This window comes from Felis catus, chromosome D3, assembly GCF_018350175.1.
Source record: "Felis catus isolate Fca126 chromosome D3, F.catus_Fca126_mat1.0, whole genome shotgun sequence".
Lineage (NCBI taxonomy): Eukaryota > Metazoa > Chordata > Mammalia > Carnivora > Felidae > Felis > Felis catus.
Window position 1 is genome coordinate 18,947,130 of NC_058379.1, and position 60,948 is coordinate 19,008,077.

Below are 60,948 nucleotides of genomic sequence, written 5' to 3' on the forward strand. Positions count from 1 at the left end.
AAAGGGCAGGCCTACGCCGGCTGGCTCCATCTTGTTCTGTGTCCTTCACCTAGACCACGCCTCCTCCCTTTGAGTGACCTCCCGCTCACCCATTCAAGCTTCCTGATCAAAACACGCCCCTTCCCCAGCCAATCGGCCGAGGCCACGCCCCTTCCCCAGCCAATCGGCTGCCCCTAGACCCCTCTCCCTGGTATCTCTGCTGCGTCGGTGCAGGTAGGGGACTGGGCTCGAGCTAGCTCGAATAAAGGCTCTTTTGCTTTTGCATCGGACTCGGCTCCCTGGTGGTCTTTGGGGATCACGAATTCTGGGCACAACATAGCCAGACTTGAGGACTCAATCTCGCACCTCGAAAAATCTCTGACCTCCCTTTCTGAAGTAGTCCTACAGAACCGAAAGGGGCTGGATCTAGTCTTCCTCCAACAGGGAGGTTTATGTGCAGCCTTAAGAGAAGAATGTTTTTATGCTGACCACACCGGAGTAGTCCGAGAGTCCATGGCTAAAATTAGAGAAGGCCTGGCCAAACGGAGGCGTGAACGAGAACAACAACAAGGCTGGTTTGAGTCTTGGTTCAATCAGTCCCCATGGCTAGCTACCCCGCTTTCTGCTCTAGCTGGGCCCCTTATACTCCTCCTTCTCCTCCTCACCTTCGGGCCTTATATTATTAATAAACTAGTTGCCTTTATCAAAGAGCGAGTTAACACGATCCAACTGATGGTCCTTAGGACCCAATCATTACCAACCCGTCATTACCAAAACATTTGAGTCAGACACATAAGATCCAAGATTGGCTCTTAAGGCGCCAAAGAGAGGGGAGAATGAGAGACTAAGAGAAAAATTACCAGGTGTACTCACAACTGCAAAGAACCCCCCCCCCCCCCCCCCCGCGCCGTTCCAGAGCCAGCCAGGGCGTGCCCGGTTGTGGTCTGACCTAAAGGCGGGAACCAATCAAGTTCTGCTGAGTGGTTTGAAAAAAAGGCGGGAACCAATCAAGTTCTGCTGAGTGTTCAAATTTAAATGTCAACCAATAACAGCTCTGTAACCACAAAAAAATCCCTAACTTGTTTGTGCCTGTCTATAAAAGAAGCTGTAAGATCCTCGCTGGGGGCCTCTTAGCGTCACCGGCAAGGAGTGCGCGGAGGACCGGGTTCGAACCTGCAATAAATGACCCTTGCCGCTTGGCTTTGACTCTGGACTCTGGTGGTTTGTTTTCGGGGGGGGGGGGGGGGTCTCTCGAATCGGGGCATATCAGATTTTCATCAGCTCCTTGAGGAACTTTTTTTTTTTTTTTTTTTAATTTTTTTTTTCCAACGTTTATTTATTTTTGGGACAGAGAGAGACAGAGCATGAACAGGGGTGGAGCAGAGAGAGAGGAAGACACAGAATCGGAAACAGGCTCCAGGCTCCGAGCCATCAGCCCAGAGCCCGATGCGGGGCTCGAACTCACGGACCGCGAGATCGTGACCTGGCTGAAGTCGGGCGCTTAACCGACTGCGCCACCCAGGCGCCCCGAGGAACTTTCTGAATTTTAACAAAGCTTCCAGGTTTAGAATCTTTTTTCATTCCTTCTATTAAACAAGCGATCTTATGGTTTCCTCTTTCCTTTTGCCTGCCTGCATAATTCCAATGTGGTTCAGTATTTGGGACAGCAGCGCCCCCTACCGTGTAACACTCTCTATCTCTAGCTGCTAGTAAATCAGCAAATTCTTGAGTCCCTGCCCAGATAGGGTTCTTTTCCTCATGGGTACAAGAATGAGTTAATATAACATGGATATCTTGACAGGTCAAATCAAACATAATAGATAACTGTTGAAACCCTCAATAAATTGACAAGGGTTTTCAGAATATCATCCTAATTGTTTTATCTGAGCCAGGTCTGCCATGGAGAATGGGACAGGGACTCTAATTGTGCCCACTTCTTCATTAGCAACCTCCCGAGGGGGATATAGTCTAGATTTTGGAGGAGCTCCTGGAAGATGGGGGTTCCATTCCTGGCATGCCCAGCTGGGTTGGAAGCAGAAGAGTCTTGGGGCTTATAGGAGGGATAGTAACAGAGTCAATGTCCCCTTTGTCTGAACTGGATGATGATTCCTCGGGTAGCCCAGGTTTGTTAGAAGGAGGGGACCTATTTAGACAATCATCCAATATGTCCAGAGGGGGTTTATTAACCTGCTTGGTGGCTAAACACATTCTGTAAGAAGCCCTTATGTCACGATCTTGATTTAAGGTCATGAAGGCCCGGACATAGGGCACTTTGGTCCATTTGCCTTGTTTCCTGCAGAAGATATCTAGTTGGCGTATAGTATTTAAGTTTATTGTTGCATTAATGGACCATTTTTCCTCGTCTCTTAGGGAGTAATGAGCCCATGCATTATTACAGAAGATGAGTCTTCTTTAAATCTTGCAATCCAAATTGGTTCCAATGGGTTAAGAGATGCCCCAACAGGGAGCCCTTAGGGACTGAAGAGGAAGATCCCATGGTCCTATAAAAGTGGAAAAGTCCATTACCACACCCCCCCCCTGACTCCTGGGTGGCATCCCACTCAGGATCATATCAAGGGTTTCTAGTGTTCAAAGCGACAAGAGGCATCCCTCAAAGAGCCATGTTGAGTACTGACTTTTTTCCTGAAGGGATGTCAACATCCCTTTGCTTCCTTATTGTTTTTCCCAGACACAATAGGTGCCGGTAGATGGAGCAAGAGACCCTGCTGTTTTAACCCATGGAAATGCTAAGAATCTGCAGGAGGGGAAATACCTAATGTTACAATTTAAGTAGTCAGTAGAGGACATTGATGAACAATAGTAAAGATGGAAATCCATCGTGGTCTAAGGGACATTTCAACACATGTAGTCTTTATAGCCAATTTCCCTAGGAAACGGTCCCGGTTGGGTTTTAATTCAATCAGGTTTTGGTTTTAGCTGGCTCTGAGTGGAGGTCTCTCAGGTAGAAGAGCTAGACCAGAGATGTGGAGGGGATCACAATTGGACCAATGAAGAGGAAACCTCACATGGGAGTCTTACAATTGGCAGCTGTCCCAGTGACTTAGGTGGCTGTCCCATGCCCAAGAAAGGCAACTCTGTGTAAGAATAAGAATACAGAGAGAGCACCAAGTTTCTGCGTCTTATTACCATTCTGATCAAAGTACTAACTTCCAGCCAAAAGGCAGGCTTTTGTTCCTCTCTGTAACATAGCCACGGGCTAGAAAATTGTAGCCTGAGAAATCGACATGAAAGTGTTCCAATAAGACCACATTCTTGAAAAGCCTCTGAAATAAAAGAAGAGGGAATAACTCACCAAGTTTTCACCAAGGCTCAGAGTCCAGACAAGAGGAATAGCCCTACGTTAGGCGCCAAAAATAATTTTAGGCCAGTGAGGAACCAGTCAAGAAAGAATTCTTGAGACGTTTTGGGTGCAAAAAGATCCTTTTATTATAGCATGGAGACAGGAGACAAGACTGGAGGGAGAAAGAGTTGCCCTGGGATCATGAGGTGCAACTGATTAGGTATTTAGGAATTGGGTGGGGGAGAGGCAGGTAGAGACAAAGGAAGTCTTTAAAGGGATTTCTGTGTGTTACAGAAGAATTACAGGATCCTGGAGGTCTGGCTATTGTCAAGCTAATGTTGCTTTTTGCCTCTGGCAAAACATTAACATTAAGGCAGTTGTGAATTCTTTGAGGAAAGTCACACTGTCTCCATCTCTGGTGTTTATCAAAGGGCTGCAAGTTGTAAGTAAATTTCATTTTATCTACATTTCTTTTGCCTTTGTTCTCATCTGTGTCTCCCACCAGAGACTGCCCTCTGCTGTGTGGCCTTGGACAGGTCACAGGCCCTCTGAACCTTGGCTTTCCCCTCTGAAAAGGAGGATAATGTTATTTCCACATTGTGTGAAGAAACTACTGAACTGGATTTTCAGAGTTCCTGCCTTGAAAGCCTATGTTTAAAGTCATAAAACCCTAAAGACCCTGGGGACATGGCCACAATGTGAGAATTTAGAGGTAAGAGTTGCTGAGCCTCCCCTCTGCCTCCCTTCCCCCTCCCCACCCTAATTCTGGCCAAATAACTCCTCTTCATCCATCTGGAGCACCTGACTGCACCCGCTGAAACCCCTCAGCCGCCCTGGGAGGTGGCAGGGCAAGGAGGCCATCCTCATTCTTGGTCCCAAGGCCCAGCCATGGCCCTGCCATGGCCCCACACAGCCCTCCCCACAGACCCAGCTGTTTCTTAGCCCAGCCTGGCCCCTGGGGTTCTGGCTGGGGAAGGGAGAGGGAGGGCACAGCGGGTGTGGTTCTTGCTCCGAAGGGCTTTTCCTCTACTGGGCACCTCGTGAGCGGGGAGTTCTCCCAGTGTAACATCCTGCAGAAGGTATCCACCCTCAAGGATGGTGACTTCGTCTTGACTGAAAGGTGCTCATCTTCCCTCCTTCCTCCTAAGCCCCCAGCCCACCTGGCCTCTGGCTCTCCCACTGTGTGCCCTCTCAGACCACAGGGGGCAGGTGGGGGTGAAGGTGAGGGGTGTGGTGAGATCTGACAGCTGGGGAGGGAGGTGATTGAAAGGGCGGGCCTACGCCAGCCGACTCCATATTGTTCTGTGTCCTTCACCTTGACCACACCTCTTCCCCTTGACTCCATCTTGTTCTGTGTCCTTCACCTTGACCACACCTCCTCCCCTTGACTCCATCTTGTTCTGTGTCCTTCACCTTGACCACACCTCCTCCCCTCGAGTAAACCCTCCCTCACCTGCCGGACCCTTCCCCAGGACCCCTCCCCAGCCAATCGGCTGAGGCCATAGCCATTACCTCACCAACTGCCCCCAGGCCCCAATAAAACCTTTGTCCTTTTGAAACTCGCTCTCTTTCCCTGGTATCTCACCGCTGCTTCGGTGCAGGTAGGGGATTGAGCTCGAGCTAGCTCGAATAAAGGCTCTTTGCTTTTGCATCGGACTCGGCTCCCTAGTGGTCTTTGGGGATCACGAATTCTGGGCATAACAGTGATCAGGATGACTGGGGGGGGGGGGCTGATACAACATGCCTCTGTACCTCTTTTGCCTTCCTCCTCCCTTCTGGACCGCAGAGCCTCTCCTCCCCCAGACTGAGGGTTACTAGAAGAGAACATGTGGGGGCACCCAGGTGGCTCAGTTGGTTAAGCGTCTGACTTTGGCTCAGGTCATGATCTCACAGTTCGTGAGTTCAAGCCACGCGTCTGGCTCTGGTGTTGTCAGCACGCAGCCCACTCCAGATCCTGTCTCCCTCTCTTTCTGCCCCTCCCCTACTCATGCTCACTCTCTCTCTCTCCCTCTCTCAAAAATGAATAAACATTAAAAAAATTTAAAAGAGAACATAGGAACTTTTATCCAGTGTTGCACAGAGAGCAGGTTCGACAAATGGAAGCCAAAAGGGCCTCTTCTGACTCCTCAGGCTACGCTCCACGGTCTGCCAGGACTTGAGGGCACGACCCATGGTGAGGGCCAGCCACCAGGCAGATAGAGGACAAGAAGTCAGGTGGCTGCAGGAGTGATGGCCAGAGGACCCTGGGTCCAGAAGGGACCCATGCAGATCTGAGGACATGTTTCCCCTCTTGGCCTCTGACCCATGCACTTAGACTTGATAGAAGATTCCAGAGGCCCAGAGAGTCTTTTCTGAGCTGTGAGGCCTTGCACAAGTCACTATTCTGAACCTTTGTTTCCTCATGCACAAATGGGATGACAAGTCTCTAGCTCAGAGAGCCGCTGCTGTGATGTCACAGAGAGAAGGCTCTTGATGCTCAAAGCAGCAGGTTGGGCCAAGATTCCTTGCTTGAGATAGCAAAGGAACGAGGGAAATCTGGAGGGTAGAGTCAGGGGAGAGAGAGGAGGCAATGCCCAGGGAGCTGCAGGTAGGAGTGGAGGCCAGCAAGTACAGAGAAGCCCCAGAACCCCACTGAGGGATGGGAGCAGCTGAGGTAAAGGCCACGAACCGGGGTCATCACAGTTGCCGCTCTGGCCCTTATCTCCAGCACCGCCATCTTGATTTACTTAAGCTTTAGGTACCAGACGGCAGACCACTGGTACCCATCTGAACTTTGGGCCCCTTTTTCATGCCCACAAGTACCTGGGCTGGCATGCTGACTGCATTCGTGATACCTTTGGCGTGCCCTTGTGGACCCAGGTGAGGAGAGCCATCTGGGGATTGTTGACTGTCAGGGACCCGGGAGGAGGCAGGGACCACAGCCTGAGCCCCCGTTAGGTGTTGGCACCACTCGTTGGGGTCCATGTGACTGAGGAGAAGGTGGAGCGCAACAGGGCCGCCACGGACCGGGCACTGCAGTGGCTGGAGGACAAGTTCCTGGGGGGCTGGGCCTTCCTCAACAGCCAGCAGGTGACGCTGGCTGACCTCGTGGTGCCGGAGGAGCTGGTGCAGGTACCAGCTTGGCCAGAGGAGGATTATCTGTGGGCAGCATTCCTCCTATCACCATGCCCATTACACAGACAGAAACACTGAGGCCTACAGAAAGCTAGGAATTTGCCCAGAATCACAGAGCAAGTTTCTCTTTGAACTAGTGATGGAGCCCTGACCTCCTGCTCCCCTCCTGTGTGTATTTCATGCTGGTGCTCTTGGGCCCTAATGTTGGCCACACTGCCCTGGGCCTTACGTGGGGTTTGGGGAAGGGACCTGACATTGAGGCCTCAGTATCACTTTAACTTTCCCATCCTTGTCCCCACAGCCTGTGGCTCTTGGCTGTGACCTATTTGAGGGACAGCCGAAACTGGCAGCATGGCGTGACTGAGTAGAGGCTTTCCTGGGTACTGATCTGTGCCAGGAGACCCATGGCCCCATCTTGAACATCCTAGAGCAGACGGCTAACAAAACAGTCCCGCAGCCTCCACCAGAACTCTCCCCCTATATGCTATTTTATATTTCTAGGATCCCCTGAGGAATCTGGAATAGGGACTGATGGTTGGAGGCCAGGAGATTAGCAATAAAGATTCATTCTTAGTTTCTTACTTGTCCTTTTTCGTCTTTTCCATCTTGCCTCAGTGTCTTGTTTCTGACCCCAGGAGGAGCTCTGCACAGGCAGGATACCTTATGTCCTTGGTAGTGCTTCTTCTCAGTGCAGCAGATACAATAATCAATAGAAGACTAAAATCTACCATATGTGAAAAGCTCTGAAAATTCAATAACATGAAGAAAAAGAAATCAACTAAAAATCAGCAAACGTCATTGGTCTTTTAAAAATAATGAAGACTCCTTGGGGCACCTGGGAACTCAGTTGGTTGAGCGTCCGACTTCGGCTCAGGTCATGATCTCATGGTTTGTGGGTTTGGGCCCTGTGTCGGGCTCTTTGCTGACAGCTCAGAGCCTGGAGCCTGCTTCGGATTCTGTGTCTCTCTCTCTCTCTGCTCCTCCCCTACTCACACTCTGTCTCTCTCTCAAAAATAAAGATTAAAAAAAAATTTTTTTTTTAAATAATGAAGACTCCAACTTGAATAAAGAACCAAGAACTATTGTTTTTTGTTTTTTTAATTTTTATTTATTTTTTAAGTAGGCTCTATGCCCAGTGTGGAGCCCAACTTGGGACTTGAACTCATGACCTTGAGATCAAGATCTGAGCTGAGACCAAGAGTTGGATGCTTAACCAACTGAGCCACCCAGGCCCTAGACTTATTGGTTTTATTACACTGTTGTATTATATGTATGGAATAAAAGTATGTTCCAATAACCCTCATCACAGTTAACCAAAGTAACCTCACAGATAACAAGTCAATATAGCATTGGTACCAGGACAACAAAATATTAAGAAATGAAAACTACTAAGGGATATAGATGGTGTTTCATGGGATATGGTAATGATTTTTGAAGTCTGGGAAACTTAAAAGACAACTAGCACTCCTGTCTTCCAGCAGTTTGAGCATAACAGCAAACTATGGGGTTATAGATTGTTGCATAAGCTACCGTGTATATCAACTGGGTTTATTTGTATGACCAAGCCCACATCAGTAATTTTAGCAGAGAGAATGTAATAGAAAGAATTGGTCACCAGGCATGATAGAACTCCACTGGCAAAGAAAACCCAGATTATCCCAGAGACAGCCAATAACCCTAGGGCTGGGGGACCAAGGGAGGAAATTGGAAGTATTAAAATCCAGGTGCTGAAGGAGAAGTAGAACTTAGGTCTCTGAGGAGGGTGTTGCTGCCTCCAGAACCCCAAAGATGGCCCCATAGGACTGAGATCAGACCTTGGAAAAGGGACTGATGGAAGAGGGTTCTGGTATCTCTCAGGGTGAATGAAAACAATGGTCCTAAGAGTGTTGTGTTGGAAAACTGCAAACTGAATTCAACTGCAGTTATGGGAGAATCACTGCCCCCAGAGCAAAGACCTGTTGGTGTGGGGATGTTGACGGTGTCCGGAACCTTTGACCTCCTCTAGCCTCCTACTCAGTTCATGGTATCAGTGTTTTAAGGGCAGGGCTTAATCCTGTGTCTAATACCCCATGGTGTAGGGCATGATCTAAAAACCTCTGTTCTTGGAGAAGCTGGTGGTCAATTGCATCCCTATGGCCATTTCTGCCTGGGCATCAAAATGTCATTTATTTGAACAGAAGTGCTAAAAGAGAAAAACAATTCTGAGGAAAATGGGTTTCTCCACATAAGATTTTATACCCAACCAAAATAGCACTCTTGTGGGAAGATAGAAAATGCCAGCTGTGCACCTCTCCTGAGCTACCTAACAAAAGCAAGGTGTGCTTTTTGGGAGGGAGTTCAACCAAACAGAAGATAAGAAGACATTGACCCAGGACCATACTAACATCTAGAATACTGGGTAAGAAGCAATGGGCTCAACCCCAGGTGTCACCACCCCCAACTAACTGTGATGAGATCCCTGACAGTGATGGAAGGGTGGCTTGAAAGAAAGCCCCGGACCAGGTGGGAGACTTCTGTCTTCAAATCCACCATGTGTCCAACCATCAGTCCCTCTTCCAGACTCCTCAGGAGATCCTGGAAATACAAAATAGCATATATGAGTAGAGTTCTGGTGGGGGTTGCGGGACTGTTTTGTTGGCTGCCTGCTCCAGGATGTTCAAAATTTGGCCGTGAGTCTCCTGGCCTAGATCAGTACCCAAGAAATCTGATGGTTTGGCACTTCTTTATTCTCTGGAACTGTCTCCTAATCCTGGGGCTTGTGGCTATTTTTCAGTTTTGATTTGTCGGTTTCCTACACCCTGATTTTGGTGTGTTCTGCCAGGTGGTGAAAGAGTCAGCCTCCAACTGCCCTCCTGGTGAATCCCTAGTGGGAATGAGGTGGCCTCTCATTGGCCCCAGTCATGCTTGCCCTCAGACCTCCATGCTAGTCACAGTGTCCTGCCCCACCATGAACCTGGCACGCTACCTGCACCTGGTGTCCCAGGCCAGCTGCCCCATCACATCTTCACCAGGTGGAATGGCATCTCCTCCAAGCCGGACTCAGCAGTACTTCTCCAAGGCCCTGATCCTCCCAAGGTCCCCCTCCTCCTTCTAAAGTCCCCCTCCTCACCCCACCTTCTTGGAGTCCAGAACTTTTGGGATCTTTTCCATCTGTGCCTGGCAGCCTTCCTTACCCAGAGGGAAGTCAGTCATGTCAGAACATAACCACCACTTCATGCCTCCTCCCTGTGAACCTTGGGCAGTGTGACTTAAGTGACAAACATTTATTTCTCAACACTTCTGGAGTTTGGGAAGCACAATATCAAGATGCCCGTAGATACAGTATTTGATGAGAGCCTGCTTCCTGGTTTATAAATGGCTGTCTTCTTTCCATGTCCTCATGTGGTAGAAGGGGCTAAAGAGTTCCCTGGAATCTCTCTTATAAGGTAGTAATCTCATTCACAAGGGACTCATACCATCACCTTGGGGGGTAGGATTGCATCATATAAATTTGGAGAAGAGAATTCAAATATCTAGTCCATAGTAGGGAGATCCCAAGCCTTGCCAGCATGGTAATTTAAATAGATAGATGATAGATAGATAGATAGATAGATAGATAAAATATTTAATGTTTATTTATTCATTTTTAAAAGAGAGGGAGAGGGGGGAGGGACAGAGAGAGAGGAAGAGAGAATCCCAAGCAGGCTCCGCACAGTCAGCACAGAGCCCGATGTAGGTCTCAAACCCACCCACTATGAGATCATGACCTGAGCCAAAATCAAGATTCGGACACTTAACAGACTGAGCCATCCAGGCATCCCTATTCATTTATTTTTACATTAGTATAGACAGAGATACTTTCTAGAAAATGATCGATCGTATAGACTTGCTCAAAGAAAAACGTACCCCATTATATGGTTTCAGTGAGGTTGCATGAGAAAAAAATTCACATCTGTACTGATTCTTAAAACGTACTTTTCACCACCCTGTATCTTTGGGTTCAAAGTACAGATTATTGGGGTGCCTGGCTGGCTCAGTCAGTAGAGCATGCGATTCTTGATCTCAGGGTTGTACGTCTGAGCTCCACATTGAGTGTAGAGATTACTTAGAAATAAAATCTTTTTTGAGGTGCTTGGGAGGCTCAGTCTGTTTAGAAAAAGTGAAGACCCATATGATCATAACCTGCAATAAGTTGTCCAGCACCATAAGGTCTCAGGCCACGTTGTTTTGGTATCTGGGCCTTGCTTCCAGTTACAGATACAAGACAAGACACAGGGAGAGGTCAGTCAAATACACATCTGGAATCCAAACACTCCAGCTGCGTAAAATCACACAGTTGTCGAGCATCAGCATTAAGTCCCCAAATTGAGATACCAATGAGGTTGTTAGCATGGAGAATTTTTTTCCTGATGAGCTGCGAGCTCTGCCTGGGCTTGCTTCAATGTGTCTAACACCAAATAGGTTTCAGACCAACTGTGACTGAACTTTGACAGTTTCATTGTATATTCCATTCGATGAATCCTACCCTAAGGGCTTCAAACAGTGAAATCACTGTCATACAGGTTTCTAAACAAGTCTGCAGACCTGACCGTGGATCAAAGGCATCTGCTGCCATTATTTTGTGGCATCCTGCATCTTTGGAGAGATTTGTAGTTGTATTTGAATAAGAAAATAGCAGTGAAGTGGTAACTGGTGAAAAGGTTGGTGTGATGGACCAGGAGGCACTGGTGTCAGAGAGACACTAGTTATTGAGAAGTATTTTGATACATGGTCATTTCATTAGAGAACTTTTTTTTTTTTTTTTAAGAACTGGGGCAGCTGAGTTATATAGTATGCTTCTTTTTTTCTTAAGTTTTTTTTTTTTTTTTTTTTAATGCTTATTTTTGAGAGAGGGAGATGGAGATCAAATGCAAGTGTGGAAGGAGCAGAGAAAGAGAGGGACAGAGAATCCGAAGCGGGCTCTGCGCTGACAGCGGAGAGCCTGATGCGGGGCTTGAACTCATCATGGACCATGAGATCATGACCTGAGCCAAAGTCGGACGCTTAACCAACTGAACCACCCCGGTGCCCCTGTATAATATGCTTCTGATGAGCCACGCCCAGCTCTGAGCACAATGCATGTATGAGCTCCCTGAGTCACTGAGTAAAGTGCGCTTTACTACGGTGCACGGTGGCCACTGCACCTGTGGACGGGAACAGGGCCACCCAGTTCCTGCTAATGGACCAGTAATCTGTGACTATTACTGCCACTGCCCTCGTGGGTCACTGCTGAATACAACTGTGGGACACTCCCACAAATGGCATTGCTGGGTAAGGGTATCGTGCGTCTTTTTTTTTTTTCCGGAAATGGAATGATTTTTAAAAATCATTTATTTATTAAAAAATACTTTTTAGTGGACACACAGTTACGCCATTTTCAGGTGTGCAGCATAGTGATTTGACAACTCTGTACTGTATGCTGTGCTCACAAATGTAGCTGCCATCCTTCACTATACGATGCTCTTACAATATCATTGACTGTATGTGCTGTACCTTTCATCCCCTTGACTTATTCATTCCATAACTGGAAGCCTGTACCTCCACTCCCCTTCAGCTATTTTCCCAATGCCCTCACCCCGTCTTCCCTCTGGCACCCAATAGCTTGTCCTCTATAGTTATAGATTCGATTCTGCTATCACAGGCCATTTTCAAACAAAAAAAGTTTTTCACAGTTTATTTATTTATTTTGAGAGGGTTGCAGAGAGAGAGAGAGGGAGAGAGAATCGCAAGCAGGCTCTGCACTGTCAGCACAGATCCCAATACTGGGCTCAATCTCACAAACCATGAGATCATGACCAGAGCCCAAATCAAGAGTCAGATGCTTAACCGACTGAGGAACCCAGATGCCCCAGGGACTTTTTTAAAAAGGTGTATTTATTTATTTATTGAGAGAGAGAGAGAGAGAGAGAGAGAGAAATGTGAGTGGGGGAGGGGCAGAGAGAGAAGGAGAGAGAGTATCTCAAGCAGGCTCCACGCTGTCAGCGCAGAGCAGAACCCAACTTTGGGCTCGATCTCAGGAATGGTGAGATCTCAGGAAAAGTGAGATCATGACCTGAGCCAAAACCAAGAGTGGGATGCTTAACTGACTGAGCCACCCAAGGGATCCTGAGTCAGGCTTTTTTAATGGCCATCAGAAGAAGGTCTGGGGAAAGCAGAGAGGAGTCACATGACTCCTCAGCCAAAGAAAGTTGGTAAATATGGGAGGGTCAATCTCATTTTGTTGTGCTCAACGAGAGAGTCAGTGGTTCTGGGTTCTGGCTGGCTTTTTTTTTTTTTTTTTAATGTTTATTTTTGAGAGAGTGCAAGTGGGGGAGGGGCAGAGGGGGGGGGAGACAATCCGAAGCAGGCTCCAGGCTCTGAGCTGTCAGCACAGAGCCTGATGAGGGGCTCGAACTCATGAACCACAATATCATGACCTGAGCCAAAGTTGGACACTTAACCCACTGAGCCACCCACCCTGGCTGGTTTCTTTATGAAAACTTGATCTGCAAAACAACAGAATTCACAGTTGGCTATCATGGCATGGAGCATGAATATTATCTTACCGAAACAAGGTGGCAGAGAAGCAGATTTGGGGGAAAGATTTGAGCTGCACTACCTGCCTTGTTAACTCTTGGTTAACCCTTGGTGAATGGTTTCACTAGCATCTTAGCGGTGTCTCAAGAAGGAAAGAACACAGCGTCTTTAATCACTGAAAGCAGGGGTGCCTGGGTGGCTCAGTCGGTTAAGCGTCCGACTTTGGCTCAGGTCATGATCGCACGGTCCGTGAGTTCGAACCCCGCGTCGGGGTCTGTGCTGACAGCCCAGAGCCTGGAGCCTGCTTCAGATTCTGTGTCTCCCTCTCTCTCTGACCCTCCCCCGTTCATGCTCTGTCTCTCTCTGTCTCAAAAATAAATAAACATTAAACAAAAAATTAAAAAAAAAATCACTGAAAGCCAACACCCTGTTTTGTAGTCAAGGGCTTCTCATCACCAACCACATGCCTGAACACAAAACTTCTGGGAAATTGCACTTGTGTCACAGAAACAGACCTTGTCAAAGTACACAACACTTTCAAGTTTCTTACAGTTCCATTTGACAATATTTGTTTTCCAGTGAGTGAATACTTTTCTTATGAGAGAGCCAGGATCCAGTCTCCCAGGCAACCCCTTTCCCCCTGCTACAGCGGGAGGCCACGTGGCTCATGTGGCTGCAGTTCTTAGATGTGACAGTAGATGTCAGTGCCAACCAATAAATGGGGTCCTTAACCTAGGGCTCTGAGCCCCTTTCCCTGGGCCTTGGTGCCCCTGCTTGGTCCAGCCTGTGTCATTTCCAGCCTGAGTCCAGGCTCCCATGTTACATCTGTCCTGCCCTGGGGGCCCCGGGGGTTGTCTTCCCCCTCAGATCCTGTTCTGATGGCCTCCCTTGCAGAGATCCTTCATACTTGTTGTCTTTCCTGGGCCTTTTCCATCTTTCCCCAGGGGGTTGGGGGTGGAGGCAGCCTGTGCCTTCTAGATCCAAACCAGCTACTTTGTTGTTCAAACAATTGGATGGTTTCTCTTTCAACAGACACTGCAATAAAGTATAAGAAGTAAACGAACAATAAAGTTAATGAAGTTAAACAGTCACTGTGAGTTCAGTGTAGGTGACAGCTATGTCCGGGAGGGAGGCCACAACCGAACTAGCCATGCTGGGCACCATCGTAGGACGGAGGGGCAGCAGGATCCCCAGGTTGCCTGCCAGGAGGAGAGACAGAAGAGACTCCTGGAAGTGATCTTAAATTCCAAATTGGTCTCGGCAGAGGGAAGGGCCTGAGCTAATGCTGGAAGCAGGAAGGTTGAGTGTGTTTGACTCTCCAGCAGCCGGGTGTGGCCAAGGGCATATGCTGGGAGACCAAGGTCAACGTGGCAAGATGAGCACAGGCTCTTGAGCCACGCTGAGGACTGGGCATTAGTTCCCAGGAACTGTAATTGCCCAGGTACATAACCAGCGGGGGGGAGGGTGGGGGCATGGCCTGACCGCTGGATGGTGGAGTGGGGTAGAGAGAGCTGGGTGGAGGACAGGATGAAGGGGGAATCTATCAATGGCAGAGACTTCTTCTGCCAGAGGCCTGCAAGTTTTTGAGGGAGGTGGGAATGGCTAGGTACCAGGGTCCTCAAGGCCACTGCCCCCACCCTGCCTGCAAATACCAGACAGCAGCCCCTTGATGCCATCTCACTTGTAGGCCCATGCCCGCATGAATGAGTGCCCGAGCTGGCATGACGACTGTGTCCAGGACACCCTCTGGGCATGCCTGTGTGGACCCAGGTGAGAGGGGTGATGAGGGAGTGTGACAGGCGTGGGCAAGGCCAAGGTGCTGGAGGGTGGGGCTGCAGACTGAGCCCACCCTCCACTCACCTGACTCGTGCTGGTTCTGCTCGTTTGTAGGCAAATGCCCAGGGAGAAGCTGGGTAGGAACAGGGACAGACAAATTCCTGAGAGGCAGGGCTTTCGTCTCAAGTTCCCAGGTGACGCTGGTTGACTTTATGGTGCTGAAGGAGCTGCTGGTGCAGGCATGAGCTCAGACCAGCCAGGCAGCCTCCCTCCGCTGACCCTGCCTAGAGGGCCAGGGGGGCCAAAATCTCTGTTTGACAGATGGTGGGATCCTTCCCTGGCTTTCCTCAGGTCCTGTGGCTGCCCTTGGGGTCGGTGGCATGGCTATCCCTGTCTCCTGTATTGGAGTCTAGAATCAAAGCCTCAGCACTGACCTGTCCGTGAGCCCTATGACCCATGTGGGGCTTGGCTGTGTTGTGCTGGGAAGAGTGGTCATGGCTGGTGGCATAGCAGGAGTTAATGGAGGCTTTCCTGGGTACAGGGTTGTGCCAGGGCCACAGCCCCATCCTGAAGATCCAGGGGGCAGGTGGTCAATCCCTCCCGGGGGCCCCACCAAAGTTACATCATAGGTCCGCTTAGAAGGCTGGGAGATATAAGACTCCTCTCTGGTCACCTATCCTTGGCCTTTTGGTTTGTCTGAGTCTCTCTGTTGGATGAGCGAATGAATGAGCAAATGAGTAATGAATGTGTGAATGAGAGTCCCTTGCTGCCCTCCTCCCTGTCTCTGTCTCCCCACCTTGCTTCCAGGTTACTCTCTGTCTATTCCTCCCTTCTCTTGCTCCTCCCCTTCACCGTAGGACTGTGACCCCTATCCGATATGGCAAACCCAGTTGGGGTTTTCTGTGCAGGCTTGGGTTACAGGTCCCAGGGTGTTGGACCCAGGGCTCCCTGATGGCTCTGGACATGCCAAGTCTGAGCCCAGCCTCCCATCTACAGACTTGCTGGATGGCTGCTGGCTTTGCTGGGCCTGCCTGGCTTCAATCCCTTCTGCCTGGGCTCCAGGATGGCTGGCTCTGGACAGCCTGGCTCCTGGAGGCTGCCCAGCCCTTGTCCTCCTCCACCGGGGAAGAATCTGAGCCAGCTGTGTTCCTTCTGGAGACAGTCGCTTTCCCGGCCTCTCCTTGGGAATGACAATGCACTTCAGCAGGGGTCAGCCTTGGGCCTGTTCCCAGTCCTTCCTTCCCAGGAACTCCTATCACAGCCCTAGGACCCTGCCTGATCCAATCAGAGTGGTCAAGGGATACAGGGTCTTCACTGGCTGGGCTGGGCCATGAACTATCCTTAAAACTAAGGGTGGGGTCAGCTCTGCCCGAGCCACATGTCCTGTGAGTATATGTGTTTGTAAGGGGTGCAATGTGTCCCTAAAAGTCCTGCCTGGCAGACTTCAGTTCCTATGAAAACAGTGGGGAAGGCATTAGAGTTCCCTTGCATGGTCAGTGGCTCTGACCTCCTCAGGTCCCAGAATGGGGCTGGGGGCAGCTTCCTGGGAGACCATGGTTCAGTTCCCAGGGGGCTACTCTGGCTTGCTACCTGCTCCGCGAGTCACCCCACCGGCCAGGGCCAGTGTGGATGCCAGGCCCCAGCTCCCAACCCACCCATGGCTGTTGTCCGGGTTCATGGAGGCCCTGCCCCACAACCTCACCCTCAGTGTCTCAAGACTTGGGTTCTGACAGAAGAGAAGTGCACGGGACAGTCCAAGAGGAAGGCTGAGAGGCAAATGGACAAGGTTGGGGAGTGTGGGGAGAGGGAGAACTGCAGGGCTGAGGGCGCTTGGGAGCATGGGATCAGATTTGGACTTGAGAAATCCCTTCTGGTGCTGTGTGGACCAGGACAGCGGGCCCTGGGATGGAAGTAGAAGGGCTGGTGAGGAAGCTGGTGAGGCCGGAGGGAACAGGTGTGGGTAAAGCGAGGGAAGACTCCAGGGGGCTGGTCTGAGCCCCAGGGGGTGGGGGGCACCGGAGGAGGACAGTCAAGAGAGAGATGCCTTTACAACGTCAGGATTTCAGGACAGTTACTCAGACTGGAGAGAGGAGAGGCCTGGGCTGGGGGCACGTGAGTATGAGCATGAGCATGTGTGTGTGTGTGTGTGTGTGTGTGTGTGTGTGAGTGTGTGACAGAGAGAGAGAGAGAGAGAGAGAGGAGAGAGAGACTCTGTGTGTGGGACTCTGTGTGTGAGTTTGTGTGAGTCTGTGTGTGAGGCACAGGTGCAGAGGGAGGAAAAACATAAAAGGCCTTAAAGACCAATAGTGCGCCTCTGCCAAGGAGACTCCTACTTCGACGGAAAGGTTGTGAAATCCTCCCCGGCTGCCCGGAAGCAAAGATCAGGGAGTGGCCCAGCCAGAGGGAAGAGGCAGGACCTGGGGGTGTCCAGGGGCTTGTAACACCCAGTGAAGCAGGAGGAGGGCCAGGCTGGGGACCCTGCTTTGAAAAACCAGCGACAAATATTCAACAGCCCACCCTGCCTCCACTCAACCGACAGCCCGGGAGGTGGGGAGGCTTGCCAGGGCGCCGAGCTAGCAGCTCAGAGGAAGTAGGCTTGGGGGAGGGGAACAGACGTCTTTGGGTCCCATTTTGGAGGGGCCAAGCAAACCTCCCGGGAAGCAGGCTAGAGTGTTGAGCAGGGGAGGACACTGGGCGGGGCAGGCATGCCGCTGGAGCTGTTTCTGGACCTGTACTCGCCCCCCTGCCGTGCCATTTACATTTTCGCCAAGAAGAATGGCATTCCCTTTGAGTTTCGGCCTGTGGAGCTGGGACGAGGTGAGTCTTGGCTAGGCTGGGCCACATGGGGGGTGGCATCCAGGAGCCAGATCTTGCTGAGCCACCCATCCTCTGCATCCCCCAGGGGAGCACCTGAAGCCTGAATTCTTGAAGGTGAACCCCCTGGGGAAGGTGCCTGCCCTGAGGGATGGAGACTTCCTGTTGGCGGAGAGGTAATGGGGTCCTGGAGCCTGTGGAGGCTTCGAGGTTGGGGGAGGTGGAGAGAGGACGGCAGAAAGCTGATGGTCCCACACTTGGAGATCTTTCCAGACTGCTGTGGTCCCCTCTTCCTCCTTTCAGCTCACCCAGCTTGGGGGCAAGGGGCTAGACTAGGAGCTGCTTTGGGACTAAAGCTGGTTGGTAGCTTCAGCATGGAGGGCTGGGCAAAGGTCACTCTTTTAGGCCTGGACAACCTGGACTCTGCTGGGGAAGATCCAAGCTTGAGGTTAGCCCTCCCCAGGAGTCCCGAACCTGGCTTTCAAGTCACAGGAGCCAGGAGCTAGGCAGCCCCAGATTTGCATTGGGCTCTGAATCCCAGTTCCCCAAACCCTCGATCTCGGCCACGGAGGGGCCACAGAACTTCGTGTCCCATGTTTCTCCCCTGTAAAATGGAGTAGTAATGTAACCCCTCCCAGGACCTGCCTGAGAATGGAAACTGGGCACCACCTTTTTCTATAAAATGTTTTCTAGTTGCCATTACATTTTTATTATTTGATTTGGAAATTGTGTGCCAGGAGCCCAGGGAGGATCAAGAAAGGGGTTCTCCTCGATCCCCTCCCCCGGACCCTGGCTGCTAGGGAGCACTGGCCTGGGAGGGAACTTGGAGATCCCTTGGGCAGGATGTCCATGGCAGGTCTGCCTCCCTCCTGCTCAGTAGGACCCAGATGCCAGAGAGGTGGGTCTGGAGGCAGAGGGCTGGCTGGGTTAGTAGTCGGGGGAGGGGAGGTGGAAATATGGGTCCACGGGGAGCGCGTGAGGAATGGAGCAGTTTGGTGGAGAAAAGATGGCCCGTGGTGGGGATGTGGGAGTGGGGTTGGCCTCCCCCGGAGGTGGCGTTGGACAGAAATCCAGTCAAATCACCTTGTCTGTGAGAGATGAAGCTGCCTAGCTCTGAGGGGTGGGGACTCTCTGACACCCCCTGTTTGCAGTGTGGCCATCCTTTTATACTTGAGCCGCAAGTACCAGACGGCGCCATACTGGTATCCACCTGACCTGCAGGCCCGCGCCCGAGTCGACGAGTACTTGGCGTGGCAGCACACGGCCATCCAGCTGCCTGCCACCAATGTCTACCTGTGTAAGGTGAGCCTCCCCACCCTATTATGCAGGCTTGGGCAACAGTGAGAACCCCCAGTGCTGGAAAGGACCCACGGGCACATATACAGCCCTCTATCCATTGTCCCGGGTAGACATCTGTAATTGATCACGGCATTCTTTCCCAAGTCTAAATGAATCCTCAGAATCCTTCTGAATACAGTGCCCCAGGGGGTATCGCTAATGGACGGTGGCCAGGGAGGGGTGGAGAGGTGGTTGAGGATGTTTGGAGGAACCCAGGATAAGCTGCCTCCATTCCCCCTGGCCCAGTCCCTCCTGCCCCACTTCTCGGGGCAGCCTGTGGACACCGTGCGCCTAGACCGGCTGTTGGGGAAGCTGAAACCAGCCCTGCAGCACTTGGATCAGGAGGTCCTGGCGGCCAAACCCTTCCTGGCTACCGAGCAGGTCTCCCTAGCAGATCTGATGGCATTCACGGAGCTGATGCAGGTAAGCTTCTCCTGCCTGTTTGCCCTCTGGGGGCACTCTGGGCACTGGTCTGAGTCCCCTGCTCTGGCTACCCTGTCTCCCCAGCCCACTGCTGTTGGCTGCGACCTCTTCCGAGACTGGCCCCGGCTGGCAGCCTGGCGAGCCCGAGTAGAGGCTGCCCTGGGCCCTGAGCTTGTCCAAGATGCGCACAAGCTTGTGCTACAGCCGCGGGACCCCAGAGACGCCCAGCAGGACCCCCGGCTGGCACAGGAGCTGGTGCATCGGCTGCAGGAGCGGCTCAGTTGAGAGGGATGTGGCCCAGCCCGTTCCCCTGCACTCTCCCACCCACAATAAACATGCTGTGTGACGTCTACTTGTCTCCAGCTTCCTCTGCCTTACCCAGTGGGGTCTCCCCGCTTCTGAGCAGAATCTGGAGGGACAAGAGATCTCCCGAGATGATGCAGCCTAGAGGCAGCAGCACTCAGGCCTCTCGTGGGCTTCTAGTTACCTTCCTGAGTTGCCAGCTGCTGAACTCCACTGGCCACTGCCAGTCCCAAGCCAGACCAGAAGTTTCTGGGGTTCTCTCCATGGCACAGCTTCGCTGGCTGACCCTAGATACTCCTGTGGCGTTGTCCCCGGTGCCCTGACTGCTCCCTAGGATCCTGTTTGTCTTTCTCTCAACATTTTCTAACCATAGTTCAGGCTAGACTGACCTATGCATACCCCCAATCCTTGCTTCTGAAACCCTCCATGGTTACTTCCTATTGCCCCATCCTCGTTCTGGACCCAGCAGAGGCCCTTGGGTTACATTCTACAATAAAGTTCTGGCCCTCACAATTCCCGCTTGTAAGTCCTTTCCGACATGGGCCACGGGCACACACATGTGCCAAGACGGAGGGGGAAGGGCGGGGTTGCAGGTGGCCCCCACCTCCTGCCCCTGAGCCAGGGTCCTCTCCCTTGTCTACTCCTGAGTCTCCCGAGAATTCTTGCTGCTATGAGAATTCCGGGCTTCCTGGCCTCATGACAACACCAAGTGAAACAAGAAGTTCCAGAATGCAGGGTCCTAGGCCTGAGTTGGAGAGGGCCGATGGGCACAGAGCCAGGCCCAGGGGCTCAGGCCGCATATAGGCTCAGGTTTAGAACCTGCTGGCTGTGGCTGGTGGGGGTGCCCGACACGTGTCTCAGCATGGGTCTGGAGCTCTATCTGGACCTGCTGTCAGCATCCTGCCGCGCTGTCTACATCTTCGCTAGGAAGAACAACATCCCCTTTGACTTCCAGTTTGTGGATCTGCTAAAAGGTAGGCACCCCACGCTGCCCAGCATAGGTCTGGCCTTGGCAGGGAGGCAGGACGCAAGGTCAGAGCGTCTCTGAGAAGCGGAGACACAGAGGCGACTCCCCACCTTAAAGTCCAGACTTTCCAAGGGAATCGTAGGCTGTCCAGCCCTGTGACTAATTCTGCCCTGTTATGATGAACAGGCTCTTTTTTTTTTTTTTAAGTTTATTTATTTATTTTGAGAGAGACAGAGACAGTGTGAGTGGGGGAGAGGCAGAGAGAGAGTGAGAGAGAGATTCCCAAGCAGGCTCTACACTGCCAGCGTGGAGCCCAGTGTGGGGCTTGGACCCACAAAACTGTGAGATCATGACCTGAGCTGAAACCCAAGAGCTGGACGCTTAACTGACTGAGCCACCCAGGAGCCCTATGAACAGGCTCTTATAAGATAAAGTGGAAGGAAGAGTGCCAGGCATCCCCTGGTCTCCCATCTAGAGCCCTTGGCTTTTCCTTGCAGTATCTTGTTAGCTGCAGCACATCAGATGAACTGGAAAGGTCGCAGAAGTGTGTGGTCATCCAAATCTGAGTCAACACTACCTCTTCAGGCCACACTCATTCTCCCTCCACGTTCACACCTGCTCAGGGTGACACAGGCCCGGGGTGAGGTGCAGAGCACTGGTCTCCAACGTTACCCCAAGCATGGAGGAGGTTTTTAAAAGCTCACGTTGCAGAGGCAGAAGCCTCTAGAACATAGAGGAGGAGGCCAGGTGCTCCGAAATGAGGTGTGAATCCAGCCCCAGGAATGTTTTCTGACCGAGGCAGCTGGTTGAGGAAGAGTTAAAACTCCCAATAGATCAGGGTGCCTGGCTGGCTCAGTTGCTAGAATTTGTGGACTCTTGATCTCTGGGGCTGGTCATGAGTTCAAGCCCTTGTGCAGCGGAGAGCTTACTTAACAACAAAACAAAACAAAACCCACCACAACAAAACAAGTCTTCTGATAGATTGGTTGTATATGAGAGGCTCCCTTTTGGATTCCAGCTGTGTGCTGGGACTGAAGGAGTGGGGGTGGGATCCAGGCTTCTAGGGCTGCTGCTGATTCACAGGCTATGGCTTCAGGCCGAGTTGGGAGTGGGGGTTGGAGGCCTCCAACTTCTGTAAGCCAATGGGTTGTCCTGGTCACTGAGCCTGGGATGGGGGCAGGAGTCTTGATCCTAATCCCGATTCTGCCACTGACTTGCCCTTTGACCTGAAGTGAGCCATGGATGCTGTTCCTCTGGGCTTGTTTCTCCTTCTAGAGAAAAGGGGGAGAAAGGCATCTGCCTCTGGGAGACCTGGGCCTCTCTTTCCTAGAGTCCCAGCACCCTCAGACCTTTCCTACCCCTCTCAGGTCACCACCACAGCAAGGAATACATAAAGATCAACCCCCTGAAGAAGGTACCCAGCCTCAAAGATGGAAAATTTGTCTTATCTGAAAGGTAAGTCTTCCTTGCCCACCCCTGCTCCCATCTGTCTCTGCTCCTTCTGGGACATTCATGTGGAGCCAACCTACTAGTACTTATTTTTTATTTACTGTGAAAAATTTTATATGTACACCAAAGTAGAATGAATACTAACTAATGAGGGATATGAAGACCTCCACAGGATACCCATCACACAATTCCAACAGTGGTCCACGTGGGGAGCCCATTTTGCATCACCTGTAACCAACCCATTCTATTCCCCTCTATTCCCCTACCTGCCAGATAAAAGATGAGGGCTCATAAAAAAAAATCCCCAAAATATTTTCTTTGTGGCTTGTGCATTTGAATCCAGCTCCAAATAAACTACAAGTATGGCAGCTTGTGGTCTGCCTATAGTTCCCTCCATGCCCCACCTTTTGCCTTTGCATTTTTAATATACTTTTTAAAAAACGTTTATTTATTTTTGAGAGAGCACAAGTAGGGGAGGGGTAGAGAGAGAGCGCAACAGAGGACCCCAAGCAGGCTCCATGCTGACAGCTGATAACCGAGAGCCCAGGGTGGGGCTCAAACCCACAAACCGTGAGAGCATGACCTGAGCCGAAGGCAGATGCTTAACCGACGGAGCCACACAGGTGCCCCTGCCTTTACATTTTCGTTATGGTTGAAGAAACAGAATCCTTTGTCCTGAGGAGTTTCCCACAGTCTAAGTTTTGCTGATCGTGTTCTCATGGTGTCATGTTAACATGGTTTTTCTGTCCCTTCATTTCCTGTAAATTGGTCATTGAAAGTAGAGGTTTGGTGAGATTCAGGGGTTTATTGTTTCTCAGACAGCTTCAGAGGCGGTCTCATGATTGTCAAGTGTATCTTCCAGGTGGACCATAGACCTTGGGTGGCCCCAGTCCTGGATGATTTTCCTAGGGCTGTTGTAAAAAATTACCACTGACTAAATGACTTAGAACAACAGAAATGTATTGCATTCCTAGAGGCTAGACGTCAAAACCCCTGTGAAGGAGCTGGAAAAGCTTCTCTCCCGGGTTCTGGTAGCCTCAGGCTATGTGTCTTTGGCCAGTTGGTTGTTATCTTTGAGCCTCAGTTTCCTCAAATGTAAGCGTACTGGGACCCACCTTACAGGGTTATTGTGAGATCAACTGAGATGATTCAGGATTGAGGATTTCCCTTCTTGATGTTTCCCGCCTTCTTTGACAGTTGCACCTCTGGGGCCTCCCTCCCAGGCTGCTCCTTCCCTTCTCCCCCCTCCCACCTCTGCTCCCTTCTTACCTGCTGACTCTGTGGTGGGCTGCGGGGCCACAGGGGGGCAGGCTCCCGCTTCTTGGACTTTGATGTCGTATCAGACTCTGACTCAGGACCCTCTGGGACCCCAGGTGTTCTAGACACCCCAAACACATGTGTCCATTCTGAGTTCCTCGCTTCCTGCCCTCCACCAGCCAAGAGCAAGACCATTCCCTCCAAATTGTGCCTCCAGTCTGTACCCTCCCTGTACCCCTGTGGCCCCTGTCCTCCTCAGAACCCCTCCACCCAAGTACCAGATCTTGTTCTTTTTTTTTTTTAAGTTTGTTTTGAGAGAGAGAGAGAGAGAGAGAGAGAACACAGGAGGGGCAGAGAGAGAGGGAGAGGGAATCCCAAGCAGGATCTGCACTGTCAGCACAGAGCCCGACCCAAGGCTTGAACCCACAAACTGTGAGATCATGACCTGAGCCAAAATCAAAAGTCAGACGCTCAACTGACTGAGCCACCCAGGCACCCCTCTTTTTTTTTAAAATTGAGATACAATTGCCATACAACATTATATTAGTTTCAGGTGTACAACATAATGATTCAGTTTATGTATATATTGTGAACTGATGATCACCATGGTAAGTTCTAGTTGACCTCTGTCATCACATATAGTTGTAGATTTTTTTCCCTTATGATAAGAACTTTTAACACCTACTCTCTTAGCAACTATATTTTTTTATTTTTTATTTTCTTTTAATTTTTTAAAATTTTATTGATTTTTGAGAGAGAGAGAGCGAGAGAGAGAGAGAGCGGAGGAGGTGCAGAGAGAGAGGGAGACACAGAATCTGAAACAGGCTCCAGGCTCTGAGCTGTCAGCACAGAGCCTGACATGGGGCTTGAACTCATGAACCGTGAGATTATGACCTGAACTGAAGTCTGACACTTAACTGACTGAGCCACCCAGACGCCCCACCCCCTTTTAAAAATATATATATTTTAATGTTTGTTTATTTTTGAGAGATAGCACAAGCAAGAGAGGGACAGGGAGGGGGGTGTATAGAGGCTCTGAAGTGGACTTTGCACTGTCAGCTGGGATCCTGGGGGCTTGAACTCACCAACTGTGCGATCATGACCTGGGCTAAAGTCAGATACTCAACCAACTGAGGCACCCATGCACCCCTCTTTTATTTATTTATTTATATTTAAATGTTTATTTATTTTTTGAGAGACAAAGAGAGACAGAGTGTGGCTACCTCTTACCCCTGAATTCCCATACATGTTGTTTTCCGTCTAGACTGCCCTTCCTCATGCCATCCATCAGATCCCATTCACCCTGCTGGTCTCCCTTCGGGCACTCGCTGACTGGCGGACTGACTGCCTTTCCTGGCACCCTTTGGGCTCATCCTCCCCCCCAGAAGAATGTCAGTGCCTAGCACCTGCCTGTGGCTGGAAGCCCCACACTGAGCCCCGGCCACGCTGGGGTGGTGGGTGTAACAATGTTGAGGAAGGCAAGAGCAGTGCCCCCCGACTTTTCCTTTCTGCAGCGTGGCCATCCTTTTCTACCTGTGCCGCAAGTACAGCACACCCTCACACTGGTACCCACCAGACCTGCACACACGTGCCCGCGTGGATGAGTTCATGGCCTGGCAGCACACTGCCATTCAGATGCCCATGAGCAGGATCCTCTGGATCAAGGTGAGTGGGGTCAAGGCCAGGCTGACCACCAGTGAGTTCAAGCAAGTCTCCCTCCTTTCCTGAGCATCATTTCCTCAGCTCCCTCTCCTGCCTGCCTTACAGAGCTGATGGGAGTGTGGAATGAACCATTGGGTATGAAAAAGCCTTATAAAGACAAGGGGAAGGGTACCCAGGAGGGGCTGATATTACTCAAGACTGGATAAGATTCAAGAAATTTCATTCTGAACTAGAAAACATCACAGTCAAAGGGCCCAGAGAGACCACCAAATTTGAAGATGACGACTAGCCAATGTATGTATATGTACCCTTACTTCTTATCTCATGCCTGTGACAGACATCACTAATCAATCACAGGATTCCATCCTGCTAGGATCTCAAAATCCTTCTGGACAATGGCCCCAGGTAACTTCTACCAACCAGAACTGCTAAAAGAACTTGCTTTACATCCTTGGTTCTGTCCAACACCTCTCTAGCAGACAAGGATGCTGAAGATTGGAGGGTCAGATGGGACTAGGGTGCAACCTCCTCTTCCCTCCTCTCCCCCACCCCGGCCAGATGCTGATCCCAATGATCACTGGTGAGGAGGTTCCAGATGAGAAGGTGGAACAGATGCTGGCAGAGGTGAAGAACAGCATGCAGCTCTTTGAGGAGAAGTTTCTGCAGGACAAGATGTTCATTGCCGGGGACCACATCTCGCTGGCTGACGTGGTGGCCCTGGTGGAGATGATGCAGGTGTGCAGTGGGGTAGGGACACAGCCTGGGCAGAGGTAGGACTCCTCTGTGACCACTCGGGCCATAGTGTGAGGATAGGCTGCTGGAGGGAGAGGGATTCTGGGAGTCAGGTGCCTAGACCTGACCCAGGGGTAACCGGAAGCACAGGAGATTTTGAACCAAGGAGGGTCACGACTATCCATGCTTCACAATGCTTTTTCAGCGTGGGCAGGAGCTGGAAGGCAGGCCTGGGACAGGGAGAAGAACACAACATTTCTCAGTTAGTCAGCCAGGGTCCTGGATGCCTCCGCCTCCTGCCGGACCCTCCAGGAAGTGTCCAGAGGCCTCCAAAGTGTCCTTCTGGATGAATGCCTCTTTTCTAGAGCACCAGACATCTAGCTATACAAGGAAGCTCCCTGGTTCTGGGTCGGAGGGGCATCCACAGTGCTTTTGGGGGTCCACCTGGGTGTGGGACAGTTATGTGGTTTCTACATGTAGGGGAGGGTGGCTAGTTCTGCCCTAGCTGGTATGCAGGGTGGCCAGTTGAGACCCCGGCCAATGTCTTGAGAGGCCAACGCAATTTCTGGCCAGTATGCAAAATGTCCGCTTTAGTCCATGGTCAGTGTGCAGGGCAGATCAGCACCAGAGAAAACCATTTCAGTTTTTCTGTCTCAGGTGGTGTAGTCCCCTACATTTCAAACCCTACCCCTTACATTTCACCCACCCCACCCCATTTTGGAGCCCCCAAGCTTTTTGTGTGCATGTATCTTAGACTACCTGCTGGGTCTCCCATTCCAGGCCCTGCACCTGATCACAGAGGAAGGTTCAGTGTGGAGGAAATTCAATGTGTGAATTCTTCCCACTCTCATCTGAGAATAAGGGATTTCCCTGGTAGAAGGCAGGGTCCATGGGAGGTTTCACACTAAAAAGTAGAAGTCATCTGGGCCAGGAGTCACCTCAGAGAGGGGTTCAGGAACCTTGGAGCAAGACCAGTGGAGAACTTGGAGATTCTGACCTTCCAGCCCCCACCCCACATCTATCACATAGGGTATGACCCCTTGCTCAGGCCTGGGAGTGGGATGGGTCACAGACTCACTCTTTGCAGCGGCAGATAGGGAGACACCCTGAGGCTGTAAGAGGGGACGTAGGTAGGGCTGGTCCCCTGGCTGACCATCTCTTCCTCTTTGTGTATCTACAGCCCATGGGAGGCAACTATAATGTCTTCCTCAATAGCTCCAAGATTGCTGAGTGGCGCATGAGGGTGGAGCTGGCCATTGGCCCTAGCCTCTTTGGGGAGGCCCATGACCGGCTGATGAGGTTGGCCGAGTGGGACAGTTCAACATTGGATCCAATGGTCAAGGAGAGGATCTGTGAGTTGCTGCAGAAGTTCAAATAGAAGCAGCCCATCCTGCAGGGCCTGGCTGGCCCAGGCCTTCGAGCTTCTTTCCTTAGGGGAGATGTTGAAAACGATTCCACTTCTTCACCTAATAAAGTACTGTCACAACCACCATGGTTGCTGGGCCTGGGACAGTTGGTGTGAGCATAAGTTCTCGTGTGGGAGAAGGTGGCGGTGATGGGTCCTCCCAGGTTCCAAAAAGAGTTTAAAAGCTGAAGGTTAAATATGATTAAGGGTGCCTTGCTGGCTCAGTTGGTAGAGCATGTGACTCTTGATCTTGTAAGGGATAAATTGTAGTGTAGGGCTAACCTGTAGCCTTAAGAAATAACAGCTTTAACACCATAGACTAAGAGATAACAGCCTTGGCCTATCAATCAAGGGAACAAAAGTTCAAGGAAAATCAACTGGATTAGTGTTTGATTGGAGTGGGGCAGGGCATGTCTGAACTGTTTCCACCCCCATCTGGGAACTATTTTTTTGTTCTGTTCCCAGATGATGATAAGACCATGTGGTCGGCTATAAAAACTCTGTACCCCGGCTGTTTGAGACCGCACTTGGGTCAAGAGTGTTGGTCTTGATCAGTTGGCCTTGCCTCTCATTGCAATAAACTTTGTTGTGACTGTCATTGGTGCCCATAGTATTCTGTTTCAGGAGTCGTGTGGATGCAACAATCTTAGGGTTGTGAATTCGAGCCCCAAGTTGGGCATAGAGCTTACCTAAAAACAAACAAACAAAAAACTGGATTTAATATAACTTAAAAAATAAACATGATTCAATTGTCAATAATAGTTGATGACTTCAATACCCCACTTTCAATAATGGATAAAACAGTAGGACAGAAAATCATCAAGGAAATAGAGGACTTGAACGATGCTATAAACCAATGGACCTACCAGATATATATATAGAACACTCCACCAACAACCACAGAATACACACTCTTTTTGTTTTTTTTAAGTTTATTTTTTTTAGTAATCTCTACGCCCATTGTGGGGCTGGAACTCATGACCTCTAGATCAAGAGTTGCATGCTCTTCCACCTGAGCCAGCCAGGTGCCCCAGAACACACATTCTTCTCAAGCACACATGGAATATTCTCCAGGATAGACCATATGTCAGGTCACAAAATAAATCTCCATGAATTTAAACAGATCGAAGTCATATCATATATATTCTTGGGAACACAATGGAGTGAAATTAGAAAATAATAGGAGAGGCACCTGGATGGCTCAGTCAGTTAAGCATTCAATTCTTGATTTCGGCTCAGGTCATGATCTCATGGCTCGTGAGGTTGAGCCCCACATCGGTTCCTCACCAAGGAGCCTGCTTGGGATTCTCTGTCTCCCTCTCTCTCTCTCTGCTCCTCCCTCCCTCTCTCTCTTTCCTTCAAAAATAAAGAAAAAATGAACTAAAAAAAGAAAATAACAGAAGGAAAACTAGAAAGTTCACAAATATCTGGAAATTAAACAATACATTCTCTCTTTTGTTTTTTAAAGTAGGCTCTACACCCGGCACAGAAGCCAATGTGGGGCTTGAACTCATGACTCTGAGATCAAGGCCTGAGCTGAGATCAAGAGTTGGACACTTAACTGACTGAGCCACCCAGGCACCCCAGAGTGTCAGACTGTTAATTTCAGCTCAGGCCATGCTCCCAGGGTCGTGGGATCAAGCCCCAAGTTGGGCTCTTTGCTGAGGCTGGGGATTCTCTCTCTCTCCCTCTGTTTCTCTCCCCTGCCGGTGCTATCTCTCACTCTCAAAAAAAAAAATAAAATAAAATAAAGTAAATAAAACCCTTTAAAAAGAGAAAAACAAGACAGAAAATCAATGAAACAAAAAAAATTGGATTTTAAAAAAAATGTTTATTTTGAGAGAGAGAGTGCATGTGCAGTTGTGCATGTGTACCCATGTGGGAGAGGGACAGAGAGAGAATCCCAATCTCAGCACAGAGCCCGCCTGGGGCTGGGAACTACCAACCTGAGCCCAAATCAAGATGCTTAACTGACTGAGCCATCCAGGTGCCCCCCAAAATTGGATTAAAAATTTTTTTTAATTTATTTTTGAAAGAGAGAGAGAGACAGACAGACAGACAGAGCGTGAGCAAGGAAGGGGCAGAGGGAGATGGAAACACAGAATCTGAAGCAGACTCCAAGCTCTGAGCTGTCGGCACAAAGCCCAATGTGGGGCTCGAACTCACGAACCGTGAGATCATGACGTAAGTCGAAGTCGTCTGCTTAACTGACTGAGCCACCCAGGCACCCCCAAAATTGGATTTTTGAAAAGATCAACAAACTTGACAAATCTTTAGCAGCTATGATGAACAAGAAAAATATAAGACTTGAACTACTCAGATGAGGAATAAAAGTGGGTACATCACTACTCATCTTACACAAGTATAAAGGATTGTAAAGAAAATGCTAGGAACGATTGTATGAGAATAAGTTAGACAACCTGGATGAGATGGGAAAATTCCTAGAACACATTAGCCACCAAAATGGACTCAAGAATAGAAAGTCTGAATAAACTTATGGCAAGTAAAGAGATTGAAATAGTAAAGATAATAATAAAAAAAACCTTCCTACAAAGAAAAGCCTACGATCAGAAAGTTTCACGGGTGAATTCTATCAAATGCTTAAGGAATTAACACCAAATGGGGCACTTGCTGGCTCAGTCAGTGGAGCATACAACTCTTGAACTTGAAGTTGTGAGAGCGGGCCCCATGTTGGGTGTAGAGACTGTTTAAAAATAAAATCTTAGGGGCGCCTGGGTGGCTCAGTCGGTTAAGCTTCGAACTTGAGATTTCAGCTCAGGTCATGATCTCATGGTTTGTGAGTTCAAGACCCCCACTGGTGAGAGGCCTGAGAAAATTGAAACTTAAAAGCTTAAATTATGGGAAACTGAAACCTAACCAAGCTTAACCAGCTTGTTCCGCTTCTGTACAATTGCTTGGTGCGTCCATGTATTCTTGATCAATCATTATTGCCTGGCACATCCGTATATTCTTGATCAACCATTGTTACTTGGCACATCCGTGTATTCCTGATCAATCATTGTGATACCCGTACCCCCGGTTGTGGTCTGACCTAAAGGCAGGAACGAATCGAATACTGTTAAGTGTCCAACTTTAAACACCAACCAATCGCAGCTCTGTAACTGTGGAAAATTCCTGATTTCCCCATGACTTGTTTGTACCTGTCTATAAAAGGGGTGTAAAAACCTCTCTCAGGGCCTCTTGGCATCACCGGCAACGGGGGCGCAGAGGTCCAGGTTCGAACCTGCAATAAATGACCCTTGCTGCTTAGCTTTGACTCTGGACTCTGGTGGTTCGTTTTTGGGGGTCTCTTAGACTCTGGGCATTTCACTGGGCTCTGCACTGGCAGTGTGGAGCCTATGTGGGATTTAATCTCTCTCCATCTCTCTGCCCCTCTCCAGTTTGTTCTCTCTCTCTCTCTCTCTCTCTCTCTCTCAGTGTAAATAAAGAAACTTAAAAAATAAAATAAAATAAAATCTTAACAGCATAAAAAGAATTAACACTAAGCCTTTACAAACTCTTTCAGAAAATAGAAGAGGAGGAAACATTTCCCACTTGATTCCATTGTTATCAGAGAACCAGTTCCAAATTCATATTTTGTTGCTTGAGGCTTGAAAATCAATACTTGAGAGACAAATGATGGGGGGGAAAGGAAAGTTTGCTTTATTCAGGAAGCTGGAAACCTGAGATGATGGTGGATAAATGTCGCTAAGATCATCTTCCTCGTCCAAGTGAAGCCAGAGGGTTTTAATTGGGAAGGCACAGGAAAAGGGAGTGGGGTTACATGGGGGAGATGTAGGTGCCCAGGCGGCTAGTGCTATGTGGACATGACCCTGAACAGACTTGCTGGCATCACTGGCAGCTATTTTGGGATGTAGTCAATCCTTATCTTTCGGGTAAGTTTGGTCCTTCACTCCTCAAGGCCAGTGACGTTCAAATCTCAAGGAAATAAGTTCTGCTACAGATCAAGGGATTTAAGTCAGCAAACAAGGAGTGCGTAAGCTTGAAGCAAGTGAACCCTTAAGACTGGGTGGAGTGCTACTACCCTATGAAGCCAGGATGACCCCGAGATCCAAACAGGAAAAAGAACATGAGAAAATAAAAAACTATGTCACAATATTCCTTATAAATGTAGGCATTAAAATTCTCAACAAAATACCAGCAAATCATATCCACAGCATATTGAAAGGATTGTATATCATGAGCAGGAATGCAAAGATGAGTCAATATATGAGAATCAATCAGGGCACCTGGGTGACTTGGTTAAGCATCTGACTCTTGATCTCAGCTCAGGTCTTAAGCTCAGGGTCTCGAGTTCAAGCCCTGCGTTGGGCTTCGTGCTGGGCATGAAGCCTACTTAAAAATAAAACAAAAAAAAAAAATGTGAAAATCAGTCATTATGACACATCATACTAACAAAATAAAGAAAAAAAATCACATGATTATCACATGATTATCTTGATAGATGCAGAAAAAAGCATTTGATGAAATCCAACACCCTTTCGGGATCAAATAACCCAACAAATAACGGAAGGGAATTCCCTCAGCCTGATAAAGGGCGTCTATGAAAAACTCCCAGCTAACATCATACTTAATGGTGGAGTTCATGAGTTCGAGCCCCGCATCAGGCTCTGTGCTGACAGCTGGGAGCCCGGAGCCTGCTTCAGATTCTGTGTCTCTCTCTGCCCCTCCCCGGCTCGTTCTCTCTCTCTCTCTCTCTCAAAAATAAATAAAACACAAATAAATAAATAACCTTTGTCTCTTTTTCTATAGAATCATAAATCCATCAGTCTCTTGTGAGATAGGTTACGTGAGTCAGACCCAAAGAAAAGGATTAATCCTGAATATGGACCAAAATAGGTTTTGAACCTTCAAGATTGAGGCTGAGCCCTAGACAGGATCCTGCCCAGCTCCTCTGGGGGTGCTGACTGGGGTCAGTGGAAAGTGGGCATTGGGTGACTAACTGTTGCCTCATCTGAGTGTCTAGCTACTTTTTCAAACTTCACCACTGAAATCTGAAGTTCTCATCCTTCCTTAATTTTTTTTTTTTTTTTTTTTTCCAGTGAGGGGCGCCTGGGTGGCTCAGTCAGTTGAGCGTCTAACTCTTGATTTCGGCTCAGGTCATGATCCCAGGGTCATGGATTGAGCCCCATGTCGCTCCGCGCGGAGTGTGGAGCCTGCTTAAGATTCTCTCTCTCTCCCTCTGCTGCTCTCCCCCCACTTGAGTGTGCTCTCTCTAAAAAAAATAAAATGAAATAAAATAAAAAAATTAAAAAAAACTTTTTTCTCTGTTAAAGATCATTATTACCAATATTTCCTTTCTTTGCAGAAATCTTCCTTACTATGTAGAAAACCTCGTGTTCCTGCAGGTGCATTTTTCAGTTGGACTTGTTTTAGAAGATGACACAGACACCATCCAACCAGCCAGGTGGCAGGCTCTAGGGGGATTCCTGGGTAGCAAGGAATAGGCCTATGATCAAGGCTCAGAGGTGTGTCTAGGGGTGGCAATTTGCAAGGGCCCTGGAGGGCTCTAGCCTCCCCACCATTTTCTCTACCTACCTACCTACCTACCTATCTCTTACTGAGATATAATTGACCTATAGCACTGTGGAAGTTTAAGGTGTGCAACATGGTGATTTGATACATTTATATATTGCATATATATACGCATATATATATTACATATTATATATGTACATTTGATACATTTATATATTGCATATATATGCATATATATATATTACATATTATATATGAACTAACACCTCTATTATGTCACCTAATTGTTTCTTTTTTGTGGGGAGAACAATTAAGATCTAGTTTGTCAGCAACTTTGAAATTGTAATACAGTTGTTGACTATATCGTTGACAACTAATGTTGTTGACTAATAGTAATTATGTTGTGATAGATCTCCACAACTTATTTCTCTCCTAGTTGCAAGTATGTACCCTTACATATCTTTCCAGTTTTCCCACCCGCAGGCCCTGGTAACCACTATTCTACTTAGTTTCTGTGAGTTTGGCTTCTTTTAGATTTTGCATAGAAGTGTGGTGATACCATATTTGTCTTTCTTTCTCTGTCTGACTTACCTCGCTCAGCACAATGCCCTCAAGGTTCATTCAGATTGTCACAAATGGCAGGATTTCCTTCTTCCTCGCCGCTGAATAGTATTTCATTGTGTCTGTATGCATGTTCTTTATCCATTCATCCCTCGCGGCTGAATAGTATTTCATTGTGTCTGTATGCATGTTCTTTATCCATTCATCCCTCGAATAGTTGTTTCCACATCTTGGCTGTTGTGAATAATGCTGCCATCAACGTGGGCGGGCAAATATTTCTTTCATATCCTGTTTTCATTTCATTTGAATATATGCCCAGAAGTGGGATTGCTGGATCTCTCCCCATGATTTGAATGAGGGAAGAAACAAATTCAGGGAATGTGAGGCACTGTGCCGGCAGGAGCAGGAAGACCCAAGTACAGGGAGTACCATCTGAGCAGAGTGAGTTGCCACAAAATTCTAGGCATAAGCCCTGAGGCTGTGCCATTGGCTAGTATCAGGATCTCTGGGGTGTGGGGCTAAGATCTCTGGAGCCGGACCTTCTGGGTCCTTAATCACTCTCTGCCTCCATTTCGACATCTCTAAAATGGGAACGATAGGAAATTCTGACACAAATAGCACGGAAGAACCTTGAAGACACTATGGTAAGTGAAATAAGATAGTCACAAAGGACCCTCCGAGGGATGACCATCGCGCCACCACCTGGCCTGCTGGGCGGTGCGCTGCTCTAACCAACCTGTCAGACAGGCCCATGGCCGCGCAGCCATTGGACCAAAGCGCCGGCGTGCCCGGAGCTGCCCAATGGGGAGTGGTGGCCGGTGGGGCGTGGCCGCGAGGACTGTGTGTGAGTTCCCCGGCAGCTTGGGGTTTGCAGAGTCCCTCGGGTCACGAGTCGGGTCTTTCCGCCCCGCCATGGGCCTGGAGCTTTACTTGGACCTGCTGTCCCAGCCCTGCCGCGCCATCTACATCTTTGCCAAGAAGAACCGCATTCCTTTCGAGATGCGCACAGTGGAGCTGCTCAAAGGTGGGCCGAGGCTCGGGTTTGGGAATCGAGAGATCGGGGAGGAACGGGGAGGCCAAATATTGCTTAAAAGGACCTCCGGCGCCAACTCCTTCTCGGGGCCATCGCCGGAAAAGGTGAGCCGCCAGGGAGATCCGAGATTCATCCCCCAAACAGTGCTCCGTCCCACCGAGTAGGCGATGGGGCTCGGCGGAGGCCGAGTAGAGGGGTGGAGAACTTGAAAAAGAGAGACCTCGTGAGCAAAAAGAAAGGGTACACCTGGACATAGGGATAGAGGACCTCCAGAACAGAGATGGGGGCAGGGGGAGGGCTGAGCACAGAGACCGGGGCGGAGCCGAGTCCCTCCTTGGTGGCCCCCAACTGCTGAAATTCGGCAACAACGGTCACTGCCCCAGGGTCTCACTTTCCAACCCTGCTCTATGCATTGGTCCAGTCTGCACTGGGGGTCCCCCTCTGTCCCTTCCTCCTTCTTCTGCTTTGCCTTCTCCTGCTTTACCTTGTCCTCTGCCTCTCTTGTTCCTGCTGGGTGGGGGTCCCCCTGGGGGTGTGCTGGGAGCCTGAGGGGAGACTGCAGGGAAGGCTGCTGGGCTTGGTGATCCCTGCACCCGCAACAGGAGGATTTGTTTCTCTGGCAGGCTCCCGAGGCTCCAAGGACACAGTTGGAACTTGGGGGGTAAGAAGGAGGCAGGACCCAGGTATTCCTGGGTGGGCAAGTAGGGTAACTCTCCTTGGCTGAGTCTTTCCCCTCATCGCTTCCCCACGAGTGTGGGGCCCTTGCCTGCTTTTGTGCCTTTGCACTGGCCTGTCCCTCTGCCTGAATCATCATCTTCTCCCCCCTCCAGGGCATTTCCCACTTGTCCTGCCCAGGGGTTACCTCTGCAGAGTATAGGGGAGAAGGCATAGGGACAAGAGAACATCCCAGCCAGGCTGTTAAACAAAGGGTGCAGAGAGCAGTGTGTTTCACTGGGAGAGGAGGGCAGGTGTGTCTGGTGAAGAAGGAGCAGTCTCAGGGAGGGAAGTGGGAGGACGGTGGGTGTGTTTGAGGCTAGAGGGTGAAGGCAATCATGTACGGCTTTGAGGAACTTCCACCTGATCCTGGGGTAATAGGGAGCCACTGAAGACTGTTGAGCAGGATGGCAATGAGCTTAAGTGCTGTTCAGAAGCTTCTCTCTGGCTGCATCTGAAGGAGTAGGAACCACCCAGATGCGCTCAAGCAGAGGCCTGTGTCCCCGGGGACACTAGGCTGCACTTTTGGGGACAAAAATGTGACTGTCCCAGTTCCAGCAGAGCCTAAGGGCAGGGCCAGCCCCTGCGTCCCTAATGGCCAGGACAGGGTGAATAAGGGGACACAGAAGAGCTGGTAGAAGTTCTTTTCAGGTAAACAGTTACCAGGAAGAGGCCACTTCTCTGTATTTGGTGACCTTACCTTAGAGTCCACAGGGAAAGGGGCACTGTACGAAGTCAGAGCTCCTTTAGGGTGAACAGCCACCCTGCTCTGAAAGCTTGGGGCACCCTGAATATGAACTTATGAGGCTGGGGTTGGTGCAAAGGTGATGGGTGGCGTGCGTACGAAGGCCCAACTGAAGCATCATATCCTGCACCTTGGGCTGTGCACAAAGGGACTTGGCATGGGCTGACTAGGTTCATTTTGCAACATTTGGCAGAGTAGTCTCTTATTTCTTCCAAAGTGGCCCTCACCAGCCTAGGCCATGCAGAAGAACAGCTGGGGGCTGGAGAAAAGTCATGAATTTGGGGCCTGGGCATAGGAGGGAGTGGGCACAGGCCATGCAGGCCTCAGTGGTAACTCCCTCCCCCAACACGATGGGCTCTCTGCAGGCCAACACCTCAGCGATGCCTTTGCCCAGGTGAACCCCCTGAAGAAGGTGCCTGCCTTGAAAGATGGGGACTTCACCTTGGCTGAGAGGTAACTGCTACCAGACCTCACTGGAACCATCTTGGCCTACCCCTTTATTTTAGAGACAATTCATGCGTACTCAGGGGACCTCTAGGTCCACCCCTGTCACAACACCTTCATAACCCAGGGCAGGAGGAAGCTCCAGGGGCCTTGTCTGTTCTGTTCCATGATCCTGCGGCACCCCCAGTGTTTCCTACAGGATGCTTTAGGGAGAACAGAGATGACAAGAAAGCCTTTTTGAGCAATCAGGCCGTCTGAGGCTAGGCTGGATGCCAGATGATGAGAATGGATGCAGGCTAAGAAGAACTAAGCTTCTTTAAGGCTCAGCTTTGATGGTATCTCCTCCAGGAAGCTCTCTGGTCAGAAACTGTCTCTGAACACTTGGCAGGATATTCTGCTGTGGGCTTTTGCCCAGTGGTAGGATGAGCCTCAGATAGACTCTCAGCTCTTCTGAAACTGTGCCTGGGCAAGTCCCTTCACTATTCTAAGCATGGCTTCCTTGTCTGAAGAATAAGGCAAATACCCTGGCACATTGTCAGGAAGATTAGAGAAGGGACTCTGTATAAAGCCCCTCACACAGTGTCCTTCCTCCCCTGCAGTGTGGCCATCCTGCTCTACCTGACCCGCAAGTATAAAGTCGCTGACCATTGGTACCCCCAGGATCTACAGGCCTGTGCCCGTGTGGATGAGTACCTGGCATGGCAGCATACGACCCTGCGGAGAAGCTGTCTCCGGGCCCTGTGGCATAAGGTGAGGCCCTGGGGTGGGGAGGTCAGTCAGGATATCACCCCAAAGGGGCTAAAGCACCATCGCATTCTTCTTTTCCATTTGGAGAGTCTCTACTGCTCTGACTTTGACTCCACTAATTCTTCTGTTGCCCCCACGATGCTATGAAACCCATGTAATACAGTCTTTATTTGAGATACTTTTTTTTCAGTTCTAGAAATTCCACTAGGTTCTTTTTTAAGTTTCCATTTCTGTGCTGAAATTCACCATCTGTATACCTGCTTAGTCCATATTTTCTTCTAAATTCTTCAGCATATTTATAATCATTACTTAAAAGTCTTGGTCAGCTACTTTTATTTTGATTTTTTTTAAACATTTTTTCTTTTGAACGTTTATTTGTTTTTGAGAGAGAGAGGAGATAGAGCATGAGCAGAGGAGGGACAGAGAGAGAGGGAGACACAGAATCTGAAGCAGGCTCCGAGCTGTCAGCACAGAGCCCGGCGCGGGGCTCGAACCCATGAACAGTGAGATCATGACTTGAGCCGAAGTCGGACGCTCAACCGACTGAGCCACCCAGGTGCCCCAATTTGTCAGTTAATTTTAATACTTTGGTCCCCTGTGGACCTATTTCTATTGGCCGTTTTTTATCCTCCTGATTATGGGTCACATTTTCTTCTTTTTTTGCATGTCTCATAATTTAATATTGTGTGCTACATATTATGTTTGAAAGAAGGTAGAGGGATGCCTGGGTGGCTCAATTGGTTGAGCATCTGACTCTTGATTTCAGCTCACGTCACGATCCCAGGGTTGTGGGATTGAGCCCCACATTTGGCTCCATGCTGAGCATGAAGCCTGCTTAAGATTCTCTCTCTCTGCCTGTCTCCTCTGTGCTCTCTCTCTCTCTCTCGCTCTCTCTCTCTCTCTCTCTCTCTCAAAAATAAATAAATAAATAAAGAAATACAAACTTTACAAAAATAAAAGAAGTCAGAGATAGAAGTACATACTAAATGCCTCTAGAAAGAGTTTGTATTTTCCTCCGTCAGGCAGCCATGGTATGAGGTCAATTTCTTCCAGCTAATCAGGAGGTGGGCTAGGTTGTAGCTTTAGTTAGTTTCAGTTCATCTCTGGTTTCAGATGTCTTTTTTTTTTTTTTAAGTTTATTTATTTATTTTGAGGTGAGGAGAGGCACAGAAAGGGAAAGATAGAATATCCCAAGTAGGCTCTGCACTGTCAGCACGGAGCCCAGTGTGGGGCTCGAACTCATGAATTGTGCAATCATGAGCTGAGCTGAAATCAAGTGTTGGACACTTAACCGACTGAGCTACACAGGTGCCCCTGTTGTTGTTCACAACACCATTATTCACAGTAGCTAGATGGTGGGAGAAACGCCAGTGTCCATGGATGGATGAATGGATAAACAAAGTGGTATGTACATGCCAAGGAATATTATTCGGCCATAAAAAGGAAGGAAATAATGCAATATGTTATCATATGGATAAACCTTAAAAACATTATGCTGAGTGAAATAAGCCAGACAGAAAAAGACAAATACTCTATGATTCCACTTTTATATATTTATTTTTTAAGGTTAAAAACTTTTTGTTAAGTTTATGTATTTATTTTGAGAGAGGCAGAGATAGCATGAGTGGCGGGGGGAGAGGGGGCGGGGACAGAGAAAGAGAGGGAGAGAGAGAGAGAGAGAGAGAGAGAGAGAGAGAGAGAATCCTAAGCAGGCTCTGCGCTGTCAGCACAGAGCCGGAAGTGGGGCTCGAACCCATGGAATCATGAGATCATGACCTGAGCCGAAACAGAGAGTCGGACGCTTAACCGACTGAGCCACCCAGGCGCCCCTATTTTTTAAGATTTTAAATTTATTTTTAAGTAATGTCTATACCCACTATGGAGCTTGAACTCACAACCCTGAGATCAAGAGTTTCATGCCCCATGGACTAAGCCAGCCAGGTGCCCCTTGTTTTATCTTTTTAAAGATTTTTTATCACTTTTTTTTGAGGTTTATTTTTCTTAGTAATCTCTATATCCAACGTGAGGCTGGAACTTATGACCCCAAGATTAAGAGTCGCACACTCCTCTGACTGAGCCAGCCAGGCGCCCCTGTATGATTCCACTTATGTGGGATCTCTAGACTATTTCAGTTCATAAAGATGAGAAAGTAGAAAGATGGCTACCAGGGGACGGGGTTTGAGGCGGGGGGAGGAGGCAAAGGGAAGTTGTTTAATGGGCACAGAGTTTCAGTTTGGGATGATGAATGAGTTTGGAGATGGATGCTACTGGACCCCTGAGTCCAGTTCTTGAATCTCAGTGTCACAAAAATAAACACTGAGAAAGAAAGCAGGCGGAGTTTATTAGAGATAGCTTGTACACAGGGGAGCCAACAAGAAAGAGGAATGTTGCCACCTCCCCCCCCCCCCGCCCCCCAACATGTACAGCTTATAAAGGCACTTTTCCAAAGGGTGAGGGGCTGGGAGCAGGGAAACATCTTTCAGTCCCACGGTCATTATCTTGTGATGGTCACTTCTTAGTGGACAATCACAGGATGCCTCTCTTCATGGTCAACATTCTTTAGGGCTCTTGGTAAATAGAAATACTCCTGCAAGCAACATTTAAATTGTTACTTCTAATTTTGCCCGGGTAACCATTACTCCCTGATAGTTGTTATCTCTCATTCGTTCTCTTTCCCAGAAGGAGATATTTGTCTCTAAGCATATGGAAACTCTTTTTTAAGGTTTATTTATTTATTTTTTGAGAGAGAGAGATGGACAGTGCGTGCAAGGAGGGGAGGGGCAGAGAGAGGGAGACAGAGAATCCCAGGCAGGCTCTGTGCTGTCAGCGCAGAGCCCAACTTGCTTGAACCTTTTGAGATTGAGAGAGGGCGGGGGTGGGGGGAGAGAATCTTAAGCAGGCTCCATGCTCAGTGAGGAGCCCGACATGGAGCTCAATCCCATGACCCTGGGATCGTGACCTGAGTCGAAATCAAGAGTCAGATGCTCAAGCTGACTGAGTCGTCCAGGCACCCTTGGCTTTTTTTCTTTTATTTTTTGTTCTTTCTTTTATTTTCCATTTTAAACAGTTCTATAATTCTTTGATGGCTTTAAAGAAAAATAAGATTATTTTCTTTCCACCATTATTATGATGGGAGCCATGGTTTTTGTGACTTTGGTATCCAATAAGAAATGGGATTCCTCATTTTTAAAGTGTATGGGTCATCGGGGAGCCAGGATGGCTCAGTTGGTTGAGCATCCAGCTTCGGCTGAGGTCACGATCTCACGGTTCATGAGTTCCAGCCCTGCATCAGGCTCTCTGCTGTCAGCATGGAGCCCACTTTGGATCCTCTGTCCCCTCTGTGCTCCTCCTCCGCTCACACACACACACACACACACACACACACACACACTGTCTGTCTCTCTCTCTGAAATAAACATTAAAAAAAAACCATTTAAAGTGTATGGGTCATTGGCTTTATTGTTCTATCTCCTGTCATTTCATATGTAACACAGAAACAGAAAACAAAAACCAAAAAACTTCTTGGTTGCCCTCATGCCTTCCTGAGAAGCCACCCTGCTCTGGGATCTGGTGGGAGTCCTTCCAGTTCACGATTTTATACATTATTACATTTATGTGTACTCATAAACAAAATAAAGTTTTGCTTTGAGTGTTTAAAGTTTTATGTAAGTGCTCCCCATATCATTCTGCAACGTGCATTTTTCTATATTGCCATGGGTGGATCTAATTTATCCATTTTTAACCTACTCTGTAGTAATTCATTATATAAATACATCAGAATGTATTTATTACCCGATTATGGTCTTTTATATTTAATGAGGAACAGGGGCACCTGACTGGCTCAGTGAGTAGAGCATGTGACTCTTGATCTCGCCCCGTGTTGGGTGAAGAGATTACTTTAAAAAAATAATAAAATCTTTTTAAAAATTAATTATTTATTTATTTTAATTTTATTTTTTATTTTTTAAAATTTACATCCAAATTAGTTAGCATATAGTGCCACAATGATTTCAGGAGTGGATTCCTTAGTGCCCCTTACCCATTTAGCCCGTCCCCCCTCCCACAACCCCTCCAGTAACCTCAGTTTATTCTCCATATTTATGTCTCTTCTGTTTTGTCCCCCTCCCTGTTTTTATATTATTTTTGTTGGCCTTCCCTTATGTTCATCTGTTTTGTCTCTTAAAGCCCTCCTATGAGTGAAATCATATGATTTTTGTCTTTCTGTGACTGACTAATTTCACTTAGCATAATACCCTCCAGTTCCATCCATGTAGTTGCAAATGGCAAGATTTCATTCTTTTTGATTGCCGAGTAATACTCCATTGCATATATATACATTCTTTATCCATTCATCCATTGTTGAACATTTGGGCGCTTTCCATACTTTGGCTACTGTTGATAGTGCTGCTATAAACATGGGGGTGCACGTGTCCCTTCGAAACAGCACACCTGTATCCCTTTGATAAATGCCTAGTAGTGCAATTGCTGGGTTGTAGGGTAGTTCTATTTTTAGTTTTTTGAGGAACCTCCATACTACTTTCCAGAGTGGCTGCACCAACTTGCATTCCCACCAACAATGCAAAAGAGATCCTCTTTCTCTGCATCCTCGCCAACATCTGTTGTTGCCTGAGTTGTTAATGTTAGCCATTCTGACAGGTGTCAGGTGGTATCTCATTGTGGTTTTGATTTGTATTTCCTTGATGATGAGTGATGTTGAGCGTTTTTTCATGTGTCGGTTGTCCATCTGGATGTCTTCTTTGGAGAAGTGTCTATTCATGTCTTTTGCCCATTTCTTCACTGGATTATTTGTTTTTTTGGGTGTTGAGTTTGATAAGTTCTGGATAGATTTTGGATACTAACCCTTTATCTGATATGTCGTTTGCAAATATCTTCTCCCATTCTGTTGGTTGCCTTTTAGTTTTGCTGATTGTTTCCTTTGCCGTGCAGAAGCTTTTTATTTTGATGAGGTCCCAATAGTTCATTTTTGCTTTTGTTTCCCTTGCCTCTGGAGATGTGTTGAGTAAGAAGTTGCTGCGGCCAAGATCAAAGAGGTTTTTACCTGCTTTCTCCTCAAGGATATTGATGGCTTCCTGTCTTATGTTGAGGTCTTTGATCCATTTTGAGTTTACTTTTGTGCATGGTGTAAGAAAGTGGTCCAGGTTCATTCTTCTGCATGTCGCCGTCCCGTTTTCCCAGCACCACTTGCTGAAGAGACTGTCTTTATTCCATTGGATATTCTTTCCTGCTTTGTCGAAGATTAGTTGGCCGTACATTTGTGGATCCATTCTGGGTTCTCTATTCTATTCCATTGATCAGAGTGTCTGTTCTTGGGCTGGTACCATACTGTCTTGATGATTATAGCTTTGTAGTATAGCTTGAAGTCTGGGATTGTGATGCCTCCTGCTTTGGTTTTCTTTTTCAAGATTGCATTGGCTATTCTGAGTCTTTTCTGGTTCCATACAAATTTTAGGATTATTTGTTCTAGCTCTATGAAGAATTCTGGTGTTATTTTGGTAGGGATTGCATTGAATATGTAGATTGCTTTGGGTAGTATCGCCATTTTAGCAATATTTGTTCTTCCTATCCAGGAGCATGGAATCTTTTTCCATTTTTTGTGTGTCTTCTTCAATTTCTTTCGTAAGCTTTCTATAGTTCTCAGTGTATAGATTTTTCACCTCTTTGGTTAGATTTAATCCTAGGTATTTTATGGTTTTTGTGCAACTGGAAATGGGATTGATTCCTTGATTTCTCTTTCTGTCGCTTCATTGTTGGTGTATAGGAATGCAACCGATTTCTGTGCATTGATTTTATATCCTGCAACTTTGCTGATTTCATGAATCAATTCTAGCAGTTTTTGGGTGGAATCTTTTGGGTTTTCCATATAGAGTATCATGTCATCTGTGAAGAGTGAAAGTTTGACCTCCTCCTGGCCGATTTGGATGCCTTTTATTTCTTTTGTTGTCTGATTGCAGAGGCTAAGACTTCCAATACTATGATGAATAACAGTGGTGAGAGTGGACATCTCTGTCTTGTTCCTGACCTTAGGGGGAAAGCTCTCAGTTTTTCCCCATTGAGGATGATATTAGCATTGGGTTGTTCATGTATGGCTTTTATGATCTCGAGGTATGCTCCTTCTATCCCTAATTTCTTGAGGGTTTTTATCAAGAAAGGATGCTGTATTTTGTCCAATGCTTTCTCTGCATCTATTGAGAGGATCATATGGTTCTTGTCCTTTCTTTTATCGATGTGATGAATCACATTAATTGTTTTGCGGATATTGAACTAGCCCTGCATCCCAGGTATAAATCCCACTTGGTCGTGGTGAATAATTTTTTTAATGTTTTATTGTTGGAGCTGGTTGGCTAATATCTTGTTGAGTATTCTTGCATCCATGTTCATCAGGGAAATTGGTCTATAGTTCTCCAAAAAATAATAAAATCTTAAAAAAAATAATAAAGGGGAACAAAACCACTTTTTAAAACCCTAAAAATTTTGAATCTACCAAATTGGAACAGAAGGGAAATGTAGAGAGTCCACAACCTCTTGCAGGGGTGAGGCGGATAATAAATAGAGGGAAGAGGCCTAGGTGGGGTTCTGCAGACTGAGAGCCCATGAACATCAGCCTTAGATACTGAGCAGGGATACCCTATGGCCAGCACCCTTTACATTCAAAAGAAGCTGGAGGGGCACCTCGGTGGCTCAGTCAGTTAAGTTTAAGCGTCTGACTTCGGCTCGGGTCATGATCTCATAGCTCGTGGGTTCGAGCCCCACATCGGGCTCTGTGCTGACAGAGCCTGGAGCCTGCTGCAGATTTTGTGTCCCTCTTTTGCTCTGCCCCTCCCCTGCTCATTCTCTGTCTCTCTCTCTCAAGAATGAATAAACATTAAAAAATATTTAATTAAAAAGAAACTGGAAGTCTGGACTCTCATATGAAATGTCCCCATGTTAAATGTCAGCAACTGATCGATATTTTTAAAAACTCTGTAGCTAGACCAATGTTATTAGCTCAGAACTGGCCTCCAGGGCACCAGTGGGCGATCGTTGATTCTGTCTACCTTGTATGGGAGAGGAAACTGAAGCCCAAAGCCAGGGCTCGTGTACAGTCCTAGTCCTGTGTATCTGTTTACCTGTATCTCAGGCTCTCCCAAACGACCTTAGCAAACAAAGCATGAAGCCTCCCTCTCATGATCCCCATCTATGTATCTCCCAGACAGCTCTGCCAACCTTGAGGCTGTTGATGGCTTCCCCCTAAAACACCTTCCTCCCAGAATCCTGGACACCACTCTTTCTTGGCCCTCCTCCTTAGTCCCTCAGAAAATGTTGGTTCTACTCTTGACTTAGTCTTTTCTTGGCTGTGCCTTTCAGGCAAGTGACGGTGCCTCTCTGGGCCCCACTTTTCCATTTACAAGAGGAGTCATGGCACTTTTATTATTCCTATATTATAGACGGGGAAATTGGAGTTCAGAGTGTTTGAGGATTTTGTTTTGGGTCCATATACTCTATAAGTGGCAGGGTGGAAATCTTATTAGCTTATCTTCCTAATTACTTATACAGTAAGAGGTACTGGCTTTATATTCAGGGGGAAAGATGTTATAAAATAGATTGTTCCCAAGCCTAATACCTACTTCCAAAGTATAAAACTCATTGTTCAGGTCCTTCTTGAGTCCTTCTGTCGGATGCTCCTGAGGTTCAGCCATCAGAGATCACAGAAGAAGGAATATTTCTGGGAAAGATGGTCCTCTGGGAGTTTCCCTGCAGGCCTACCCAGGCTATAGAAGAGAGGTGCATGCAGCCAGAAAGCAGCTCAAACTGGGGTGGGGAGGCACACATGCCTTCCTGCCCCTGAGGCTGGCTGGGCTGGCCCCTAATCCTTTGCTTTGCTTCCCCACCTACCAGGTGATGTTCCCTGTTTTCCTGGGTGAGCCAGTATCTCCTGAGATGCTGGCGACCACCCTTGCTGAGTTGGATGTGACCCTGCAGTTGCTTGAGGACAAGTTCCTCCAGAACAAGGCCTTTCTCATTGGGCCCCATGTCTCCTTGGCTGACCTGGTAGCCATCACAGAGCTGATGCATGTGAGTTGTATGGATAGGGTGGGCCTGCTAGGCGGGGAGGGCCCTGGGGAGTTGCTGAAGTCTTGCCACCGGCTGTGCTTATCTATGGAAACCTCTTCTGGAGCTATGTGGCCCCCAAACCGGGCAGATGCTGCCATTCTTGACCTTGCCAACCCACCCCCATCCCGTTCTCTTTCTCCCTACAGCCTGTGGGTGCTGGCTGCCAAGTCTTTGAAGGTAGACCCAAGCTGGCTGCATGGTGCCGGCGTGTGAAGGCAGCAGTGGGAGAGGATCTCTTCCGGGAGGCCCATGAGGTCATCCTGAAGGCCAAGGACTCTCCACCTGCAGACCCCACCATAAAGCAGAAGCTGATGCCTGCGGTGCTGGCCATGATCCAGTGAGCCAGGAAGCCTTGTACCTGCTCTGCCCAGGATAGTTCGCAAAGGATCTTCATTTCCAATCTCCCATGGGAGGTTGGCTCAGAGGGCAGGAGTGACTTGCCTGAGTCCCACTGCCCCTCTGCTCCCCAGGTTAGATCCCTACACCCACACCATCTTCCACAGCGGCCTGAAAGCCACAATGAGAATGGAACACCCAGATCTTATCTCCTTTAATCACTGCATTTCGTTTTCAGTTTAGGAAATAAACCTGGGCTCAGCCTGAGCCTGTGCTTCTAATAATGTGTGATTTATTTGACCTTCTGTCCTGGTCCTCGTCTTCTTCTCTATCCCAAAGACAACCCCCTTTCCTAAGCCCTATGGGTCAGCTTCTCCATGATGGTTTCCAGGAGTGAAATGAACAAACGCCCTCTAATCTTCTAGTTCTTGGAGAAAGTGATTTGTCAGACAGCACAGAGGGCAGCAGGCATCCCATATGTGGTGGCTGTAGGCATGGTGATCAATCAGTTGGCTGGGCCAACCTCCCAGGATATGGCCCTTTGGCACCAAGTGCTGTAGCTCATGTGTCCTGACTGTGTTCTGCAGGATTGGTCAGGAGGGGAAAATCCAAATAGCAGCTCTCCTGGTCAGGAAATCGATTATGCAGGCCTTAAAGGCCATGCCTATGATTTGTAAACCATAAACAGGCATAGTGTGCTGAGAATGCATTTTATTTACTTATTTATTTATTTATTTATTTATTCATTTACTTAGTTACTTATACTTTATTTTAAGTAGGCTCCACACCCAGTGTGGGGCCTCAACTCACAACCCCGAGATTAAGGGTCACATGCTTTACCGACTGAGCCAGGCAGTCACCCCACTAGATTGCATTTTAAAATAATATTCTGGCTCGATGCGGGGGGTTGGACTGGAGGATGGCCAGAGAAGAAGCAGGGAGATTGGATGTTATAGTAATCCTGCCAAAGGCGATTTGTGCAAGAGGGCAGGGCAATGAAGGGACTGGAGAACATGGCCCCTTCCAGTTTGGAGAGGGCTCCAGCACTAGGCTGTGAAGGCACTCTCCTGGGGAAATAGGTTTTACATAAACGGGGAACTTAGGGGATCAGGGAGGCCAAACTATTCTTAAATTTTCCAATAACATCCTCTTGTCAAGGGGCTTTTTCTGAATCTTGGCTTTGGGGGCAGGATTTTCTTACTCCAAGAGCCTCTCTTAGGGAATGGGGGTCCATAGCCACAGACCTCAGGAGCCTCCACGGTGTCAGTTGGAGGGACTTGGCCCTGCAAAGGAGCTGGGGAAGTTTCAGTCCCCCTGCAAGTCACTAGGTGGGCCCCATGGGTTCCTGCCATTTGCTAGAGGGATTAGCTGGAGTGTAAGGAATATGACCCCAGGGATTAGGGAGGGGTGGCTCATTCTTTCCAGTAGTGTGAGCCTGGCCTCCACAGTGAGTTGGGGTCCAGAAACCTCCCCAGCCTCCATCCTGAGCACTGGCCATAGGGGAGGCTACTGCACCTCCTTTCTCTGCCTCCCTTTGTGTTCCCCGGGAATCAGAAGCCCCTCCTCTCTTAGTCTGAGGAGGTGGCTTGGGCCAATGGAAGGCAGCCAAGCCCTTTCCGCTGCTAAATTCACTGACCTTCCGTGCTGGAAGCGTCTTTGACGTCCTGTTCCCATTATCATCCCTCACTGTCCCAGTGTGGGTTCGGCTTTTGGCTTCGTCCAGCAAAGCTGAGGACGGCAGAAAGGATTACTCCAGACTCCGTGCAAGTCAGGAGGGGTGAGGGGGAGGCTAAGGGAAGTCTCCCAGAGTTGCTCTCAAGCTCCCGTATTTATTGAGCATACATTTAGGGAAACATTGTGCAATACGTCCGTGGGCTATGTGCCAGGAAGAACGTATAGAAAACGCGCAGAAGGGGCGCCTGGGTGGCGCAGTCGGTTAAGCGTCCGACTTCAGCCAGGTCACGATCTCGCGGTCCGTGAGTTCGAGCCCCGCGTCAGGCTCTGGGCTGATGGCTCGGAGCCTGGAGCCTGTTTCCGATTCTGTGTCTCCCTCTCTCTCTGCCCCTCCCCCGTTCATGCTCTGTCTCTCTCTGTCCCAAAAATAAATAAACGTTGAAAAAAAAAATTGAAAACGCGCAGAAAAACAAGTTAAGGAAGGATAAAATATTCCATGGGATAACATGAACCAAGGAATTTATGGGTACCGGCAGGACCTAACCCTTAGGTACACATCAACTGGATAAGCGAAGTGAGTGCCCGCTAGATACACATTAACTAGATAAGCGAAGCGCAGTCTGCTGTTTTCAGCAACACCAGAAAGCAGTGTTCTCCTTTGCAATGCGTTCCCTGTAACCCCTAAACCAGGACATAGTTATTTGATTTCCCCAACCCCAGGTAGATATTGAGGTCAGGGGAAGAGGTGTGACCCGGCAGCGAAAGCTCGGGTCAGAGGCCAAGTCTCCCAGTGCTACCAAGAGAACCGCTACAGGGCTTCCCGGTGAGGGAACGAGGGAGAGCTGGGGTGTCTCTGATTGGTCCAAAGTTCTCCGGAGCCATCCAATGGGCGAGGAGGGTGTGGCGGGGCTCAGACCCCCGCCCCCCCCCCCCCCCCCCCCCACTCCGCACCCGGATTGCGGATTGCGCTGGGCTCTCGGCCGTTCCCGCCAGCCGTTGCTGTTCCCGGTCTTGTACCCTAGGCGCGACCCCGGGGTCGGGGCCTCCGCTCTCGCCATGGGCCTAGAGCTCTACCTGGATTTAATATCCCAGCCCTGCCGCGCCGTCTACATCTTCGCCAAGAAGAACGGCATCCCCTTCGAGTTGCGCACGGTGGAGCTGCTCAAAGGTGGGCCGGGCCGGCAGACAGGCCCTGGGGGCAGGGCCGCCTGTGCGCTGAGGGACCCCCGCCCGGCCGCGCGCCGCAGAGCGACTGGAAGGGTCACTTTCCAGTACGGAAGCCGTGACATCACTTATCGGTGGTGTATTTTTCAACAGCCCCGATCTTTGCTTAGTGACTACGAAACATTTTTCAAAATACAGGTTAAGAGGGAGCAGAGCAGACAGCAGTGGGGGGCGCGGGGGACCGGAAGGGGGGTGCGTGGGGAACCAGAGTGAGTGCGCCAACACCCCCACACCGGGGCTTGTAGGAAACCATGAAACTGCCTTCTCATTTCTTTATTGGAGTAGCCCGCATCTCTGGAATTTCTGCATCTGTCAGCAAGAGAAGGCTGTTCCACTTGGAGCCCCTCCCCTCTTTACTTCTACCTACGCCTGCCTACCTCCCCTCCATATTTGCAGGATCCAGTGGAGGAGGCAGGGCTGTAATCAGACAGTAGGCCTATCCTTGGGCAGGCCAGGAGGGAGACCCCTTCTTGGCTGAGCCTGCCCACCTTCTGTCTTTGGTGTCCCCAACCTGGGACACCAACTGCTATGCTGCCACCTTGCTCCACCTTTTTAGCCCTCGTTGGGATGGAGGCTGGGCACGGAGGCATTTTCTGGAGGGAGAATGGGTGGCGGTGATTGTCTTCACCCAGTAGAAGGGCAAAGAGGGCCCTATGGCCAGGCAGGAGCCTGGTTCCGTGGAATCGCTCTGACTCCACACACAGGGATTGTCGTACCTCCCAGCACTGGCTCAGCTCAAGGAATGCAGAAGTGAGTCAGACCTGGGAACACCCCCTGGGGAAGGAGCCATGAGGGTTTGGCACCAGAAAGAAAGAAGAGCTAAGCTGGTGGAGTCTGGGTGACTGAATGGGACAGAGGCTCCTGGAGAGAACGAGGCTGGACTGAGGGCTGGGAGCAGGTGTGTGTGGAGCTTTGTGGTGTGGACAGGTCACCCACCCGGCACAGGAAGATGGCTGAAGGGGGCAAGCCTAGAGCCCAGGGAGGAGGCTGGAGTGTCCGACAAATGGATGGACTTGGTTGGGGGTGGGGCTGGATTACAGCTGCTGGCAATCGCCCTCTCTCCTTGCCCAAGCTGAGATGCTGCTTGGCCCAGATTTCCAAGGGGGTGGACACAGGAAGGGTGGGCCTCTGCTGGGGAGGTCAGGGCCTGTGATCTGGTGACCAGCAGAGTGTTCTCCTTCCCGCTGCCCCGCCCGGATAGGGACCTTGGAAAGAGCTGGTGCCTGGATGTTGAGGTGGGGGTTGGGCAGAGACCTCAGAGGGCTTAGGGTTCTCCTCACTTGCCTCACTGGTCTCTCCCACAGGTCAGCACCACAGCGACGCTTTTGCCCAGGTGAACCCCCTGAAGAAGGTGCCAGCCTTGAAGGATGGGGACTTCACCTTGGCTGAGAGGTATCAGGTCCCCAGGCTGCTACAGACCTTGTGAGGCCCGTCAGCCATTTGGGTGTCTACCGTTGATGGCTTGGATCACAGCTTGTGTGCCCTGAGCGCCTGTGCCAGCCCCAGCAGGCAGAGGAGCCTGGGGCTGGGAGGGGCTGCTGAAGTCATGGCATCTCCACTCCCCCCTGGCAGGGTACAAATGAGGAAACCGAGGCCGGGTGAGGGGAGGGACTTGCACAAAATATTGAGGAGTAGCTGCAGAGCTACTCTTCTACAAATCTTGGGAGCAAGTCCTATTGCCCTGGATGTCAAGAGAACACCCAGAGAGCTTCCGTGGCTATTTGCTGCGCACCCACCAGGGCCAGGAAGCATCCAGGCCCTAGGGCCAAAGCAGTAAACAAATTCTAAGCCCTTGCCCTCATGGAGCTCATATTCTAGAAGGGGGGAGTGATAATCTCTGTAAAGGTGTAACACATCCCGTGGTGATGAGTGCGATGGAGGAAATAACTAGGCTAAGAGTGAGGGTGGGTGCGATTTTGAGTAGGATGTTAAGTGAAGGGCCCCTTGAAGAGGAGGCATCTGCGCAGAGACCTGCAGGAACAGAGATGCAAGGTATGTAGGGAAGAGTGTTCTGGCTGGAGGGAACAGCAAAGCCAAATGCTATGGGGTGAGTCAGTGCTTGGGGTACAGGTAGAAGAGGCAAGGCATTCAGTGTGGCTAGGGTAAGCAAGGGGAGAAAGCAAGGGCTGAGGTCTCAGGGTAGCATGTGGGGCCAGGAAGACTGGCTTTTACTGTAGGTAAGATGGGACCATTGGAGGAATTTAAGCAGAGGAAAGCTGAGATCTGACTTAGGTTTCTTGTTTTTTTTGTTGTTGTTGTTGTTGTTTTAAAGCGGGGGTTGGCGAGTGAGTGAGGGTGGAGAGAGAGGGAGAGAGAGAATCCCATGAGGGGCAGAGACAGAGACAGAGAGAGAGAGAGAGGAAGGAGAGAGAGAAGCGGGGTTGGAGCTCACCCAGGGCGAGGCTTGTGCTCACTCGAAGCAGGGGTCGAGTTCACCTGAAGTGGGACAGAAGCTCACCCCAAGTGGGACTCAAACTCACAAACTGAGATCATGACCCGAGCCAAAGTCACATGCTTAACCGACTGAACCACCTAGGTGCCCCCGACTTAGGTTTTAAAGGATCCCTCTGGCTGGGTTGAGAAGGTACTGTGCTAATCCAGGAGAGAGGTCCTGGGGCCCCAGACCAAGGTGGTGGGGTAGGGGGAAGTAGTGGTCAGTTCTGGATGCCCTTGAAGGTCAAACCTAAGTTTGCTGAAGAGCTGGAGGTGGGTGGAAGAGATGAGAGCCCAGGCCAGCCTCAAGGTTGGCAGCTGAATGGTGGTATCCTTTACCGAAGCCACATAGTACCTCCATGGTAGAGCCAGATTCACATTCCACTAGGCTCCAGAACATCTGGCCGCTGGATAATCCAACATCCATGGAGGCATGGTGCTCTGGCCAGATATGATGCACAGGCCAGACATGGTGGAGGGAGAGGAGGAAGGGGGGAGGTCAGGGAGGGCTTCCTGGGGGAGGGTGCTGGAGGCTTTGGGCAGGTAGAGAGGAGATGGGATACGGTGGAAAGCCGTGACCCGTTCACCTGGGAGGCCTTGTCTGAACCCCAGGGAGTGTCAGAGGACTTGGCCTTGCTCCTGGCGTGGCCGTGCATTGGATATGGTGGGGAGTGGTATCTGAGTTGCTCTTGTCCTTCAAGAACCATGTTGGGTGCCCCTTCCTCATGGAAGCTTTCTCTGAGTTCCCCACCCCCCTCCTTCTGAAATCCTAAGACATGTTGTTTTTCACTTGGTGCCCTTAGTTCAGATGGTAGGATGGCCTAGTGTAGAACTGTGTGATTCAAGGCAGTCACCTAACCTCTCTGAGCCTCACATTCCTCCTCTGTACCATGGAGATAGTGAAATGCTCCACCTGTAGGAGTTGGGGAGATGTGAGCAGTGTGGGCTGGCCCCTATGGAGTGGCTGAAGAGTGACTAGTACATGTTCCCGCCCCCTCTGTGTCCCCCAGTGTGGCCATCCTGTTGTATCTGTGTCGCAAGTATGAGGTCCCTGACCACTGGTACCCTCAGGACCTGCAGGCCCGTGCCCGTGTGGACGAATACCTAGCATGGCAGCACACGGCCCTACGGAATAGTTGCACACGAGCCATGTGGCAGAAGGTGAGCTATGGCAGGATGGGGACTCTTCTAGGATGCTCAAGGGACAGTGCTTTCTGTTTAAAACATTTTGTTCAGAACCGAGGCCTTAGAACACCAAATTCTAGAATCCCAGAGACTCCCTAGTCCAACCAACTTGTTTCCCAGAGGGGAAACCGAGGCAGAACTAGGGAGTTGACTTTGCCCAATGTGCTCTGATTCTTGAGCTGGTGAGAATCAATTTTATGCCCTTTGGCATCCTCCAGACTGCCTGGAGACATTGCCTTTTGGGAGAGGAAAAAAAGTCAAACCCTCTAACCACACACATACTTTTCAAGTAGGGAAGTGTTAAATGAAAAATCTTAAACTAAGCAGAGATGAGGAGACATCTCAATAAAGTTGATCCGATTTCTGGGTATTCAAGGATTTCTAAGCCTAAGAACACTGAAAAACTCAAAGAAGAGCCTAACAGATTGTACACATACAATGATTTTGTGTAAGAGGAAAGAATTAGACTTAAAATAAGCAAAAAACTGGCAAGGATTTGTTATAAAGAAGTAACATTCTTTTTTTTTTTTTTTTCAAAAAAAATGTTTTAAGTTTATTTCTTTTGAGAGAGCGAAGAGAAGGACCAGGGGAGGGGCAGGGAGAGAGGGAGAGAGAGGATCCTAAGCAGGCTCCATGTTGTCAGTGCAGAGCCTGATGCAGGGCTTAATCTCACCAACCATGAGATCATGACCTGAGCTGAAATCAAGAGTTGGACGCTTAACCGACTGAGCCACCCAGGTACCCTGAAAGAAGTAACATTCTTTAAAAAAAATTTTTTTAACGTGTATTTATTTTTGAGAGACAGAGAGAGACAGAGCATGAGCAGGGGAGGGGCAGAGAGAGAGGGAGACAGAATCGGGAGCAGGCTCCAGGCTCCGAACTGTCAGCACAGAGCCTGACCTGGGGCTCAAACCCACAAACCATGAGATCATGACCTGAGCTGAAGTTGGATGCTTAACAGAAGAAACACCCCAGAAGTAACATTCTTACTATTTAAGATGCTCTCAGAATGCCATCAAACAAAGGCACAGGAGAAAAATGGGCACAGAAACCAGCAGGGATTTAATTGAAGGACAGAGAGAGATGGTCATTAAATGGATGAAAATACATTTAACCTAAGAATCAAGTAAATGCACATTTAAGCAGGACACAGATACCATTTTTACCCATCAGATGTACAGATGTTTTTGAAATGTGTGCCCTGAGTTATTATTTTTAGGGTACTTACAAAGGGCCCAGCACACAGTGGGTGCCCTGTGCATGTGAGGGAGCATGCGATGGGCATGCTCATACTCTGCTGTAGGTAGAGAATCATTGTTCTGAAGGGTCGTTGGGCAAAACGCAGGTTTCTGTAACCTTAGAAATGCCTTCCTTGAAGCCTCTTGGGGCTGAGAGAGGAGCCCCTCAAGCTGGTAGGGGCAGGAGGCTGGTGCGTTTGAAGGCAGAATGGAGAGTAGTCAAGTAGAGTGAATATAGACCTTCACTACTCAAAGTGTGGTCCAGGGACCAGGAGCATCAGCACCACCTGGGAGCTTGGAAATGCACAGTCTCGAGCACCACACAGGCATACAGATTAGGAACGTGCACTTTAATCAGATCCCAGAAGGATTTGCATGCGTTGTCCCATTTGAAAAGCCTGGGGTGGAGGAGGAGGTGGGGAGTGGGGAGAGGGTGACTGTGGTGCTGAGGAGGCGCCTGGTGTAGGCTTTCATGGTGAGGGTAGTGGGGAGCCATGGAAGGCTTTATGCAGGGGGTGATATGGGCAAACTGGGATTGCAGAAGATCCCTGTTCTGCGCCCCCCCACCCCCCACCCTTGGCTGCCCTGCAGGAGGACCTAGGGAGTGGTGGAGGCTGTCCATGTTGGAGTAGGAGATGAGGCCTGGGCTGGTGGTGGCCGTGGGTGGATGGAGTGGGTGAGTGTGAGGAGAAATTTGAAGGCCTGGTGATAGATTGGATGAGAGCAGGAACCGGCCTGCGCTTTGGGCAGACCCTGAGCCCTTTCTCTGCCTGCCCACCCACCAGATGATGTTCCCAGTGTTCCTGGGCGAACAGGTGCCCCCTGAGACATTGGCATCTACTCTGGCTGAGCTGGAAAGGTGCCTGCAGCTGCTTGAGGACAAATTCCTAAAGGACCAAGACTTCCTTGCTGGACCCCACATCTCAGTGGCTGATTTGGTGGCCATCACGGAGCTGATGCATGTGAGTGCCATGGGGGAGGGTGGTCCACTGGGTAGTGGGGTGTCCTGGGAGGGTGCCAACATACCAGCTCACATTGCCCTTTCTGGCTGTGCGGCCCTGGGCAAGTCACTTCCCTCTTTGAGCCTCAGTGTTCTCATCTGTAAAATGGGGCTTCAAGACCCTATCCTGCAGTGATATTGAGAAGCTTCCTAGTGTCTCCTGGGAGAGAACCTCCAGCCTATTCCATATGTGGCAGAGGAGGGAAAATCCACCCAGGGGAATCCCTCAACCAGGTCATGCTGCCTCATGCTTGTCCATGTGTAGCCACTCCACCTGGCTCCCTCTCCCCATAGCCTGTCAGTGCTGGCTGCCAAGTCTTCAAAAGCCGACCCAAGCTGGCTGCATGGCGCCAACGCGTGGAGGCCGCCGTGGGAAAGGACCTCTTTCAGGAGGCACATGCAGTTGTCATGAAGGCCAAGGACTTGCCTCCAGCAGACAGTGCCATAAAGGAGAAGCTGAAGCCCTTGGTGCAGGTTTTGTTGCAGTGAGTGGAGGACCAGGCCTGCAGAGATGATGGAGACTCTGTTGTTGGAAGAAGAGATGGAATCGCCCCTCCTAGGCTATGAGCAAGGCCTGCTGTCCAGCCTCTGGCCCTTAGTTTCCTCCATGCATGAGATCTTCATTCCTCCTTTTGTCTGTCTCCTCACTCCACTCCTGCCCCTTCCACCCTGGCTTCATGTGACCCCTGGAAAGAGCTTTAGTAAACACATATTTGTCCCCCTTGTGTTTGAAATTTCTGGTGGTGCCTTACTGCTCTGAGGCTAAAGTATGAATCATTGAACTTTGCATTGCCCACCCCTCCAGGGCACCCCCTTCTGGTTGCACACAGTAGCCCATCATTTTAGACCCCTTCTCCCAGCTGCCACCCCCACCTCCACTTCCTGGCCTTAGCTCAGGCTGTTTCCGTTGCTTATAGGACCCCTCCTCACCTTGCCTGGTGCCCCTCCTGGTCTTTAGGCATTTGTCACCATGTTGTTTCTCCAGTGAGACTTCCCTGACTTCCCTAGCCCCAGGCCAAGTCCGGTGACCCCCCCTGGGCTCCTCAGCCCCAGACCTTCCCTCTTTCAGTCCTAGAACAGAGTTGGTTCCACACCCCCTGGGCTGACCACCTGTCTCAGCTGGGGGTTGACCTGGGGAACGGATGTCTGAATCGGACATGGACTTCATCTCTTAGGTCTCTCTCATCCCTCTGGGGGTGATGCTGTCTCCCAGAGGTGGGGTGGAAGGTTGGTTTATGAAGTGCCTTGCAAGGAGGGAAGTCCCAGATTAGTTCCTGGCCCTCTGGGTGCTGCTAAGAGGCCTTGCTCTCCCAAGCCTACTCATAACCCCAATAGATAGTCTTATCTATGCCCCACCCTGGGTCCCAGACTTGCCACCTGTCCCTCTCCTTTCTCCTCAAGATTATCACAATCCACCTGTCTTATGTTCTAGACTCTCTGATAGCCTAGTCATCCAACAAACTGCTAATGGGACTGGGTCCTGAACAGAGCCTCTCAGCCTGCCTGCCTTCTCATGGAGGCTCGCCCCACCTTTTATTTTTTAATGTTTATTTTTGAGAGAGAGAGAGAGAGCAGGCAAGGGTCAGAGAGAGAGGGAGACACAAAATCTGAAGCAGGCTCCAGGCTCTGAGCTGTCAGCACAGAGCCCGATGTGGGGCTTGAACTCACAACCTAAGCTGAAGTCAGACGCTCAACCGACTGGGCTACCCAGGCGCCCCATCTTTTTTTTTTTTTTTTTAAGATTTTATTTTTAAGTAATCTCTATGCACAACATGGGGTTCGAACCTACAACCCTGAGATCAAGAGTCGCATGCTTCACTGACTGAGTCAGCCAGGCGCCCCAAGGCTCCTTTAATATGCACACCCACATAGAATTTTAGAAGTGTAATTGAGATTATTTATACACACCCACACAATTTCAACTGTATTTTCACTTACAATTCAGACAACTTTGCAACACTGATGAGAGTACCATGTTTAGCCATATCAACAGGTTTCCATGTGCTAAGTAACACATTTTGTTTTGACTATAAAAATATAGGGTACTGTAAACATGGCTGGCAGTTTGGCTAGGACCTGGCTTTCACCCCCTTGGTGGATAGTACTTCAGCATGAAACAAGGTTACCACAGGTGCAAGAGGGCACAAAGGCAGATAGATGTCTGTGGTGAGCCAGAGTTCTCTACCCAGCCTCACCTGAATTCACAAGTGTCACTTGGCTCCTGGTCAAGAGAAGTGCAGATTTTCACATATAATGTGAAGTTGCCTAACTTGGAAATGGTGGTAACGTGGCAAAACAAAAAACAAAAAACAAATTAGGATGGAGACTGGGAAAGGTCTCACACAGGTGTGTCTGTTCTGCGTGTGTGTTCAGACCCACATTCTGTGAAAATAAAGGAACCTTCATTTAAAATAAAGTTGGGAGGCCAGAAGGGGGAGCTCTCACACCTATTCTTCCTCGCAACCCTTTACCACTCCAAAAGGAAGAGACTTACCTTGCATTCCCAAGGTGAGAAGACTACCCGCAGGGGAAAGAAAGATCCCCGCCCTGAAACAGTCCAGCCAATGAGACTGTCACAGCTCTGCTATTGAAAAGCCATTGCACTTTTAACTCCCAGTTTATTCCCAAGTACTTTTTTGTTTTTAACAGTCCTTCCCAATTCTTCCCTTTTCTCTGTAAAAAACAAAAAACAAAAACCAAACCAAAACAAAAAAACGATTCTCTTCTTTGTTGGCTGGATTTTCCTGTGGTTTTGCCTCAGGCTGCATGTCCCAAATTGCAATTTTCTGCTATCCTCGAACAAATAAAAAATTTCCCCCCGAATAAACCCATTTTTACCGGTACAATAACGGGCTATTTTATTTTCAAGGTTAACAAGCTAAAAATGGATTAAGAAGCAGAGGACTGCAGCACCTAAAAGCCCAGTGAGCCAGAAAACCCCTGGCCAATGTGGCTGGAGCCAGCAGAGCCTGGGACACGGTGGGCGGGGCCATGGCTCAGCCAGTGTCTTTGGGGGAGGGTCACGAGCTCCACTCATCCCCGCCTGCCTAGGACTTCCGGAAATCTGCGCCAGCAGAGGCGGGGTGTGGACTATGCAGCCAATCCCGGGGCCCTGCGTGTCTGCCCAGCCAATAAGGAGCCTGGTTTCCGTGGCGCCCCGCCACTGCTGTCTATTCCGCGACCCTCGGGAACATCGATCTGTACCCTGTGTGTTCTTTCTCTGCTCGTGTGGCCTGTCCAGTTCTTTCCCGCCAGACATGCCGTTTGTTGAGTTGGACACCAACTTGCCCGCCGGCCGTGTGCCCGCCGGACTGGAGAAGCGGCTCTGCGCGGCCACTGCAGCCATCCTGAGCAAACCTGAGGACGTGAGCGTGGACCGGGGAGCACGGGGCGGGATGAGGCTGGTGGACCAGGGGTCGGGCTCTGCCCACGTCCCGGCTTCCCTCACCGCAACCCGGGCTCCTCGTCGCAGGGATCTCCGGCCTCCCTCTCTCTGTGACCCCGCGGCCCCACCCCTCATGTCTGCTCCTTGCTGCCTTCCCTGGCCCTGAAACCAACATGACCTCCAAGGACCCCGCCCCGAGCCTCTAGCCCTGACCCCAGGGGTCCACGCTTGTAGGCTCTTGCCCTCCCAGGTCCTCAGAGCAACTCGGCCTGTACAAGCTTCAGGCGAAACTTTCCTGTTCTCCGCAGCGCGTGAACGTGACCTTGCGACCAGGTCTGGCCATGGCGGTGAACGGCTCTACCGATCCCTGCGCGCAGCTGATCATCTCCTCCATCGGTGTGGTGGGCACGGCCGAGGAGAACCGTGGACACAGCGCCCGATTCTTCGAGTTCCTCACCAAGGAGATGGGCCTGGGCCAGGATCGGTGCGTGGGGGCAGGGAGAAGATGGGGGCAGTGATCCCATTCCAAGGCCCCTTGCAAGGCTAGGGGTAAAAAATGCACTCTTCTCCCTGCCCAAGAAGGGCCTAGGGCCCTAGGTCCTCGGATGGTATGTCTACCCTCAGAATGGTAGTGGAATTGAATGAATTCCTGGCTCTTCCATGGTTCCCTTGACATGTGGGCAAGGCGTGGCTTCTCCAACCCCAATGTTTCCATCTGTGAAGTGGGAAGGCTCTCCTTTACTTCCTGGGGGAGTTGCCAGAGTCATGTGAGATGGCAGTGCCCTGTATCTCCCTTGGCACCGTGCAGGGTAGAATGTTATTAACCTGACAAAGCTATAACCATTTATCATCTGCCTTTAGTCTTCTCCACAACTTAGAAAACCAAGAGTAATTTAATAGGAGAGCTTCTCCAGGCTGGTCAGGAGGGATTCTGGGTATGTCCTGAGGCTATGTGACCTTTGGCCGTGTAGCCCAGCTAGGTCCCAAGTGAGGCTCCCAGGAGGGTCAGGGAGTAGTGGAAAGGACATTGGCTTGGATGTCTGGAGACCTGGGTTCTAGGTCCAGTGCAGCTGGGGGATGCCTGACAAACCTGAAAGTGAACCACCTCTGGTTTGTAGCCTTTTTTCTGTGAATAGAGGGGCATGTATTAAAAGATCATCCGAGAAGACCATACAGCCCCCAAACATGGGATTCTGTGGCAGGGCTAAAGTTTCTTCCTGGGTGAAAAATATTCCTGCGCCAAGCCCATGCCTATGAGGAACTAAGAGCATGAGAAGCTTGAAAGAACCTTCCAGAATGGATCCTTTGTTAGCCCAGGAAGGCTGGTGAGGAATAGGCACTCCTGGCTGGGAGTGCTCAGACCTGGTCCTCAAGCTGGGGTGAGATAATAATTGTAACAACAATACGTAACATATGAATGCCTACCATGTGCCAGCTTATCTATAGCTACCTTATATGCATGATCCCATTGGATCCACGCAAGCCCTGCCCCTCTGTTCACATCGCCTTGTGCGGACATGCCATCCCCATGAGGTTTGCAGATGGGAAAACTAAAGCTGTCACACACAATCCTTCCCCTACTACCCCTTAGACTATCCCAAGTATCCTGCTCTTCATCAGGAACTTCCCATCACTTCTATGAGAGGGGCATGTTTATTCACTCCATAGACATCGGGGGGGGGGGGTCACCCTATGACTGGTTTTGAGCTAGGCTTTGAGAAAACAAAGGTGTCTGGGGCACTGCACATGCCCCCAGGGGGCCTGGAGTTTGAAAGCAGGAGGGCTGCCCCTCTGAGCTCACAGAGCATGCAGTGACCATCAAGGCTGCTGCGTCGAGTGTCTGTCCAGGGACAGCCACCATCCTGCTTCTGACAGGCCTGCAGGGGGAGATCATTAATGAGATGAAGCAGGCTTCCAAAATGCCCGCTAGACTAAGGCAGGCTGGTCAGGGAACCCATGGTGGGAGTGCCTGGCTAGGGGTCTTGGAATATGAAGCATTAGCCAAGGAGCTAATGACATCTTTTTTTTTTCTTTTTCTGTCTCTTGAAGGATAATTATCCGATTTTTCCCCCTGGAGCCCTGGCAGATTGGCAAGAAAGGGACAGTCATGACTTTTCTATGATTGACACAGAGGGCATCTAGGACATCTGTGAGCTTTCTGCCCCTTCCAGAGAGGCCTCCTGGCAGAGGAAGGGCCTAGTGGATACCAGCTTCTGGCACCCCTTCATGCAGATATGCCTGTGGCCTCACAAGTCTTCTTCCTCCCCATCCTTGTGTCAAATAAATGAAGAGATCTTCTTTCTTTTCTTCTTTTTTTAAATGTTTATTAATTTATTTTGAGAGAGAGAGAATGTGAGTGAGGGAGGGGCAGAGAGAGAGAGAGAGAGAGAGAGAGAGAGAGGGAGAGAGAGAGAATCCCAAGCAGGCTCTCCACTCAACACGAAGCCTGAGAGAGGGAGAGAGAGAATCCCAAGCAGGCTCTCCACTCAACACGAAGCCTGACTTGGGCCTTGAACTTGAGACCATGACCTGAGCCAATATGAAGAGTCGGATGCTTAACCGAGTGAGTCACCCAGGTGCCCTGCGACCTTCTTTCAAACATGACTTCTTTATCTCCCTTCACCCCTCCCTGGCATTCTCTGTCACCCTGGGCAGTGGTGTTGGTTTATGAGGTGGGAACTTTAGGGAACCTGAGAGATGGGATCTTTTCTGTCTTCGGGGCCACTGTCTCATGTATTGTATGTAGGCTGTTCAAATCCAAGCGTGGAAGGTGAAGCCTAGGGCCCTGCTCTCCATGCCCTGTGCAGGTTGGTTGGGCGGGCACTGGTCCAGCTTGGGTCTTCCTACAGATTTTGCTAACCAGATGTTCTTGCCGTCAGCTTGGGTTGGCCCATGCAGTTTACTGCCCATGGAATGCTGTGCTCAGCAGGAGAGCAGGATGGCTGGGCTTCTGGGACCTTTCCTGGGCATTTCGAAACTCCCATCTTCTCCTATGAGTCTTGCTAAAAATTCTCAGTGGCTGTGTATCTTGTAAAACCCATGTCCTGGAATGGTAAACCTGGAAATACAATGTCTGCCATTAGAAACGGAATGAATGCAATCCCCGCCCCAACTCTAAATACTATATCATACTTTCCATTTTCAGGGATATATGGGCAGGGTGCAAAGGGTGTCCTTTTTGGTTTCTTTCCAGATGTTTGATGCAGAGTTTACATATCATGACCCTTAGACACTGTGATGGGCACTGTATTTCCCTACAGAGTTGAAGGCCTGATCATTCTTGTCTTTAGTGTACCAGTGAAATACCAAATTGAGATTTTAAGTCTGTCCTGTTAATATAGTTAGTAAAGTTAGTTTCCAGTGGAGTGTTCTTGTGCCTGTGGTGTTTGTCCCTGACCACTGCTGTGGAATGCCATTAACAGAGCTTGGAGTTCCTTCCTTTGGCCCCCTGTCCCAACTGTTCCTGCACTCATTCCTTCTGCCAACATGGGTGTCCTGCTTCCCAAAGGGGCTCAGGGAATGTTTGTATCATTGAATGAATGGTTGAAGTGCCCAAGAAGGGAT

The 60,948-nt window shown here is 49.5% G+C and overlaps 6 protein-coding genes across 9 annotated transcripts; all 6 read left to right on the forward strand.

Annotated features, from left to right (window-relative positions):
* Nucleotides 1-3,685: 3,685 nt before the first annotated feature.
* LOC101092798 (glutathione S-transferase theta-2B-like) lies at nt 3,686-6,971 on the forward strand. Its single transcript, XM_045041691.1, is given in 5 exon segments — nt 3,686-4,400; nt 5,988-6,060; nt 6,062-6,139; nt 6,218-6,391; nt 6,696-6,971. Coding segments are annotated over 5 exon segments (756 nt in total). The 5' UTR covers nt 3,686-4,179; the 3' UTR covers nt 6,906-6,971.
* Nucleotides 6,972-17,054: 10,083 nt separating this feature from the next.
* On the forward strand, nt 17,055-19,629 carry LOC101092550 (glutathione S-transferase theta-1-like). The gene is made up of 5 exons (XM_006938638.5): nt 17,055-17,521; nt 17,607-17,694; nt 18,670-18,820; nt 19,103-19,279; nt 19,364-19,629. The coding sequence occupies exons 1-5, from the start codon at nt 17,410-17,412 to the stop codon at nt 19,562-19,564; spliced, it is 729 nt and encodes a 242-aa protein (XP_006938700.3). The 5' UTR covers nt 17,055-17,409; the 3' UTR covers nt 19,565-19,629.
* Nucleotides 19,630-19,764: 135 nt separating this feature from the next.
* On the forward strand, nt 19,765-27,139 carry LOC101083623 (glutathione S-transferase theta-4-like). The gene is made up of 5 exons (XM_003994846.6): nt 19,765-20,556; nt 21,917-22,004; nt 24,770-24,920; nt 25,476-25,652; nt 26,830-27,139. Exons 1-5 carry the CDS (start codon nt 20,346-20,348, stop codon nt 27,025-27,027), a joined length of 825 nt encoding a protein of 274 aa, XP_003994895.2. The 5' UTR covers nt 19,765-20,345; the 3' UTR covers nt 27,028-27,139.
* Nucleotides 27,140-33,941: 6,802 nt separating this feature from the next.
* LOC101083370 (glutathione S-transferase theta-1) lies at nt 33,942-45,526 on the forward strand. 2 transcript variants are annotated; one of them, XM_003994845.6, is made up of 5 exons: nt 33,944-34,138; nt 35,972-36,059; nt 36,650-36,800; nt 44,694-44,870; nt 45,056-45,526. In XM_003994845.6, exons 1-5 carry the CDS (start codon nt 34,027-34,029, stop codon nt 45,248-45,250), a joined length of 723 nt encoding a protein of 240 aa, XP_003994894.5. In that variant the 5' UTR covers nt 33,944-34,026; the 3' UTR covers nt 45,251-45,526. The 2 variants fall into 2 exon arrangements, with proteins under 2 accessions (XP_019670253.2, XP_003994894.5); XM_019814694.3 differs by lacking the exon at nt 35,972-36,059 and having other exon boundaries at nt 33,942-34,138.
* A 2,330-nt stretch (nt 45,527-47,856) lies between these two features.
* LOC101083114 (glutathione S-transferase theta-3-like) lies at nt 47,857-54,733 on the forward strand. 3 transcript variants are annotated; one of them, XM_003994844.5, is made up of 5 exons: nt 47,857-48,087; nt 49,448-49,535; nt 51,587-51,737; nt 53,785-53,961; nt 54,294-54,733. In XM_003994844.5, exons 1-5 carry the CDS (start codon nt 47,976-47,978, stop codon nt 54,486-54,488), a joined length of 723 nt encoding a protein of 240 aa, XP_003994893.1. In that variant the 5' UTR covers nt 47,857-47,975; the 3' UTR covers nt 54,489-54,733. The 3 variants fall into 3 exon arrangements, with proteins under 3 accessions (XP_003994893.1, XP_044897615.1, XP_044897616.1); XM_045041680.1 differs by lacking the exons at nt 51,587-51,737; nt 53,785-53,961 and adding an exon at nt 50,200-50,207 and having other exon boundaries at nt 54,302-54,733; XM_045041681.1 differs by lacking the exons at nt 49,448-49,535; nt 51,587-51,737; nt 53,785-53,961.
* A 2,408-nt stretch (nt 54,734-57,141) lies between these two features.
* Nucleotides 57,142-59,682, forward strand: DDT (D-dopachrome tautomerase). The gene is made up of 3 exons (XM_003994843.5): nt 57,142-57,364; nt 57,693-57,868; nt 59,434-59,682. The coding sequence occupies exons 1-3, from the start codon at nt 57,257-57,259 to the stop codon at nt 59,504-59,506; spliced, it is 357 nt and encodes a 118-aa protein (XP_003994892.1). The 5' UTR covers nt 57,142-57,256; the 3' UTR covers nt 59,507-59,682.
* The last annotated feature ends 1,266 nt before the right edge of the window (nt 59,683-60,948 follow it).

Coding starts and splice junctions, on each gene's coding strand:
- LOC101083370 (XM_003994845.6), top strand. CDS start 34,027: ATGGGCCTGGAGCTTTACTTGGACCTGCTGTCCCAGCCCTGCCGCGCC. Junction 34,139..35,971: donor CACAGTGGAGCTGCTCAAAG/GTGGGCCGAGGC, acceptor GGCTCTCTGCAG/GCCAACACCTCAGCGATGCC. Junction 44,871..45,055: donor CCATCACAGAGCTGATGCAT/GTGAGTTGTATG, acceptor TTCTCCCTACAG/CCTGTGGGTGCTGGCTGCCA.
- DDT (XM_003994843.5), top strand. CDS start 57,257: ATGCCGTTTGTTGAGTTGGACACCAACTTGCCCGCCGGCCGTGTGCCC. Junction 57,365..57,692: donor TCCTGAGCAAACCTGAGGAC/GTGAGCGTGGAC, acceptor TGTTCTCCGCAG/CGCGTGAACGTGACCTTGCG. Junction 57,869..59,433: donor ATGGGCCTGGGCCAGGATCG/GTGCGTGGGGGC, acceptor TGTCTCTTGAAG/GATAATTATCCGATTTTTCC.
- LOC101083623 (XM_003994846.6), top strand. CDS start 20,346: ATGGGCACAGAGCCAGGCCCAGGGGCTCAGGCCGCATATAGGCTCAGG. Junction 20,557..21,916: donor GTTTGTGGATCTGCTAAAAG/GTAGGCACCCCA, acceptor TACCCCTCTCAG/GTCACCACCACAGCAAGGAA. Junction 24,921..25,475: donor GCAGGATCCTCTGGATCAAG/GTGAGTGGGGTC, acceptor CACCCCGGCCAG/ATGCTGATCCCAATGATCAC.
- LOC101092550 (XM_006938638.5), top strand. CDS start 17,410: ATGCCGCTGGAGCTGTTTCTGGACCTGTACTCGCCCCCCTGCCGTGCC. Junction 17,695..18,669: donor GACTTCCTGTTGGCGGAGAG/GTAATGGGGTCC, acceptor CCCTGTTTGCAG/TGTGGCCATCCTTTTATACT. Junction 18,821..19,102: donor CCAATGTCTACCTGTGTAAG/GTGAGCCTCCCC, acceptor CCCCTGGCCCAG/TCCCTCCTGCCCCACTTCTC.
- LOC101083114 (XM_003994844.5), top strand. CDS start 47,976: ATGGGCCTAGAGCTCTACCTGGATTTAATATCCCAGCCCTGCCGCGCC. Junction 48,088..49,447: donor CACGGTGGAGCTGCTCAAAG/GTGGGCCGGGCC, acceptor TCTCTCCCACAG/GTCAGCACCACAGCGACGCT. Junction 53,962..54,293: donor CCATCACGGAGCTGATGCAT/GTGAGTGCCATG, acceptor CTCTCCCCATAG/CCTGTCAGTGCTGGCTGCCA.